Below are 72,089 nucleotides of genomic sequence, written 5' to 3'. Positions count from 1 at the left end.
AGTAGGGTATTACGCATCACTTGCGGCCCGAACTTGGACAATCCCCCTGCATTGATCTTCTAATCCCGCTCTTTCCACAGCCCCGCGCCTGCCAACCGTAGCAAAAGGGATTCTTCGTGACCCCGTATGTGTCATTTCCCTCGACATCTTTGGCACGCTAGGTAGGGGACGCAAGCTGTGAAAATCCGGTTTTGAAGCTGACGCCTCGACTTCATCATCACGATGGTGCTCAAGAAGAAGGGGATGACAATGATCGGATCGCCTGGAGAAGGCCCGTCCGCACCAGCGTGGGCGGGCGATGGGGTGGCCATGGATGGCGCCGGGGGCGCCCCCCGTGAGCATCCACGACACTCTGGCACTCGGAGCCGGGCGAGCGACGCCGTACGGGCCCAAGACGACGGGCCACACGCCGCTGGGTCCGGGGGTGGGGCCGTGCTACCCACGGGCGATGCGGCAACCTCTATGGTGCCCCAGCTGGTGCCCGCGCCGCAGCCTTCCCAGGCCGTGCGCGATGAGCGACACCACGATGTCGGAGCCCCCGGGCACCGCCGCGGAAAGAGCCCTATGTGCCACTCGCAGGACACACCAGGACAGCGCGCGCGCTCGGACGCCGGCGGGAGCGGCGTGCGACCGCGAGACAGTGACAGAGCCCCTTCTAACCTGGTTAGAAGTCGGAGCGTGTCGCGGTCTACGCAGCTCTCGCCGCCGCCCACGCCAGCAGAAGCACTGGCGCGCGTGCAACTGCTCCTCGACTTCCCCCCGCTGTAGAGAAGCTCGATGAGTGGGGCCACCATCCGAAGCCTTGTCAGCTTTGCCAACAAAGACGAGCCGCTCCCAACGGGACCCTCACGCCGGCGTTCTATCGAGTCGATCCATGCCGGCGGTGGGGGGACCGGGGATGCTGGAACCACGGTGCACTCTCCTCCCCCGTGATCGCGACGGCAGCCATCGGCCCGTCGTGCCGATGCCTATGACAATGTTTCCATAGCGTCGTCTGACCCGAGAACCCACTACGATCAACGTCGAGTTCTTCGAGAGCGAGCTCAGGAAGACGCTCGAATTACCATCGAGCGATGGCGGGAGGCGCGCCATCAGTTAGATCAGCGTGCAGGGCCTGCTATGGACCACCCAACGCCGGGGGACCCTGGTGGCCTACCTTACGAGGTGGGCTGTCCGGCCTTTACCCGAGAGCTACGGCAGTTCCAGTGGCCCTCCCACCACACGTTCAAGCCTGATGTTGGGGAAAAGTACAAAATCAGGACTCACCCGTCGGAGTTCCTCAGCATCTACACCATCGCGATGCAAGCCGCCGGGGCTCGCGACGATAAGGTGCTCGCCAACTACTTTCCATTGGCACTTAAGCCCAACGTCATGTCATGGTTGATGCACCTGCCGGTAGATTCCATCTCTTCCTGGTCGGACATGTGCCACGAGTTTGTTGGCGCCAGGCAAGTGACTTGCATGTCATCCCCCAGAAGGATGGTGAGTCCCTGCCTAAGTACATACAGAGATTCAGCCGTGTGCAGTACACCATCCCAAATGTTCATCCCGCCGCTGTCATCAGTGAGTTCCACCACAACGTACGCAACCGCAAGGATGGTGATGAACAAGGTCAAGACTCCTTCCGGCGAGACCTCTTGCACCCACTCCGGCAAGCATGCCTCTTCGGACTGCTGCGCTCCCGTTGAGGACGTGCCAGAGAGCTCCACCGGCAAGAGCAAGAAGTCTAAGGCCGCAGCATCGGAAACCAAGAAGTTGTCCGTCAAGGAGGACGGTACGGGCGGGGCTTTCACCATAAGCTCCACCCTCGACAGCAAATAGGAAAGCGCACTCGTCGCCTTCATGTGGGCGAATGTCGATGTGTTTGCATGGCAAGCATCCGACATCCCCAGCGTTCCTAGGGAGGTGATTGAGCACCATCTTGCTGTCTGTCCTCATGCGCGGCCCGTCAAGCAGAAGGTCAGGAAGCAAGCTTTGGAGCGACAAGAGTTCATCATAGAAGAGATCAGGAAGTTGGAGGCGGCAGGCCTGGTTAGAGGAGTACTCCACCCCACGTGGTTGGCCAATCCGGTGGTGGTGCGTAAGGCAAATGGGAAGTGGAGACTGTGTATTGACTACACAGATATCAATAAAGCTTGTCCAAAGGATCCTTTCCCCCTGCCATGCATCGACCAGATTGTAGACTCCACTGCCGGGTGTGACCTGCTGTCATTCCTCGATGCCTATTCAGGATACCACCAGATCTTCATGATGAAGGAAGACGAAGAGAAGACCGCGTTCATCACCCCATGTGGTACGTACTGTTTTGTACGGATGCCTTTCGGGTTGAAGAGCACTGGTTCGACATTTGCCCGAGCGGTCCAAATAGGTTTCGAGCCCCAGCTGCATAGAAATATGGAAGCCTATATGGATGATATAGTGGTCAAAACCAAGGAAAGGGCCACGCTCGTGCAAGATCTAGAAGAAACATTTGCAAACCCGCGCAAGATCAACCTCAAGCTCAACCCAGAGAAGTGTGTGTTCGGTGTCCCGTCCGGCAAACTTCTTGGGTTCTTTGTGTCTCAGCGCGGAATTGAAGAAAATCCTGACAAGATCAAGGCGATCGAGCAGATTGAAGCACCGAAGCGGGTCAAAGACGTCCGTATGCTCGCCGGCTGCGTTGCCGCCCTGAGTAGGTTCATCTCCAAATCTGCTGAGTGCGCCCTCCCCTTTTTCAAAGTTTTGAAAAAGGCGGGTCCAGTAAAGTGGACTCCGGAGGCAGAGGTTGCACTGCAAGATTTGAAGAGGTACCTCTCCTCCACGCCAATACTGGTCGCGCCCAAACCACAAGAGCCGTTGCTGCTATACTTGGCAACAACGAATCAAGTGGTCAGTGCTGCGCTGGTGGCGCAGAGGGAACTTGAGGAAGAAGCAGCAGTAGCGGCAGAGCCATCAGGTGGCGGGCCGGGGCCCTTCCCGACAGAGTCTGACGCCGGCAAGACGGAACCCCCGGCAAGACCTGATCCCGGCAAGGCGGAGTCTGAGCAGATGAGCAAGGTGGGACAAAAGAAGAAGATGGCACAAAACCCAGTTTATTTTGTCAGTTTCCTCTTGCAGGGGGCTAGGTCAAGATATTCTGGTATGCAGAAGCTACTTTTTGGCCTCCTCATGGCCTCGAGAAAGCTGCGCCACTATTTCCAAGCACATGAGATCACTGTCGTCATTCGCCTCCCGTTGCAACAAATCTTGCACAACCCTGATGCAACTGGGAGGATTGTGGAGTGGGCATTGGAGTTGTCGAGCTTTGGCCTCAAGTTTGAAAGTACTTCAACAATCAAGATCCGAGCCCTAGCAGAGTTCATAGCAGAATGGACCGCAACGCCCGACGAGGAGATTCAAGAGACCACCCTTCCCGGCAAGGAGACGAGCAGTGAGTGGATTATGTACTTTGATGGAGCTTTCTCACTCCAAGGTGCTGGTGCTGGCATATTACTCGTCGCGCCCACCGGAGAGCGCCTCAAGTACGTAATCCAGATGCACTTTCCCCGGGAAAAATCAACGAACAATACGGCGGAGTACGAGGGGTTGTTGGCCGGTCTCAGGATCGCAGCAGACCTCGGAATCAGGAAGCTCATCGTCAGAGGTGATTCGCAACTCGTTGTCAAGCAAGTGAACAAGGATTACCAGAGCCCATTGATGGAGGCCTATGTGGATGAAGTGAGGAAGTTGGAAGAGCGCTTTGACGGATTGCAAGCAGAGCATGTTCCCCGAGCGGAGAACGGCATTGCTGACGATCTGTCAAAACGCGCTGCCCTCAAGCTGCCCGTGGAACCAGGTACCTTTGTGCTTCTATTAACTCAGCCATCCATTGAACCATTAGCAGGACATAACAAACGAAGGAAGGCGGGCTCCGGCAAGTACTTTGCCGCCGAGCTCCCAGGAGCCGCCAGCAAGGACGTTTCCGGGAGTCCCAAGCTTACCGGAGAGCGGCGGCCCTCGCCGGGGCCTCAAGCCCTGGCCGTAGAGGCAGCTGCCCTTACGACCGAAAATGCGCCTTTGGCCCTTGCCGTCGAGCCCCAGGCTCCGGCATGGGCACAACCCACCATCCGTTTCCTCCAAACAGGAGAGCTCCCCGAGGAGCAGGAAGAAGCAGAGAATGTAGCCCGTCGGTCCAGCATGTACCAGTTCGTGGATGATGCCCTCTATATAAGAAGACCGAACGGTGTGAAATTGAAGTGCATTCCTCGGGAGGACGGACCGAGGCTGTTGGTAGAGATACACGGAGGCATGTGTGGCTCCCACATAGGGTCGGGGGCTCTTGCCGGCAAAGCGTTCCGACAAGGTTTCTTCTGGCCCACCGCCCTACAGGGTGCAACTGCACTAGTAACCAAGTGTGAAGCTTGCCAGCTCCATTCAAAGAAGCTTCATCAACCAACCCACGCTCTTCAGACAATTCCTCTTTCCTGGCCATTTTCGGTCTGGGGGCTCGACATATTGGGCCCCTTTCCCCATGCTGTCGGGGGCTTTGAGTACTAGTCAGTGAGAAAGGTGACATGACAGTCAGCCGTCAAGTTCTTCAAGGGACTAGTCTGTCGTTTTGGTGTGCCGAACAGAGTCATCACCGACAATGGCACGCAGTTCACGAGCCGCGCCTTCATGTAGTACATTCAAGACCTCGGCAGCAAGGTCTGTTTTGCTTCTGTTGCACATCCCAGAAGTAATGGCTAGGCTGAGAGAGCGAATGCGGAAGTGCCGCGGGGCCTCAAGACCAGAACTTTTGACAAGCTGCACAAGTGCGGAAGGCGCTGGATTGATGAGTTGCCAACAGTTCTTTGGTCAATCAGAACGTCACCAAATTGAGCCACTGGCCAGACACCCTTTGCCCTGGTATACGGGGCAGAAGCAGTTCTCCCCACTGAACTCATATACGGGTCACCTCGAGTGCTCGCTTATGATGAGCTTGAGCAAGAGCAGTTGCACCAAGATGATGCGACGCTCCTTGAAGAAGATCGTCATCGGGCTGCTGTGCGGGCCGCTCGCTACCAGCAAGCCTTGCGCCGCTATCATAGCCGCAAGGTTCACGCCCGAAGCCTTGAGGAAGGCGACCTTGTTCTTCGGCGGATCTAATCCGCCAAGAATTCAAACAAGTTGACGCCAAAGTGGGAAGGCCCTTATCGGGTAATACGAGTAACCAGGCCCGGTGCAGTCCGCCTGGACCGAAGATGGCATTCCGGTGAGCAACTTCTGGAATATCGAACATCTTCTCAAGTTTACCCCTAAGGCGTGGTTGCCGGGAGCCCCGGCAACCCCCGTTTTGTACTAGCCTTGCCGGCAAGGCATGTAACCCTATGTACGGAGCCAGGCGCAGAACCTGAGCACAGTCAGGGAAAAGGAATCCCTTAGTATGTATAGTTTCCTGTCGATTTCCATGTTTATGTGTATATGTATATGCATGCTTGTCCAGGGTACTGTACTGCTTTTTGATTCCAGTAAATGTTAGTGAACCGCCGAGGTTCCGTGCTTTTGCCCTCTCTTCTTTCTAGCCACGGCAAGGACGCGCGATCCCGCCAAGAACCCGGCTCCGGCAAGATGTTAAGAAGACCACCCGGCACAACGATCCCCGACAAACCAAATAGATAAAGTTTACCTCTTGCCCAATCGTATTCGTAACCTGTGACTTGTGCATTAGAAAACCTCGCCACTCTTCTTTAAGGACTCGGGGGCTCCCATTTCCGACCCGAACGCTGCTTCGGTCAGAGTGGTCGTGGTGGCCCTTGTCAAAAGGAGGTGGACGGGGGGCTGGGCCCTTTGTCTGTAACCCGGCAGATGTGATTCTCCGGCAGGCGCAAGGGGCACCGGCAAGGTGGCTTGCCGGGAGGACTCGTGTATTTACAGTAAGGAGGCATCTCGCCTCCGCACGAATGTACAAGTGCACGAGTTCCCGACAGGGCTAGACTTTTTCGTTAATATGCTGATGCGAGTACAAAGGTTACAGGACACAAGCATGGGCTCGAGAGATTACATTATCCAGAGATTAAGATTTGGCAAGTGCCTACAATTTAAAAAGAAAGATAGGTGCCCCATTGTCGGTGTCAAAACCGGCGGATCTCGGGTAGGGGGTCCCGAACTGTGCATCTAGGATCGATGGTAATAGGAGACGGGGGACACGATGTTTACCCAGGTTCAGGCCCTCTCTATGGAGGTAATACCCTACTTCCTGCTTGATTGATCTTGATGAATATGAGTGTCACAAGAGTTGATCTACCACGAGATCGTAATGGCTAAACCCTAGAAGTCTAGCCTATGTGAATATGGTAATGAGTATCGCCCCATCCGGACTATGCTCTCCGGTTTATATAGGCACCGGAGAGATCTAGGGTTACATGGGGTCGGTTACATAAGAGGGAATCTTCATAGTCGGTCGCCTAGCTTGCCTTCCATGCCAAGGAGAGTCCAATATGGACACGGGTACAATCTTCGTTCGGCCTTCATGTCTTCACAGCCCATCAGTCCGGCCCAACGAATAACAGGTCGGACGCCCGGGGACCCCTTAGTCCAGGACTCCCTCAGTAGCCCCTGAACCTGGCTTCAATGACGAGGAGTCCGGCACGCTGATTTGTCTTCGGCATTGCAAGGCGGGTTCTCTCCTTCTGAAGTCTGGAATAGTCTTCGGATGTAGTAAGTATATCCGGACCCGTGTATGTAATTGCAGAGAACACAATATTTCACAAGTCCGACCTACTGACAACTGTTTATGACATTGCATTACGCCTGCCCGGTTATTATTTCCAACCGTTGGCTAGCCCGACGCCCCACGTCTCGGGACGCGGTTTTATCGGCACGTCTTGTCAAAGCAGGGATCGTGTCCCTTATTCACGGGATTTTCAATAATGTAGGCATGGGTAACCCAACCGTCCCCCGGGTACAACTCCTTGAGGATAGGTAAGTGTTGAGACCCAGGAGGGGACGCTCAATATTCTGGGCCTTTATATAGGGACCCAGACTTGTCCTTTCTCTTCTGTGCTTGCTTCTTCCCCAACCCCAGCTACCTCGAGTTCTAGCCTTCGGGTTCCAATCACCACCGGCCCCAATCATGTCCGGGTCCAGCCGTTCAGGCCGGTGGGTGGCCTCTTCTGTCACGGAGGAGGATATTGCGAAGCTCTGCGTGGCGAGGTATCTGACTCCAGAAATCCTTCATCGGCTTCCCACTGAGGGGCAGGTTATTCCCACCCCCAAATCTGGCGAGAGGGTAGTGTTTGTGTCCCACTTCCTCTATGGGTTAGGGTTTGCGCTTAACCCCTTCGTCCGGGGGCTCATGTTCTACTATGGGCTAGATTCTCACGATCTGGCCCCGGACTCCGTTCTTCTCATCTCGACATTCATCATCACGTGTGAGGCCTTCCTCTGGACTCCTCCTCACTTTGGTTTGTGGCTCAAGACTTTTGACGTGAGGCCGCGGGTGGCAGAGGAGGAGCAGGCAGAGTGCGGCAGCGTCGTAATAGGCAAGCTTGTCGACGTGGCTTGGTTTGAAGGATCCTTCGCCGAGTCTTCCGGCATGTGGCAGCAGGGGTGGTTTTATATCAACGAGCCGCGGGGCTCCAAGTGGGCGGCTACGCCTGCGTTCCGACCTGGCCCTCCGATTCAGCTTGCTTCATGGATCAATAAGGGATTGGACTGGGGATCCGTTAATGAAGTGCAGACTCTGCAAAGTCGCATCCGGAGCCTTTCCGAAAAGGGCATCGATCTTGTGAACGTCGTTCAAGTAATGCTAGTCCACCGGACCCTTCCATGTCAGCGGCGGCCTCTCCGTATGTGAGAGTTTAATCCAGAAGGGCGGCGGACTCTTCAGCACTTCTTCGGCGCTACGCACGAAGGAATGTGGAAATTATATTTCGGGGAGCGAGAGCAATGGCTGGACACCACCGAAGATGTTGGCCTTGACTGCAATCATCCAGACACTTCGGTAAGTATTCAATCTCCGAACACCTCCCATTCAAGCATCTCTTGTCAAGATACTGAACAATCCGTCCCTATATAGGACTGGATAAAGAAAGCAGTGTTAATATGGTGTCCGGCGCCCCTTCTCGAAGACTCTGCGACCGCCCTGCTGACGAGGATGCTGACTCCGACACCGTACCAGGTGTCTGCAGAGGGGGGCGAGAGCGGGGAGCCCAGAGGTGATGCCCGCCCTGAGGGCGAATTAGGCGCTGTGTTCGGGGAAACCGAAACCCTTTTGCCAGGGGCAAAGGTGCAGAGGGGGCCCCCCATGGCAAGAAGAGGGCCGCTTCCGGAGATCAGGAGGGGAAACTGTAACACCCCGGATGTAACTTTCCATATTTGTAACTCCAACTCTTGCCATTTTCGGCTATGGGTTATGATATTCCCTCCGTGGTCGGGTTTTTGTCTTTCGTTTTGCATTTTGTTCATGTCATGCATCTCATATCATGTCATCATGTGCATTGCATTTGCATACGTGTTCGTCTCATGCATCCGAGCATTTTCCCCGTTGTCCGTTTTGCAATCCGGCACTCCCACCTCCTCCGGCGAGCCCGCAACCGGCCCCCGAGCCCGCAGCCGCCCCGCGCCCCGCCCGGTCGCGCCCCGCCGCCCATCGCCCGCTGCCCCGCCGCCTCGCGCCCTCGCCGCCTCGCCGCCGTCACCCGCCGACGCCACGCCGCCGCCGCCGCGCCACCGCGTCGGCTCCACCCCGCGCCGCCGCCTCCTCCTCTGCCGTCCGCCGGCGCCCGTCCCCGAGCTCCGGCGACCCGCGCCGTCGCCTCCTCCACTCCCTCCGATCTGCGCCGCCGTCTCCTTCTCCTCTCCTGTCGCCGGCGACGAGCCCGAGCCCGAGATCCCGATCCTGTCAACGGGAGGTGGACTTCTCTCCCCCTCAAAATTTCTCTTAAGTCTTATTATTTTTTACAGCACATGCTCATGTTCATCGCATCATAACTCTCTGCATATAGCTTCGTTTTGTGCGGGTAATATATCAAAATCTCAAGATGCTCTTCATTTTGTTCCATTGCACCATGTTCATTTGAGTCCATCTTGATGCCCAAATCTCTGGTGCAAGAGTGCTAGTTGCTGTTATCTGCTGTTATTTATCAGAACTTGGTGATTTGTTATTTTTGTTGCATTTAATCTGTGCATCTTATGGGCATGAGCTCTACATGTGTTTTGTTGTATGCCATGCCATCTTTCCAGTGGTGTATGCCATGTATTTTTGTGAATCTCTGTGGTGACTAGCACAAGCATGCAAACTAGGCTCCGTAATGTTTCTGATTTCAGAGACTTCGTAGTTTTTCCAAGTCTGTGACTGCTGTTTTTTTGTTGCTATGTATCCATGTGGCTACAGAGAGATCCATGCTTATTTTGGAGATGTTCAGTAAGGATGTTTTGTAGATATTGTTGTTATTGATCCATTCCTGCCCTTGTTTGCAATTATGGACTTCCATAGCATGACTCAATCTTGCTCTACTTTTGCTATAAAATATTTCTGGCAGATTCTTAACATGATATTCAATTTTGCCAAGCTTGTTGTAGTTGTTTCATACATGATATGTACTTGCTCTTGCCATGGATAGCTTCATAAACTTGCCATCTTGCTGTAGGTATGCTTGTTTTGTCATGAATTGCTTTGTGGTGAATGAATCAAGCTCACCAAGATGCCCTCATAATGTCTGTTTCTGCCATGCTCTGTTTTCTGCCAAATCTGGAACTTGTTAACGAAACATGCTATGTTTACATGGTGGCCATCATATCTTCTGGTCCTTTTTTGCTTATGGTCAGTAAGGGACTTTTGTCATATGCATTCAGTAGAATACTGCTATGCCTTGTTTTTCCATGTTAAGTTCCTGTAGCATGTTCATTTCGTGCTCTGAACTTTGCTACCTGACGCTGTTTCAGGCATGTCCAGTAATTTCACCAAGTCTGTGAACTTGTTATCTTTTGCACTTTTGCCATGCTTGTTTGAGCTTGTTATGTTGTGATCTAGCTGTAGCTCAGTGTTCATCTTTTGTCAAGCATCTCCTTTAAATTACTGCCGTATGCTTTGTTGCTATGTTGGAGTGCTGTAGCATAGTTTCTTGTTGCATCCTAAGTGCTATCATGCTGTTAATCGCAGATTCGTGTCATTCTTGTTTTGCTTGCCATTTGCAAACCGTGCATCCGTTTCCGGTGATCTTTATATCGATTTCAACCGAAATCATCTCATCTTTCCAGTGGCATGCTTGGTTTGCCAAGTTACTGCCTTGTTCATCTTTTTCCTTCCGGAGCACGCATATGCATCGCATACCACATCTCGCATATCATACATGTTTTGCATCATGTTGCTTGTGCATTTCTCGTGATTGATTGTGGTTCCATTACTTGTGTTCTTGTGTTGGGTAGAGCCGGGAGAAACGTTCGTGAACGAGGAACCTGTTGAGTACGCTTACGAGGATCAAGCTTTCGACAACTCTGAGAACCTTGCAGGCAAGATGACCACCCCTCGAAATCACTTCTATCTTTGCTTTGCTAGTTGTTCGTTCTATTGCCATGCTGCGCTACCTACCACTTGCTATATCATGCCTCCCATAGTGCCATGTCAGCCTCTAATCATCCTTTCCTAGCAAACCGTTGTTTGGGTAAGTTACCGCTTTTGCTCAGCCCTTCTTATAGCGTTGCTAGTTGCAGGTGAAGTTGAAGTTGGTTCCATGTTGGAACATGGATATTTTGGAATATCACAACATCTCTTATTATATTAATGCATCTATATATATTTGGAAAAGGGTAGAAGGCTCGGCCTTATGCCTGGTGTTTTGTTCCACTCTTGCCGCCCTAGTTTCCGTCATACCGGTATTATGTTCCTTGAGTTTGCGTTCCTTACGCGGTTGGGTGATTTATGGGACCCCCTTGACAGTTTGCCTTGAATAAAACTCCTCTAGCAAGGCCCAACCTTGGTTTTGGCATTTGTCGCCTAAGCCTTTTCCCCCGGGTTTTCGCGAGCCCGAGGGTCATCTTTATTTAAACCCCCGGGCCAGTGTTCCTCTGAGTGCTGGTCCAAACTAGAGCCACTTGCAGCGCCACCTCGGGGAAACTCGAGGATTGGTTTTAGTTGTACGTAGTGCTCATCCGGTGTGCCCTGAGAACGAGATATGTGCAGCTCCTATCGGGATTTGTCGGCACATTCGGGCGGCTTTGCTGGTCTTGTTTTACCATTGTCGAAATGTCTTGTAAACCGGGATTCCGAGATTGATCGGGTCTTTCCGGGAGAAGGTTTATCCTTCGTTGACCGTGAGAGCTTATGATGAGCTAAGTTGGGACACCCCTGCAGGGTAATATCTTTCGAAAGCCGTGCCCGCGGTTATGAGGCAGATGGGAATTTGTTAATGTCCGGTTGTAGAGAACTTGTCACTTGACTTAATTAAAATACATCAACCGCGTGTGTAGCCGTGATGGTCTCTTCTCGGCGGAGTCCGGGAAGTGAACACGGTTTGAGTTATGAATGACGTAAGTAGGAGTTCAGGATCACTTCTTGGTCATTACTAGTTGACGACCGTTCCGTTTGCTTCTCTTCTCGCTCTCTTTTGCGTATGTTAGCCACCATATATGCTTAGTGCCTGCTGCAGTTCCACCTCATTACACCATCCTTTTCTATAAGCTTAAATAGTCTTGATCTCGCGGGTGTGAGATTGCTGAGTCCTCGTGACTCACAGATTCTACCAAAACAGTTGCAGGTGCCGACGATGCCAGTGCAGATGATGAGATCGACCTCAATTGGGAGTTCGACGAGGAACGTGGTCGTTACTATGTGTCTTTTCCTGATGAGGCAACAGTAACCAGCCACCTCGACAAATCCCTCGTCATCAGAGGTGAGGCAACAGTAACCAGCCGCCGACAAAGCCCCCATGCGGTGGGGCCGGCGTGCCGGCCAAGAAGCCGGCAGCCGGCGGGACCCACCAGTCGGCGGGCCCCAATGACCGGCGGAGAAGCCGGCAAGCATAGACACTGATGGCTGGGACCCGCGCCCAGCCGGATTACCATTGTACCCCTGGGGGGTAGGCCTATATAAACCCCCCGGGACACCCATGCAAAGGGTTGGTCTCATATAATTACACACACCACATAGAGAGAAAAGGAGAGCTAGCCTTGCCCTTCTTCTCCCTCTAACCCGATAGCTCAAGGAGCACTTGTAGCTACTTGTTTTGATCTAGTGATCATGCGGAGACCCCGCAGAGCAGGACTAGGGGTGTTATCTCCACAGAGAGCCCCGAACCTGGGTAAGATTCGCCGGCGTGCATGTCTTCGCCTCATCCCGTTTCCAGGCACCGGCGATGTCTTAGTGGCTCCCACAATGATAAGCCACCCGTTGGCATATGTCGCACCTACCACCCGACATTTGGCGCCCATCATGGGGCCAGGTGCACCGTCGTCCGGAGACCTGTTCTGGATGGGAACCCTTTTCCTCCCCCGCGAACGCAGGCAGCCCGCTGCACCCGATGGCGCTTGCCCCGACACGCTACAAGGCGTTGACGACGTCTGCGCAGCGAGCTGCCTCGCCGATCTTCTTGGCGAGACTCGCATCTCCGACGAGCCCGCGTCCAACGCAGGCACGGACTACCCCGAGAGCCGCCTCGTCAACCTCCTCGACCAACTTCACGTCTCCAGCGAGCCTGCTATAGACTTGGAGTCGGTCGGCTCCACCGACCCGATGCTTGTCGACTCCGACACGCCATCGCTCGACGCCTACACCTCCGACGTGGTAGTCTTCGACGACCCTCTCCCCCGAGCTGACAGCGGCAGCAGCGCTGTCACTGAGGTGCTGGTCATCAGCCACGTCGCCGACTCGGGCGAGAACGCTCGCGACGCCCTGCAAGCGGCGATGCATGACTTATCCATCCCCATCCCGGCCGACGCCGACGCCGAGACCCTGGAGGCACGCCGCCTCGCCCTCATCGCGGAAGGCCAGAAGATAGCTTCCATGAGACGCCTCACCGAGGCTCACCAGCGCGAAGTCGACCGCGCCGCCTTTGGCACGCCGCCTCATGGCGGGCCGAGCCGAGCCAGCCTCGTCAAGAAGCGCGGCGCGGCCATCACCAGCATGCTGGGGGCAGACCGCCCCGTCTACGCCACCCCGCTCGAGAATCTGCGAGCCGCTCAGGCGGCCGCTGAAGAGCTAAATGGGCTCGGAGCTGACGAGCTTCCTTACATGACAAGGTGAATCCAGCAGCTGATCAACGCGGCCGCAGAACGGCACGAAGCCGGCGCCCGCGCAGAGAGTCCTCCCCCGCGCCGAGAGCACGCCGCGACATCCCGGTCGCCGACTGCGAGCGGCGCCCGCGCAAGGAAAGACATGGAGGCGGCTGCTAGCCGCAGCCGGACTCGGATCACCATCGAGCACGACGCGGAAGGCCGCCCTCGAGCAGTGGAGCGCCAAGGAAATCCACCTCCTCCCCCGCCTCGAGGGGAGAGATATCCCACCCCGCCGCCTGTCACGCATCCGACTCTTGGTGGCCGACTAGGCCACCGCGAAGGAGTCGACGAGAACGACGCCCGCCACCGGAGCGACCACCTAGCTCGATCCCTGGCGCTAGAAGAAGAAGACGATGTCAGCCCGCCATGCTTTGGCCCCCGCATCCGCGACGAGCCCTTCCCCAAAGGGTTCTCGCTCCCCAGAGACACGCCCAAGTACAACGGCTCTGTGAAGCCGGAAGATTGGCTCATCGACTACTCCACTGCTGTCAGCATAGCAAACGGCAACAGGCGCATAGCCGTGAAGTACGCCCCCCTCATGCTGCAAGGCACGGCACGCACCTGGCTCAACAGCCTCAAGCCCTACAGCGTCAACAGCTGGCTGGACTTCATGGAAGTCTTCGTCCGCAACTTCACCAGCACGTACAAGCGGCCTCCCAAGCCCCGCCAGCTCTCCCTGTGCGTCCAAGGGCCCAACGAGTCGACCCGCAACTACCTCAAGCGGTGGGCCGAGCTCTGCAACTCCTGCAAGGGGGTGCACGAGGTTCAGGCCATCGAATACTTCACTGCCGGGTGCCGAGAGGGCACCCTCCTCAAGCACCGACTCCTCTGCGACGAGCCGGCTACCCTCGACGAGCTACTGATCATCGCGGACAAGTACGCCATGGCCGACTCCTCGATGAAGACCGAGCTCCGAGTGGACGCCTCTGGGAAGGTGCTCGCTCCGGCTCCCAAGACGCCGGCTGGCGACCCCAATCGGCGCCCCTACCAGAACGACCACAAGCGCAAGGCCCCTATGCTGCCTTCCACCAGTCGGCAGGTGGACACAGTCGAAGATGAGCCGCTCGAAGAACGGCCCACTCCCAAGAAAAAGGGCGGCAGGCCGGCTTGGCAGCCGGCCTTCTCCTACGAGCAGACTCTCGATGCCCCCTGCAAGTTCCACAGCGGCGCGAAGCCGTCCAACCACATGACCCGAAAGTGCCACTGGCTCACACGGATCTCCAAGGGCGAGGGGCTGGTGCCGCCTCCGCCTCCCGGCCCGCCGCCTCCAGCCCCCCAGCAGCCGGCTGCTCGACCAGCAGTCGGAGCCTTTCAAGATGAGTTCCCTGAAGAGCACGCCGCCTACGTCGTCTTCACGAGCCAGGTTGAAGACAAGCGCAGCCGGCGCCGACAGCACCAAGAGGTCAACGCAGTCGCCTCCAGCAACCCCGAGGTCATGCATTGGTCCGAGAAGCCTATCAACTGGAGCCGGGCCGACCACCCAGAGGTGATGCTGTCCCCTGGCTCCTACGCATTAGTACTGGATGTCACCCTCGCAACGGAGAGGCGAGCTGCCCGCTTCTCCCGTGTTCTGATTGATGGCGGAAGCAGTATCAACATACTGTACCGCGATACCATGGAGAAGCTGAACCTCAAAGCAAAGCAGCTCATCCCAAGCCGGACCGTGTTCCATGGCATCGTACCCGGCCTGTCATGTTCCCCGATCGGCAAGATCAAGATGGATGTTCTCTTCGGAGACAAGGATCACTTTCGCCGAGAAGCAATCTGGTTCGAGGTAGTAGATCTGGAGAGCCCTTACCATGCCTTGCTTGGCCGACCTGCTCTGGCCAAGTTCATGGCTGTGCCCCACTACGCCTACCTGAAGATGAAGATGCTGAGCTCGAAGGGGATCATCACTGTAGCCGGCGACTACAAGAAGTCCATCGAGTGCGCCGCAGCCAGCAGTCGGCTAGCCGAGTCCCTCGTAGTGGCAAAAGAGAAGAAGATGCTGGAGCGAGTTGTGGCCATGGCCGGCAAGCAGCCGGCCTTGTCCCCCAACCCCAAGGATTATGATGCGCAGGGCTCCTTCCAGCCGGCCAAGGAGACGAAGAAGATACCTCTGGACCCGGAGAACCCGGAAAGGTTTGCAGTCATTGGTGCAAACCTGGACAGTAAATAGGAAGGCGAGCTCGTCGACTTCCTCCGTGAGAATCGAGACATCTTTGCATGGTCCCCAAAGGACATGCCGGGTGTTCCGAAGGATTTCGCCGAGCACAAATTGCACGTCTGAGCCGACGCGAAGCCGGTCAAGCAGCCCCTCCACAGACTGTCAGAAGAGAAGCGAAGAATCGTAGGAGAAGAGATAGCCCGGCTCCTCGCCGCCGGCTTTATTATGGAAGTATTTTTCCCAAAGTGGCTTGCCAACCCAGTCTTGGTGTTGAAGAAGAACAACAAATGGCGTATGTGTATAGACTACACCAGCCTCAACAAGGCCTGCCCCAAAGATCCGTTTGCTTTGCCACGGATTGATCGAGTGATAGACTCCACGGCCGGATGCGAGCTGTTGAGTTTTTTGGATGCCTACTCAGGATACCACCAGATCAAGTTGGACCCAGCAGACCGCCTGAAGACTGCCTTCATCACACCATTCGGTGCCACTTTTCAGCGTTGCATGCAGAAATGCCTCCTCAAGCAACTCGGCAGAAATGCCCACGTCTACGTAGACGATATTGTGGTGAAGACAGAGAAGCGCGGCACCCTGCTGGAGGACCTCAAAGAAACATTTGCCAACTTGCGCCGATTCCAGATCAAGCTCAACCCCGAGAAATGCGTGTTCGGAGTACCAGCCGGCCAACTTCTAGGTTTTCTGGTCTCCGAACGCGGCATTGAGTGCAACCCTGTGAAGATCAAGGCCATTGAGAGAATGGAGATTCCCACCAAGTTGCGGGACGTGCAGAAGTTCACTGGGTGCCTGGCCTCCTTAAACCGCTTTATCAGCCGGCTAGGAGAGAAGGCTCTCCCCCTGTACCGACTCATGAAGAAATCCACTCATTTCGAGTGGAATGACCAAGCAGACCAAGCCTTCCATGAGTTGAAGAAGATGCTGACTACTCCACCTGTCCTGGCGGCGCCGACTAAGAAGGAGCCCATGCTCCTTTACATTGCCGCGACTAGCCGAGTGGTCAGTACAGTTGTCGTGGTCCAGCGCCCGGAAGAAGGCCGATCCCAGCTAGTCCAGAGGCCGGTGTATTACCTAAGCGAAGTACTATCCAGCTCAAAGCAAAACTACCCGCACTACCAGAAGATGTGCTATGGAGTGTACTTCGCCGCCAAGAAGCTGAAGCCCTACTTTCAAGAGCATCCCATCACGGTCGTGTGCACGCCCCGCTTGCCGAGATCATAGGTACCCGGGATGCATCTGGCCGGGTGGCTAAATGGGCCATTGCGCTGGCACCTTACACAATCTTCTACCAGCCCCGCACCGCCATCAAGTCCCAAGCATTGGCCGACTTCCTCGTCGACTGGGCCGAGACCCAGTACCTACCGCCGGCTCCCGACTCTACCCATTGGCGGATGCACTTCGACAGGTCCAAGATGCGCACCGGCTTGGGAGCCGGCATCGTCCTCACCTCTCCCAAAGGTGACAAACTCAGATACACGCTGCAAATCCACTTCGCCGCCTCCAACAACGTGGCCGAGTACGAGGCACTCATACACGGGCTCCGGCTAGCCAAAGAGCTTGGCATACACCGGATCCTGTGTTATGGCGACTCAGACTTGGTGGTCCAGCAGTCATCTGGCGACTGGGACGCCAAGGATGCAAACATGGCGAGCTATCGATTCCTCGTCCAGCAGATCAGTGGGTACTTCGAAGGGTGCGAGTTCCTTCACGTGCCACGGGCCGACAACAACCAAGCAGATGCCCTGGCGCAGATCGGCTCTACCCGACAGGCTATACCGACCGGTGTCTCTCTCTAGCGCCTCCTCAAACCGTCCATCAAGCCGTCTCCAGAGTCGGACTCTATCTTCGTACTGCCTGCCACTGATGCAGCCGAATCCGACTGGAGGAACCTAGCAGGCGGCTCGGGGACTTCGACAACCGGCCCGGGGACTGCCGTAGTCGCACCCGGCTCGGGAACTTCAGAACCCGGCCCGGGGACTGCAGCGACACAAGAAGCGGTGGCCGACTCCAACTCCCCACCACCCAACCCGCCCACCCGAGTCACAGTGGCCGCACTGACAGTAGAAGAAGTCACAACTCCATCATGGGCCCAGTCCATCCTCAACTTCCTAGCCAATAGAGAGCTGCCGGCTGATGAGATCTCGGCAAGACTAGTGCAACATCGAGCCGGAGCATACGCAATAATAAAAGAGAACTTGTCAAGTGCAGCGTCACTGGAGTCTTCCAGCGCTGCGTCGAGCCAGAGAAAGGTGTGACAATCCTCAAGGATATCCATCAAGGCGAATGCGGCCACCACGCAGCCTCAAGATCACTTGTGGCCAAAGCTTTCCGCCACGGTTTCTTTTGGCCGACTGCTTTGGAAGATGCCAAAGAGATAGTCAAAATCTACAAAGGATGCCAAGTCTTCAGTTCCAAGCAACACCTGCCGGCTTCTGCACTCAAGACCATCCCCCTCACCTGGCCTTTTGCCGTCTGGGGGCTGGACATGGTGGGCCCATTCAAGACAGCCCGTAGCGGCCTGACACATCTACTTGTCGCCGTGGACAAATTTACCAAGTGGATCGAAGCAAAGCCGATCAAGAAGCTGAACGGGCCGACTGCCGTGACGTTCATTGACGACATCACTACTCGGTATGGCGTGCCACACAGCATCATCACCGACAACGACACAAACTTCGCCAAAGCAGCACTGGCACGTTTCTGCGCGATGCAGGTATCCGACTGGACTTAGCGTCCGTTTCCCACCCGCAGTCAAACGGCCAGGCCGAGCGAGCAAATGGACTCATCCTCTCCGGCATCAAGCCCCGACTGGTCGTACCACTAGAGCGATCGGCCGGCTGCTGGCTCGATGAGCTGCCGGTTGTCCTCTGGAGTCTGCGTACTACCCCTAACAAGTCAACCGGCTTCAGTCCGTTCTTCCTTGTATATGGTGCCGAGGCTGTCATCCCAACCGACATCGAGTTCGAGTCGCCTCGGGTCACCATGTACACGGAGGTGGAGGCCAAGGAAGCGCGAGAAGACGGCGTCGACCTGCTGGAAGAAGGCCGGCTGTTAGCACTCAGCCGGTCCGCCATCTACCAGCAGGGTTTGCGCCGTTACCACAACCGCAAGGTCAAGCCAAGATCTTTCCAAGAGGGCGACCTTGTGCTTCGGCTGATCCAGTGAACAGCCGGCCAGCACAAGCTCTCGGCCCCTTGGGAAGGCCCTTTCGTCATCAGCAAGGCACTAGGCAACGACTCCTACTACCTGATCGACGCACAAAAACCAAGAGCACGAAAGAGGGATGATTCCGGCAAGGAGTCGGAGCGACCATGGAACGCGAACCTCCTGAGAAGATTTTAAGCAGTATGTATCATGCTACCTTTTTGTATTAAGTACGAAACAACGGGCCCCCCGAGGAGCACTCGGGGACTGCCCTCCTTTATCTATGAATGACGAGTGTCATATTCATGAATGTATTATTACATTTGATTTTCTGTCTGGCACCGGGTTCGACTAGTCGGCCCGGGGACTGGCCGCCTTAAGTTATATTAAAAAGTTCTACCTGAAGTCAGACAAGTAGTGTGCCGGCACCCGAGCCCTCTCTTGTTGAAAGTCGCAGCTCGAAGAACCGACTGTCTGACTAACAAGAGCCAAAGGCAGAAAGGATGCCCACACGAAAAATGGCAAAGGACTAACGAACTTGTATAACGAAAAGACGGCCTCCAACCACGCTTGCCGGCTGTCAAAACAGCCGGCTGGCTGGCCTCCCAATCACTTCGCTATAATCCAACAAAGCTAGAGTACTTGCCCTCCCAACTAGCCAAGCACTCCTCCAGCCACAGATTGCAGAGCAACTATCTGACTGGGGAGGCGGCAACCAAGGGAGGGCGGCAAAGGAAACAGCAGAAGGATGAAAAGCAAAGAACAAGGGAAAGCCAAACGCATGCATAATTATATTTACACATAAGGCCCCCAACAGGCCGGTAATCAATATAGTTCGAATACACCCCCAGTGGGTGGAATTGTGCAAACCTAATAAAACACTGTTCCAAGAGTGGTAAAACAGGAAAATAGAGGCAGCAGACTAGACTAAGGGCGTAGTGTGGGAGTCGGGTTGGTCGGTGGAGACAGAGCCACCGGCTGGAGGAGTGGCCGGCTGGCGGGTCTTGGCTTGATCATCGCCGGCTGCAGGTGGTGCACCCGCGCGTGCCTTGTTGCTGGAGGCACGGTCAAGCTGAGGCTGACTGGCCGCTCCACCATCTTGCCCGACGTCTTCACCCTCCTCCTCCTCCTCCTCGCCCTCGTCGCTGGAGTCGATCTCCTCCGCCGAGTCCTCGCCGTCTGCCGGGTTCAGCCCGAACCACTCCTCCGGCTGGGCAACACCGTTGTCGTCCACCTCAGGAGCGAAGGCACTGGTGTCGGTGTAGTCGGCAATCGCCGAAGCCCGCTGGATGATAGCCGGCCGCGCCGGCTCCAGCTCCGTGTCGGCCTCCTGCCGCCAGGTGGCCAGCTGGTCCAGACTCAGCTCGGGATACCAGGCCTTGGCGAACTCCAGCGCCCGCCTCGCGCCGGACCGAGCCGCCGAAGCCTTCCAGGCCTCGAAGCGGCCGACCGCCACCTCCAGCCAGTCGGCAGTCCGACTGGGGGTGCGGGGAATCACTTCACCAGGCCAGAGAGCGGCCAACACCTGCGCCCCAACACGCTGAAGCCGGCGGAGCAGGCGATGAGCCGGCTGGAGGCGGGCCTGGATCGCCAAGAGCTGCTCCTCCAGCGACCGGCGAGCGTTTGGTGCGATTTCGGCGCCAGCCTGCCTTTGTGCCTCGCGGTGGGCCTCGACGACCTGGTTGGCGGCGGTAGAGTAGCCAGGGAAGTACTCTGCACAAGGAAGAAAGAGAAAGAAGAGAAAAACACCAAGTCAGAAAACGAGCTAAAACGGCAAGCGGCAAGCAAGGACGAAGAGGAAGGCGGCCTACCGTCAACCAAGTCTTTGATCTGGCCATAGCCGTTGATTAGCGTCTGCTTCGCTTCGGCCCAGCTGGCCGCCTCTGTATCATACTCGGCTTGGAGGGCGGCCTCGCTGTCCCGCACCACCTTCAGGGCCGCCTTGTGGCTCTCCTCCTGGTCGGCCAGCCTCTTGGCCATGCGGTCACGCTCCTGTGCCAAGGCGGCAAACTCGGCCTCCTTAGCGCGGAGGGCGGCCTGAGCCCCGCCCAGCTGCTCCCTTAGACTGGCGTTGGCCGCTGCAGGGATGGCAGAAAAGAAAGAAGCAATAAGGAAGAAGTTGTCAAGGAAGATCCGACCCGACTGCTCAGCAGTCGGCCTGAATCTCGGGGACTACACCCAGTGGGTGCGCTGACGCGCCCCCACGTGAGATAAAAGACGAAGCACTTACCCCGGCTCTCAGATAGGTCAGCAGTCTTCTGGGTCAGCTCCCGAGCCTGGGAGTTGAAGGCAGCCGCACGGAGGTTGTGGTAGTCCTGCAAGTCGGGCAGAGGTGCGAATGAGAACAAGAATAGCAAAACAAGGCCTGCTAGGAAGTTCCAAGCCGCGTGCACAGCAGCCGACTCGCAACTCGGGGACTACACCTAGTGGGTGCGCTGATGCGCCCCCACGGAAGAAACCAAGATCAAAAAAGCAAAGACAAGAAGACTAACCCGAATGGCCGCCCGCGTCGCAAGGAACTCGTCATTATATTTCCTCAGCGCCGCAGCCTGGGCTTGAAGCCGATTCCGGACGTCCTATGCGGCCACGTTCACCACAGCCGTCTCTTCACCCGGCGTCCACCCCGAGCTGGCGCTGGCCGCCTCCATGTCCTGGGCCGACGAGCTGGAGCCCGCGGCCTTCTGCGGCTCCGATGCAGCCTTCCCCGCACGCTGGCGCGACGGCGTCTGAACCACCAGATCAGTCCTTGCGGCAGGCTCGCCCCCAGCCGATTGCGCAGGCGGCAAGTTAGGCCGGCCGCCTTGGGTCGCCCCAGTCGGCGGGGCCGGTGCTGCCTCCCTCTCCGGGACGACGACGTCGTCCTCCCTCTCCAGTCCCGGCTGGTCACCGCCGGCTTCTTCTGGCGGGGGCTCTGGGGCCTCAGGCGCCGCGACGCGCAGAGGGGTGACTAGCAAGGCCCCCTCCGCCATCGCCGCGGCCGCAGCCTCCGCTTGGGCCTTGGCCGCTGCATCGGCGCGCGCCTTTGCCGCCTCCTCCTCCTGCGCCGCCTTGGCGGCGGCCGCCCTTAACTCCTCCGCCTCCCGCTCCTCCCGCGCCTCCCGCGCATTTCACTCCGTCGCTGCCTGAAGCTCGGCACGGGAGTCTACGCGGCGAGTGGTGCTCCCGGATCCCCCCGGCAATCCAATGACGGAGGCGGCAGCAACCCGCTCGAGCGACAGTGGAGCCCTGATTTTTGAGAAAGGACAAGGATTCAGGAACTACCAGACAAAAGAAGAAAGAATACACGAAGGAGTATACACTTACGCCGACACCGTCTGCGGCTGCTTCACCGCCTTGCCGAAGCGGGCCGCCTTCGCGGCCGCCTCTTCCCGCCTGGTCGCCGCTGCCCCACCCTTGGGCTTCTTCGGCCGACTGCCGAACAAGCCCGACGCGGCACGACGCTTCTGCTCGCCGGCCCGAGCAAGCGGCGCGGCGGAGGAACCCGCGCCGTGGCCAGACGCCGGCTGGCGGCGTGGGACGACTTCCGCCTCATCGTCATCCGGCCAGTCGTCGAAGCTGACTCCAAGCCCGGAGCCGCCTGCCTCGCCGCCGGCTTGGCCGCCACCCGCCTCGGTGTTGTCATCCATGGCGGCCGCCCCCAAGTTGGGGTCCTCCAAGTCGTGCTCCGTCCGGTCGGGGAGGAATCGGCGCTGCGCCCCCGACCCGCCTGCAGGCCGAAGGAGAGGGCTCTGCCGAGACGTGCCGACTGGTCAGAGTCGGCCAAAAGGAACTCGGCGACAAAATTAAGAGAAGAAAGGGAAAAAGAGCCGTGGGCGGCGGATGTGCCCGGGAATATGGCTCCTTGCCGAACTGCCACTCTGCGGAGAGCTTGTAGTTCGCAAGGTAATTCACCATATGGGCCACCTCGTCGTGCGGCATGTTCTTGGTGCACATCCGACTCGGATCGAGCTGGCCACTCATCTGACAGATCAGGTGAGGGTGGCTCTGAAGCGAAAGCACCCGGCGCGCGACGAAGGCGGCCAGCAAGTCGGGCCCAGTCAGTTCCTCCGACTGGATCATCACCCGCAGTCGGGCGATGGCCGCGGCTCCAGCCGGTGTCAGCATCACGGCCCGATAGGACCACTGGGGCCGCCTACCCGCCGGCGGGCCGGCTACATAAGCCGGCAAATTGACGTAGTCGCCTTGTGGGGCGACGTTCTTCACGTAGAAGTATGACTTCTGCCAGAGCTTCACCGACTGGATTAGCGTGATGACGGGGAAGGGGTTGTCGGCTGCCACCCTCCGCATCGCGATGAAGGCGCCACTCTGAGCCGGCACGCCCTGCATACGCGTGCCCAGCTTGGACTGGAAGAACTCCCCCCAGAGCTCGAGGGTGGGGAGAACGCCAACATAGCCTTCGCACAAGGTGACGAAGGCGGACAGCAGCACCACGGTGTTCGGGGTGAGGTGATGCGGCTAGAGTTGATAGAATTCAAGGAAGGAGCGGAAGAAAGCACTCACTGGCAAGCCGATGCCGCGCAAGAAATGCGAGCGGAAGACCACCCGCTCGCCTTCCTCCGGCTCCGGCGTGATCTCCTTCTCAGGCACTTGACGGACCCGCACCTTATCCGCGCCGGGCAGCCGCCGCGTCTTGCGGAGGAACTCGACGTGGTCCACATGGACGTTGGAGCCGTCCCAGTCCCCGCCGTACTGCATGGCGGCGTGAGGCCGGTAAGAATGAATGCGGCGGTGGGGAAAAGAATGGTGGGACGGCGCGGCGGCGAGGCGATGCTGTGAGGGAAAGCAGGAGGAAGAAGATGGCAGAGAGGAGAGGAGCGTGCGAGCGTCTGCCGCTTCCCCTCCTCCCCCTACTTATAGCCTCGTGCGGTGAAGCCGAGGAGGCGAGGCGTGGGGTGGGACGTGGGATGAACTGCACCCACTCCCCCACATCCCGCGATTACTGCGCCCTAAAGACGTGCCGAAACCGCCGCAGGAAGACGTGTGGACGGCTTTGGGCCGCAGAGAATCCGCGACTGGGCCTGGGCGTAGGAGTGGTGGGCCCCCGACCTGCGGCGACGTCTTGTCGCGCGCGTGGGCTGGCAGGCCCTTTTCAGCCAAGGGATGCCACGTGGTTCGCAGGTGGCGAGCGGCCGGCCCGCAGCCCGGCGCGCGCGCCAACAGACTCCCACCCTCCGACTTTAAATTTTTTTCGCCAAGACGGCGCGCCCAACCGAAGCCGGCTCCCAGCTGCCGGCTCGTCAAGATAAGAAGCTGCCCGAGCTTCTCGACCTCCACTCAACCTCGAAGCCCAATTAGCTTCGGGGACTACTGTCGGAGTAAATGGCCACGGGTAGCCTAACCGACTCCCCCTGGCTCTTTGAAAAATTATCAGGCCATTCAAGCCTTCAAGCACACAAAGCATAGGGCCGCCTTCCTCCGGCCGGCTATCCCCAGGGCCGACTCCCAGAAGGTGACCCAGTCCCAGAAAACCTCCCCCAAGAAAGATACGAGATAGCCGACTCAAGGAAGCCGGCCATGAAGAAGGCCGCCTCCCAGAAGCCGGCCATGAAGAAGGCCGACTCCCCAAAGCCGGCCAAGACTGCACCCACTAAGACTGTGCCCACATAACAGTGATAGGATGGGGCGTGGCCGTAGTACAACCCACTACCCCCAAATCCCGGAACAGGCATGGCCACAGGGCGCCGTACGGGCCAGCCATCCCCCGTCCGGCGCGGCACCGTAGCCATGTTGGCCCCGACGTCACCCACGACAGATGCCAGAACGGCCCGCGGGCGGCGGGCCCCTTTGCCAGGGAGACATCTGGAGACGGCCCTGCCTCCTCTAGTTGGCCAGGGATGTGGCCGGCTCCCAACAGCCGGCTACCTCCCTCCCTCGAAGCAAGCGCCCTATTAAGGAGACAACACGAGGTAAGGCTACAGTGAGAGCTCGCAAGGCGGCGACACTGTAGCCATGCTTACCTCGACAAAGCCCTCGTCATCAGAGGTGAGGCAACAGTAACCAGCCGCCGACAAAGCCCCCATGCGGTGGGGCCGGCGTGCCGGCCAAGAAGCCGGCAGCCAGCGGGACCCACCAGTCGGCGGGCCCCAATGACCGGCGGAGAAGCCGGCAAGCATAGACACTGATGGCTGGGACGCGCGCCCAGCCGGATTACCATTGTACCCCTGGGGGGTAGGCCTATATAAACCCCCCGGGACACCCATGCAAAGGGTTGGTCACATAGAATTACATACACCACATAGAGAGAAAAGGAGAGCTACCCTTGCCCTTCTTCTCCCTCTAACCCGACAGCTCAAGGAGCACTTGTAGCTACTTGTTTTGATCTAGTGATCATGCGGAGACCCCGCAGAGCAGGACTAGGGGTGTTGTCTCCACGGAGAGCCCCGAACCTGGGTAAGATTCGCCGGCGTGCATGTCTTTGCCTCATCCCGTTTCCAGGCACCGGCGACGTCTTACTGGCTCCCACAATGATAAGCCACCCGTTGGCATATGTCGCACCTACCACCCGACAACGCGGCTCCTGGAAGCCCCCAGCCCCCTTGTCCTGATGGTGATCTTCGTTCCTTCTTGGTGGTGGCGGCAGCGGGGGAAGACCAGTGTTGCCCTGAAGGCGATCCTCACGAGGCTGGTCCCTCCAGGCGCCCACGCGAGGATGGTCCTGCCAGCAATCCTCACGAGGCCTGTCGCGCCACTCCTGGCGCGGGCCACGGTCGTCCCAGCGTCCGCCTCCACGTCCTCCTCCACGGCCGTAGCCCCGGTCGCTGCGCTCGGGGCATCGACCGAAACGTCCTTCGCGAATGGCTCAGAGCTATTGACAGTTGCTGGTGTTGTGGGTGTTCAGGCTGTGGAAGGCGCAGAACGGTCAGCTGTTCTTGGATGACTCGGGCTGATCTCTGCCCCGCTTGCTGTCCGGCTCCACCGCGAGCACAGTTGCCTCCTTGCGCTTCACGTCCTTGGCCTTCTTCTCCTCTGCACCCGCAGCTGGCAGCTCGAGGAGGGAAAGGCGCCCCTCCTCAGCTCTTGCGCACTTGGTTGCGAGGTTGAACAGCTCCTGAGATGTGCACAGCTCCTCGTGGATAGCGAGCTCCTCCTTCATCTTGATGTCGCGGACGCCGTCAGAGAATGCGGAGATGATGGCCTCGTCCGTGACCTTGGGGATCTTGAGGCGAGTGTTGTTGAAGCGCTGGATGTACTTCTGGAGGGTCTCCCCTAGTTGTTGCTTGATGCGGCGCAGGTCACCCGCGGCTGGCGGGCGATCGCGGGTGCCCTGGAAGTTGGCGACGAAGCGGTCGCGCATCTCATCCCATGAGGAGATCGAGCCGTGCTGCAGGTTCAGGAGCCAGGAGCGGGCACCATCCTTGAGAGCCATACGAAACCAGTTCGCCATGACCTTCTCGTCGCCATTGGCCACTTTGATGCTCAGCCCATAGAGCTGCAGGAACTCCACGGGGTCGGAGGTGCCGTCGTAGCGGGGAGGCAGATCCGGCTTGAACTTGCCTGGCCAGGCGACGCTATGCAGCTCGGGGGTGAAGGCGCGACAGCCGGCCGTGGTTGCCGGGGCCCGCCTCGGAGGTGGAGCTTGGTCTTGGTGAGGCCCGCATGCCGCTGTCGCAGGTAGCGCGCGGTCTTGGCGAGGTGCCGCGGGGAGCGCAGGCACAACTTCCCGCGGCCGAGGAATTTCTTGGCAGCTTCTCTCTTCGCGCGCGGGCACCGGGCGTGGTGGATCACGCTGTGGGGCCGCGCGCCTTGGTGCCAAGGCACCGTCTTGGGGCAGAGGTGGTGGAGGCGCTCCACGAGCCACGTCGCCCGTGGCTGGCGGAGGGCGAGGCAGAGAGTGGGATGGCGTCGGGGAGCCCCCTGCGGCACGGACGAGTTCGGCGACGCGGTCGAGCCAGTCTTCATAGAGGTCGTCGACCGGGCGGTAGCGCAGGAGCTCGTTCGCCATGAGGAGCGCGGCCTGCGCGTCCATGGGAGCGCGACGTGCATGGGACGAGGAATCGGCCGGGCTCAGCGATGGAGTGGTGGTGCGGCCGTCCTGCCGCACCGATGGGTGCAGCGAGGACGCTTGCTGCTCGTTCCCCGCCGGGCCGGTAGCGGCGTTGACGGCAGGAGACGGAGAACGACGAGGTGGCCCACCGACGGGAGCCGTCTGAGCAACGCGGGCGGTGAGGGCAGCCCGGCGCTCAGCTCGAGCGCGGCGAGCGTCCGCCATGGAGACGACGGAGTGACGGGGTGACGAATCGACGGAAGGGAAGCTACGGCGCACCCCTACCTGGCGCGCCAAATGTCGGATGTGGGGTTCCGGCAAAACCCTCAAGGTTCGAACTCTGGGATGGGCGCGAAGTTCTTTCCCTCCTACCGATCTACTCCCTAGCTCACTAAGATCTCGCGAACGAACTCGACGAACTCGCAACACAGAAAGACATGGGATTTATACTGGTTCAGGCTACCATTGTGGTGTAATACCCTACTCCAGTGTGTGGTGGTGGATTGCCTCTTGGGCTGGTGAAGAACAATACAAAGGGAAGAACAGCCTCCTGAGGTTGAGGTGTTCTTGTGTTCTGTGGACTTGTGGGCGAGAACTTCATCCCCTACTGTGGTGGCTAGCTCTACTTATATAGGCCCTGGTCCTCTCCCCAAATATTGAGCGGGAAGGGAGCCAACAACGGCGGGCAAATTTGAAAGGGGACAGCTAGTACAAGCTATCCCGACAAAAGCGGTCTTCGCCTGCAAAAGGCTCTGGTGATGACGCCGTCTTGGGCTCCACGATGACCTCCGTCTTGCCGTCCTTCTGGTCTTGGTCTCGTTGCACCGATATGGAAACCTTTGCCTGATGCCTCGGTACTCCTCGCCTGCGCTTGCCTCCTTAGCACCAAAGAGGAACACAAGGACGCTACGCGTGCTGGCACCCACCTGGCGCCCGCCTGGTCTCGATCGTCATGGCTCACATCACTTGAGCCTCGCGAGGTTTGCCCCGCCTTGATATCTCCGCTCCTCGTGAGCCCGCCTAGAGGGGCTGCTCCTGAGGAGGTCTTGCGTCATCCCCCTCGCGGGGCTTCGCCCCTCGCGAGGGTCTTGGATGCCTTGTTGATGAAGATGGGTTGTACGGCCCGCTAGCTTAGCCACGCCGTGGGCCGCAGGCAGGCAAGTCTGGGGACCCCCGTTCCTAGAACGCTGACAGAACCGAACATAGTTCGGTGACGAGTCATCTGCCAGGGATAGGTTTTTTAATGAGTTTAGCAGGTCGCCCATGGGCGAGGGTTGGAAGACATCTGAGGCGCTGAACTTGAAGATTGATAACCGATCGAGTTCGGTATCCGCGGGCTCGCAGGGTTCGGAACTCGACACTGGAGAGGAGTCCGGGCTTGCGTCGATGCAGATACCATACGAAGTGGAATCTGCGAGCGGCTCCAACGCCGCACAATCGGTAGCTCCCGCGATGGGGTTGAGCTTCCCATCTTTGGACGACTTGATTTGCTCCGGATCTAAGGCCAGAGTTGCTACAGGAGCTCTCTCCTGGATGCGGCCCGATGACAGGTTTAAGCCATGTTCATCGGGACGACGGGGAGCGATTGCCGCGGTCTCGAATCCATCGAAGATTAAGTCTCCACGGACGTCCACGACGTAGTTCAAGCTTCCGAATCTGACCTGATGGCCAGGGGCATAGCTGTCAATCTGCTCCAGATGACCAAGCGAGTTGGCCTGCAGTACGAAGCCGCGGAATATGAAGATCTGTCCGGGGAGAAAGGTTTCTCCCTGGACAACGTCATCACTGACGATCGAAGGAGCCATCGAGTCCTTTGCCGACGGCACAGTGGAACTCTCAATGAAAGCACCAATGTCGGTGTCAAAACCGGCGGATCTCGGGTAGGGGGTCCCGAACTGTGCGTCTAGGATCGATGGTAACAGGAGACCGGGGACACGATGTTTACCCAGGTTCGGGCCCTCTCTAAGGAGGTAATACCCTACTTCCTGCTTGATTGATCTTGATGAATATGAGTGTTACAAGAGTTGATCTATCACGAGATCGTAGTGGCTAAACCCTAGAAGTCTAGCCTATGTGAATATGGTAATGAGTATCGCCCCATCCGGACTATGCTCTCCGGTTTATATAGGCACCGGAGAGATCTAGGGTTACATGGGGTGGGTTACATAAGAGGGAATCTTCATAGTCGGTCGCCTAGCTTGCCTTCCACGCCAAGGAGAGTCCAATCCGGACACGGGTACAATCTTCGGCCTTCATGTCTTCACAGCCCATCAGTCCGGCCCAATGAATAACAGGCCGGACGCCCGGGGACCCCTTAGTCCGGGACTCCCTCACCCATGATCTCCGTTCTTGCCCCTTTTCTCCCAGGTGCAGCAGGTGAAGGCAAAAAGGAAACGGCGGGGAACGCACCGATGGAGAGCTTGACGAGGAATACCCCAGCAGGGCGCGGGGCCGAGGGAGGAGGGCGGCGTGGTCAGTCGGAGTCGGCGTCCTCCTGCTTGACACCCTCGTCGTCGCTATTGCTGTCCTCCTCATCACCCCCGCTTGAGGAGGAGGTTTCATCGTCGGAGGAGCTCTCCACGCAACACCTTAGGCGAGTTCCCAAGAGCCCAAAGACCTTGACGGAGAGCAGGCTGTTCTCCATCAATTTGAATTGGAGGACGAGCCCCTCCGACAGGCTATGGGCACGAGCGAAGGTCTTCCATCCATGGCGGAGATACATAACGTGAGGGGAGGGGAAGTCGACGTTGACCCGCATGCTGCCATTCCTGCAGCCCCTCATATGCAGCCTCAAGGCCTGTGGCGGGTCAAGCTCCATCTCCCGAGCGAACGGAGTGGGGAGACGAAGACGAGCGCACACTGGCCCGCGCAGCCTGACGTAGAATTCGCGGGGCTGGTCTCCGACATGGCCCTCCATTTTGGGAGGGGCCGCTGGCGGAGGCGAGGCCGGTGCGCCGCCCCGTCCTCCTCTTCCTCGAGCGCCACAGCGGCCTCGGCCTCGCCCCCTCCCTCTTCTCTCACGGCCGGCTCCGCTGCCACGAGCTCTTGGGAAGGAAGGGCACGTTGTCGAGCAGAGACCCTCATTGCCGCCATCGGAGCACCGGCGCGCCCTCTCGCCATGGCAAAGGGAAGAAAGGAGTCAAGGTGGAGGGAGATGAACATTGGAGGATTGAAGGACGCCGTCCCCCTCCCCTTCTTCTTATAAAGGGGCGGGGCCGAGGCTCGGCCGCCCCACTCAACCAATCCGGCCGCCAAGGGGCGCAGGGAATCGGGACCGACCCGCTGCTCCAATCAGCGACGACCTAGTTTCCGCCTCGACATTATGGCCCATGCCCTCCACGTCCACCACCTACCCTCCTTGGGGCATGGAGGACACGTGGCGGGCGAACCGGAATCAAGAAGACAACTAAAGCGACCATTTTCTACCCCGTGACCGTGGGGCGCGGGCGCCTTGAGGGCCGCGACCCGAGTCCACTTAGTAAATGAGCCTCGCCCTGCGTTTTCCTCCTTTTTTGGGGAAGGCGCGGGCCGCCACTTTACCATTTACCATGATGTGATGCATGTGTGCAGGAACCGCCCCACGCATGATCCTCACGTCACGCCTGACCCCCACGTCACGCATTCAACGTGGGTCGTGGGGAAGCGCAACGAGCAAGGGGAGTTACTGTGGTAAAACTCCGCCACGCGCGCGCCCGCGCACCGGTCTGGGCCTGACCCAACAAACGCTCTGTTCTTATGTGTGGCCCAGGCCCGGGGGCTCCTGTCGGTGTACAAAAGTAGGGGTCCTATTTGTACCCCTTTACTTGTGCGAGGGCAGTTGCAGCCACGAGTCGATGGCCACGCTTAGCGGGGCACAGGAAGCAAAGACACAAGACGAACAGAGCAACGCCAAGACCAGAAACACAAAGAGCAGAGGGGCGAGATGAACTCCCCTGGCAAGGCCCTTGCCGGGGCGGCCTCCACAGCCCCGGCAAGAACCTTGCCGGGGCAACTTGCCCAACACCAGCAGAGCTGCCACCCTTGAGCCTAAGAGTTCCGACGCCATCACCCACATTGGAACCAAGGCTCGGGAGGCGCCTCCATGGTGGCATGCAGATCTTTGTGAAGACCAAGAACATGCAATACTAGATGAGAACCAGAAGACGGAGGCCCCGGCAAAACCCTTGCCGGGGACGCCTACGAGACCCCGGCAAGACCCTTGCCGGGGACATCTGCAGGGCCGCGGTCCGACCCGCTCCTGCCAAGGCTCCACCGCCGCTCCCACACAGCTGCCAGCCCACCAACTAGGCAGGCACCTGCGTGGCGACGTGCGGCTTCCAGGCCAACTCAGCAAGCACCTGCGTGGTGGCATGAAGATCATCGTGAAGACTCTGCCACCGCACCAACTCAGCAGTCAGCCAGCAAGCGTGGCACTACACGCCTCGTCAGCTAGGACACGCGTTGAAGCCAGGCGAGGCGGCGACAGCTGGGACGAGCTTCCTTGTCGTCCCCGATAAAGCAAGAAGGGCACGTCGGCAGCACATTAAATGCGTTTGTCCTACGGTGCCAGGAGATAGACTCGACTACTGTACAAACTTTCCACCTCCTGTGTGCCACTGTGGCAGCCCCTTTATCCATAAAAGGAGGCTCGCGGCGTACTGGGGGAGGATTCGGACTTTTTGGACCCTGCACGCTTTGTAGCTAGTCCAAGAACACCAGATAAACATAAACCAGCAGGAGTAGGGTATTACGCATCACTTGTGGCCCAAACCTAGATAATCCCCCTGCGTTGATCTTCTAATCCCGCTCTTTCCACAGCCCCGCGCCCGCCAACCGTAGCAAAAGGGATTCTTCGTGATCCCGTAGGTGTCGTCTCCCCCGACACGTATCGAGGAGAAGACCACGATGAAAATGTTGAGTGGCTCTCATATGCATTATGGTTGATCTAACAGAGAGCCCATATTACCTTGTTTTCTTCTTTTTGAATAAAATATTTGCAGATTCCAGCTTAGTCCACGGCACTCTTGCACTATTATTATTTTCATATCATTCGGTCGTGCAAGTGAAAGGCAATAATGAAGATATTTGATGAACTGGCTATGGCAGAGAGAAACGGGTATGAACTCAACTTGTTCTGTTTTTGTAAATATGTTTAACCTAGTATCCATGATTCAGCTTATTATGATCAAACACATTTGCAATGACAATTAGAGATTATAGTTTCTCATGCCATGCTTAAGTAGCTAGGAGTGCATAATGATTTATCTTGGATGTCAACATTGAGTTAAAATGATTGTGATGTAGTATGATGATATGGTATCCTCCTCTGAATGTTCGAGTGGCTTGACTTGGCACAAGTTCATGCATGTAGTTGATTCAAAACCAACATAGCCTCTATGATATTTATGTTCATGGTGTTCATATCCTACTCATACTAGTATCCAATGTTACTTATGCGTAATGCATGTTCATGACCATTTTCGCTCTCTAGCTGGCCGCTTCTCAACCTAATTGCTAGCCTTTGCCTGTACTAAGTGGGAATTCTGCTTGTGCATCAAAATCCTGCAACCCAAGTTATTCCAGATGAGTCCACCATACCTACCTATATGCGGTATTACCCTGCCATCCTAAGTAAATTTGCATGTGCCACCTCTAAAAACTTAAAATAAATATCATTTTTGTGTGCCTGGATTGTTCGTAGAGTGACATGAGGTAGTTAGTATCTTCCATGCTAAATGGGTTATTCTCATGACGAGTGTTTATTCACTTGTCCTTGCACGAGAGGGGTGGTAATAGGGATTCCCAGTCCCAACTACAAAAAGAAAAGAGCTTACAAATAATCAAACAAAAACTCCTACAAAGTAATAACCTTTACTTTATCGCTTGGGAACCGCTACTAATGTGTTTAGCATGGAAGATATTGATAACTGATGGTCGCGAAGTAAATATGAAGGGTGCATCTCTCAAAATTACATTTATCTCTGTTTTAAAACCTTGAGCTCTGGCACCTCTGCAAATCCCTGCTTCCCTCTACGAAGGGACTATCTATTTACTTTTAGGTTGAGTCATCACCTTCTCTAATAAGCGCCAGATCTGAGAGCACTGTTGTCATGCTCATGCATTGTGTGTAGTGAATGTTGGGTGTTAGCATGACTGGATATTTTCGACCATGAATTACAATGTTTAGTCGTTGCTTGAACTTTAGAGGTGCTCTGCATTTATGATTTGCGGTCTCAGAAAGGGCTAGCGAGATACCACTGTTGTCATATTATATCATGGTTGTTTTGACAAAGTGTTGATATTTGAGATATCTTATTATTGCTCTCTAGTTGTTTGTGTTACTGATATGAGTTAATATAATTTCTAAGAGTTATTGTTGACATGGTTAGTCATGATCTTTGCTAAAAAAACCTGGGTGCTACTTAAGCTTATTTATGTAAACAAGAGCAAAAGAGTTCGCAAAAGCTTTTCTTTTCCACTTTTAGTTTATCAACTGAATTGCTTGAGGACAAGCAAAGGTTTAAGCTTAGGGGAGTTGATACATCTCCAACATATCTACTTTTCCTAATGCTTTTCCTCTTGTTTTGGACTCTAATTTGCATCATTTGAATGAAACTAACCCGGATTGACGCTGTTTTCAGCAGAACTACCATGGTGTTGTTTTTGTGCACAAATAAAAGTTCTCGGATTGGAACGAAACTTTGCGAGGATTTTTTTCAATAAATAAGAATTTCTGGAGCCAAGAACCACCGGAGGGGGCACCTGGGTGGGCACAACCCACCAGGGGGAGCCCCCCCTCCAGGCGCGCCCAGGTGGGTTGTCCCCACCTGGTGGCCCCGCAGACCTCAACTCCGACGCTATAAAATCCTATATTTGGAGGAAAAAAATCAGGGAGGAAGAATAATCTCGTTTTGTTATACGGAGCCGCCGTCACCTCCCGTTCTTCATCGGGAGGCCAGATCTGGAGTCCGTTTGGGGCTCCGGAGAGGGGAATCTCCGGTCTTCGTCATCACCAACCCTCCTCCATCACCAACTCCATGATGCTCTCCACCGGGAGTGAGTAATTCCTTCGTAGGCTCGCTGGTCGATGAGGAGTTGGATGAGATTCATCATGTAATCGAGTTAGTTTTGTTAGGGCTTGATCCCTAGTATCCACTATGTTTTGAGATTGATGTTGTTATGAATTTGCTATGCTTACTGCTTGACACTTTGGGCCCGGGTGCCATGACTTCAGATCTGAACCATTTATGTTATCACCATTATATGTTCTAGATCCCGATCTTGCAAGTCATAGTCACCTATTACGTGTTATGATCCCGTAAACCCTGTAGTGACAATATGCGGGATACTTTCTGGTGATGACCGTAATTTGAATAGTTCATGTATTCACTATGTGCTAATTCTTTGTTTCGGTACTCTATTAAAAGGAGGCCTTAATATCCCTTAGTTTCCTTATGGACCCCGCTGCCACGGGAGGGTAGGACAAAAGATGTCATACAAGTTCTTTTCATATGCACATATGACTATTTATGGAATGCATGCCTACATTATATTTATGAACTGGTGCTAGTGCCGTATCGCCCTAGGTTGTAAGTGTCACATGATGAATATCATCCAACAAATCGCCGATCCAATGCCTACGATTTTCCTACATATTGATCTTGCTAAGTTACTACTGCTGCTGTTACTATTGTCACTGCTACAAAACTATTACTATCACTGTTACCATCACTGTTGCTGCTACCACTACTATCAAAGCTCTTATATTACTGTGCTACTGATCACTTCGCTGCAGATAATTAATCTCCAGGTGTGATTGAATTGACAACTCAGTTGCTAATACTTGCAAATATTCTTTGGCTCCCCTTGTGTCGAATCTATAAATTTGGGTTGAATACTCTACCCTCGAAAACAGTTGCAATCCCATATACTTGTGGGTTATCAAGGCTGTCTTGATGGCCAAACAGCTCGCGCGACCCATCAGACTGGTTGTCTGATCCCCCGTGCCATATTTTGCCTCATGGTAGGGCCATACTCTGATGGCTCTAACTTTTGCATACGATCTCGGATTGAGACGATTTGTATATCAAAATCGACCCTGTCGACGAGATGAAGACAATTCGTGTAGATCAGTTTCGCATATGAGGCTGTCTCAGGGGCACAATAAGCCGAACAGTGTTCTAGATACAAAGTCTCAGTACTTCGAACACAACTTCGGCGAGATGAGATGGGATGGCTATGGCCCAAACTTCAAAGATGTGCATGTCGGAAAGACGGAACTTTTCATGTGGATCACTTCTCCGTTTGAGGCCATATTAATTAAGTTCTTGACCATGCCAAAATCGGGTGTGAACAACTTGGTGATCTAGATCCAAAGTCTTTTGTCCGAAGCTAAACAGAAGGACATTGATTCTTTGATCATGTTGGCTTGCTGGAGTTTGTGGAAGCAGCGTAATGCTAGATTTTTAGCCAATGTAAGTCTAGAGGAATGTGGAAAAGACTGCTACATAGATCATTGAGGAGCTCCATCTTTGGAGAAAACCTAGAGGTACCAGATTAGCAGCCTTATGTGAGTAGTTCCTTTGGTGCTAGGACTGGAGTGTGGTATGGTGTGTGTGTGTGTGTGTGTGTGCGCTGTTAGGTCCTTGACAGCAATCATGTAAATGTTTTTGCCTCTTCTTCTATAAAGATAAGGTTTGCGTTCTTGAGAAAGACGGTGATGTACCGTAATGGCAAATGTTACATCCATGATTGTTACGACGTGAACTTAGCACCGTATACACAAAATAATTTAGTAATTACATAAAAAGTCATAAAATTCGGAAACCTTTTTGAAATCAAATATGATCAAGTATTGCACTCGTAAAGTTTGGCCAAGAAATGATTCCCATTGGCTTCGGAGCAGATAAATACACAAGTTCATGACAACAAAGTAGCGTGAACAATACTTGTATATAGCATTTCAATTTTTTCTCGCCCAGAATACCATAAAAGTTTTATACGAGTACAATACATGAACATATTTAATTCGAGAAAAGATTCAGATTTTGACCTTTTTCACAATTACTGGATTTTTTTTGCATATAGGGTGCACTGGCACCAAGGTTCACCATGGTATTTCTCCACATTCCTCGCCGTATTTTAAACCGTTCGGGTGGTAGATCGTCACTTCATGAAAACCAGTAATGGCGAATGGATGTGTGCAAGTCTGCTTATGCACAATTTCATAAGAATCACTTTGCACATTTTAGAAAAATATGAAAAATTTAACAGATTTGCAATGTGCTACAACAAAAACTTTCGTCATTGTTTGCTACAAAACACCGCAAGGCTTCACATCCAGAGTTCGAGAAATTGGGAATGTGACATCATGGCTTCCCCTGGAGTTTAAATAGGACCCGAGTCCTACTGTTTAGGCATTTCTAGCCGACCCCCTAAACATAGTGGAGTATCAAGTGGAATAAACCCTTAGTGGAGTATATTTACTCCATTAAGTTTTGGCCGGACCTAGCCGATCCCCTATTATATAATGGAGTAAATTTTTGTTTTTTTCTAAACTTTACAATTCTAGTATAATTTGCAACTACATATTAGCACACATATAGAAACTAAACATAAATTTGAATGTTCAAGCAAATCACGAATATAGTTTACAAACCGAATTATTCAAATTTAACCACGCCGAATGGTTCAAATGTAACAAATAGCATGTGATAGAACAATTAGGACTCGCTAAGACGTTTCCAGTGATGCTCAATAAGATCGGTTCTCGATGTTGCGATGCTCCTCAAGGAATGTCACGGTCATGTTTGTATCATACTCTGGCTCAATTGGAGTCCCATTGGTGATGTACCGAAAGTTCTCAGGCATATCCCTCTCGTCTTCAACGATCATGTTATGCAATATGATGCAACAAGTCATGATCCGCCATAGAATCTTGGAGCTCCAGTACTCGGCAGGGCCACGAACAATTGCAAAGTGCTTCTGAAGCACACCGAATGCTCTCTCAACATCTTTCCTAGCAGCTTCTTGACATTGGGCAAAATGAATATTTTTGTTACCTTTTGGACGCGGAATTGTTTTGACCAAGGTGGCCCATGGTGGATAGATGTCATCCGCAAGGTAGTAACCTATCGAGTAGTTGTGCCCGTTGACCGATTAGTTACAAGGAGGAGCATTGCCTGTAATAAGCCTAGAAAATAGTGGTGATCTGGACAACACATTCAAATTATTGTGAGAGCCAGGCAAATCAAAGAATGAATGCAATATGCAAAGATCCTTCTATGTAACTGCCTCAAGAATGATCGTTGGATCATTGCAGTGGCCTTTGTACTGACCCTTCCATCCTACAGGACAATTCTTTCATGTCCAGTGCATACAATCAAGTGATCCAAGCATCCCTGGTCATCCTCTTACTTCACTCCTAGTCATCAGCCTCTCGGTATCTTCCTCGGTTGGTGCTCTCAAGTACTCCAGGCCAAAGACAGCGATCACTGCTTTAATGAACCTTCGAACAACCTCCAAGATTGTGTCTTCATCAATGCAGACGTAGTCATCAATTGCATCAGCCGAACACCCATACGCCAAGACTCGAACAACGGCAATGCACTTCATTAGAGGGCTCGCACTTATCTCTCCACATGCATTTCACTGGAGCTTGAACCAGTCATCATATCTCTCAACGGTTTTTGCAATGGTCGAAAAGAGAGTTGTGTGCATCCGAAAGCGTTGGCAAAAGTATTTCTCCGGATAGGTTGGTTTTGGATCAAAGTAGTCTCTCATGATCTTCGCATGACCCTCCGCTCTATCACGGTTGATGTGTATGTGACCAAACTATGATCCTCTCCTAGGCCGCCAAACATCATCATTGAAAATCATGCCTAAAATGGTGTCAAAGTCATCGTCTTCTTCCTCTTCGGATGATGACAAGTCCTCCAAGATCATCTCCCTCAACCTCTTCGTCAACAATTCAAACGGCTCGTTAAAAAAGAAACGAACAAAAAAACTCACCTACGCAATTCGTCGAACACTTGCGGCGCGGTGGTGGTGCACCGGCCGGCCGGTGTCGTTTAGACCAAATCGGCAGGCGGCAACGCTCGCAAATGACCTGCAACGGTGCGCAAGTAGGGCGAGATGTGGCGGCCGACAGAAAAGGAAGAATATCCAAAGCAATTGGATGAGTCAGCTATGGCGACGGCGGCGGCGTTTCACCTTGATTCCGACGACGGCGACAGGGGCCGAACAGGCTCGACGTCGAGCAGAAGAGCGGCGGGGGCCAAGGGAGGCAACGAGGTAGCGGTGTTAGAGGAGTAAAACCGACTTTCTACTTCTCTAACACCGGATAGGGGATCGGTTAGAAACGCCATAAGATGCCCCCTATTGGAATGACAAGGCGTCCCAATGAAACTCGTGCTATTTTACCCGACATCATCATGGAGATAAAGCTGGAGCTGGATGTGGTTAATGCCATTCGTGTTGAGTGGAAACTATGGAGCTGGCCTGGTCATCAAAGCATAGGCAGAAGTCGGTAGCGGGTATTAGCGAGTAGTCTGTGTTATCTTATGTTTCTGGTGGAGTCTCGCTTTGGCATGGTTTTGTCATCATGGGTCGGGTTAATAACTGAACCCTATATTCTTGTTTTTGCCTATCCTAATGAAGCGACACGCAAAGCTCACCCGTGTTCGAGAAAAAACAAACATAATTTGGTCTATAAACAAAGACTGTGGTGTTTAGAGCATCTTAACTTCTGCACCAGTCCGCGGACATGGATGTGGAAGACCGCCATCCGACGCTGCTCGCATACATTTCAAACTATTTTTCAACAAACCACATTAAATTCATGCAAATACAACCAGATTTCATATAAACATGACGTATTTCATATAAAAACGATTTCATACAAACCAAATGAAACGTTTAATTTGGACATATTTTTAGTTAAAAACGATAGCGGACTAGGATAAAACTAGTCTATGGCCGGCGCCGGCAGATATAGATTCCGACGACATGGATACCCTTGACTAGTCTACTGCCGACCATGGCGGATCTCCATTGTTGTCCTCATGTTCAGCAGCCTTGAGCCCCAGAGGTATATGCTTCAGTGCAAAGGGTGGCTCGCTTCCCCATCGCTCGTCGGAGTGGAACCGCCTGCTGATGCTTCAGCCAGAGGAGGAGGGTCCCTACACTTCATGGATGAAAGTTGGTTTTTGGGTAAGGGGACGACCGTGGCCCGCGACCGGGCAACACACAGGCTGTACGCCGGCGTCGCCTCAGCGGTGGCCTTTATGGGACCCAAGCTACGATGGCCTCCTGTGTTCTACTTCTCCTTGATAATGCCGGCGGGCGTGGACGTGTTGGCCGCCACCTTGTCGATGTTCGTGTAGCCGGCTTCTTTCTCTATCGGCAGGGCGCGGTTATGCGCGCATTGACGTCGAATGGCGCGGTCGCAGGCACGGGAGGGGCTGTATGACATGGCGTTGTCCACGACAGCCATGATGCCCGTGCCGCCGTGCTCCCCCTGCAGCCTGGAGCAACTCACCACTCCTCCGTGAGTTGGCTTGGAGCGGCGAGTTGCTGAACCACGCGCTGGCTTGGTGCGGCAATTTGCTCTGTTGAGCTAGGCGATGGAGGTGGAGTAGCGAGATGCCTCGCTTGTATCCAGCGGGCCACCCAACCGGCTTTTATGCTAGAGAACTGCTCTTCCCGCTCGTCGGATGCCATCAAAAGGGTGGAGAAAATGGTGGAAGGAGGAGATGGAGAGCGGAAGAGTGGTGCAATTCTTGCCTGGCGTCTAGCCTCCTTTAAATAGCTGGCGGACGAGAGGAGCTTGCTCGGAGTTGTGTTTAATGCCGCCCCGCTCATGAACGGACGTGTGGCCGGAGTAGGTTTCTCGGCTTTCACACGAGTTTAAGAGAGACGAGGAGGTGTGTTCAGCCGGGCATGCAGCGGGCGGCGCCTTCGGCCGGTGCGCCGCTTTAATGGCGGAGGTAGTGAGAGGTCATGCCCGCCCTGAGCCGTCTTCAATGTGGGGCGGCACGCTCTTATAGCGGCATGAATGCGGGCAGCTGGCGCCTGATATGTCTCCAACGTATCTACTTTTTCTCACGCTTTTCCTCTTGTTTTGGACTCTAATTTGCATGATTTGAATGAAACTAACCCCGGACTGACGCTGTTTTCAGCAGAACTACTATGGTGTTGTTTTTGTGCAGAAATAAAAGTTCTCGGAATGAAACGAAACTTTGCGAGGATTTTTTATGGAATAAAAGAGAATTTCTGGAGCCAAGACCCACCGGAGAGGGGCCCCTGGGTGGGCACAACCCACCAGGGCGAGCCCCCTCTCCTAGCGCGCCCGGGTGGGTTGTACCCACCTGGTGGCCCCGCAGACGATCCCCCTAATACTATAAAATCACATATTTCCAGAAAAAATCAGGGAGAAAGAATTATCGCGTTCCACGAGACAGAGCCGCCCCCAAGCCCGATTCTTCCTTCGGAGGGCAGATCTGGAGTCCGTTTGGGGCTCCGGAGAGGGGGATCTTCGTTCTTCGTCATCACCAACCCATCTCCATCGCCAATTCCATGATGCTCCCCACTGGGAGTGAGTAATTCCTTCATAGGCTTGCTGGTTGGTGAGGAGTTGGATGAGATTCATCATGAAATCGAGTTAGTTTTGTTAGGGCTTGATCCCTAGTATCCACTATGTTCTTAGATTGATGTTGCTATGACTTTGCTATGCTTAATGCTTGTCACTTTGGGCCCGGGTGCCATGAACTCAGATCTGAACCGTTTATGAATCCATCATTATATCCATGGTTTAGATCCAATCTTGCAAGTTATAGTCACCTACTACGTGTTATAATCCGGTAACCTCGGAGTGACAATAACCGGGACTTCTTCCGGTGATTACCATAGTTTGAGAAGTTCATGTATTCACTATGTGTTAATGCTTTGTTCCGGTTCTCTATTAAAAGGAGGCCTTAATATCCCTTAGTTTCCAAGATGGACCCCGCTGCCACGGGAGGGTAGGACAAAAGATGTCATGCTAGTGCCGTATCGCCCTAGGTTATAACTATCTCATGATGAATATCATCCAACAAGTCACCGATCCAATGCCTACGAATTTATCTTATATTGTTTCTGCTAAGTTACTATTGCTATCATCACTGTTACACTTGCTACAGAATTACTGCTATCACTATTACTATTACCGTTGCTGCTGTCACTATTATCAAAACTATCAAACTACTTTGCTACTGATTACTTGCTGCAGATAATTAATCTCCAGGTGTGGTTGAATTGACAACTCAGCTGCTAATACCTTCAAATATTCTTTGGCTCCCCATGTGTCGAATCTATAGATTTGGGTTGAATACTCTACCCTCGAAAACTGTTACGATCCCCTATACTTGTGGGTTATCAAGACCTTTTTCTGGCACCGTTCCCGGGGAGCATAGCTATATTTTTTGAGTCATTTGGGATTATTATCATATTATCACTATGAAGAATCTGAAGGATCCAAAGACTAAGATATTTCCCTCAAAGACGAGGGGAGGTAAGGAATTGCTATCCAGTTCTGCTTTATATTCACTTTCTGTAATGAGTAAACTTGCAACACCACCACATGCTATTAATTCTGATATGTCGCATGTTATTGATGATGCTACTTCTGCTATGGATAATGCTTATGATGATGCTAGTATCTTGCTTGATAATGATGATGTGCCACTTGGTGAATTTCTTGATGAACAAATTGCTAGAGTTATACAACATGATGTTGTTGAATCTGATGATGAGCTTGAAACTGAAACTCCTGAAACATCTGCTAGAACTAGCCTTCCTAGATATGAATTGCCTAAGGTACCGGAAGGTTATGTTATGAATGAGGAGACAACTAGAGATATTCTTGCTTGTAAGGATAGAGATGATCTAGAGAAATTACTATGCAAGTATAAAGAAAAATCTCTGAATGCTAGAATGAAATATGATCCTAAGTTTGCTACTTCACCTATTTTTATTGATGACAAGGATTATGAATTCTGTGTCGACCCAGAGTTAATTACTTTGGTTGAATCTGATCCTTTTCATGGTTATGAAACTGAAACTGTTGTGGCGCATCTTACTAAGTTGACTGACATAGCCACCCTTTTTACTCATGATGAGAAAACTCGCTATTACTTTATTCTCAAATTATTTCCTTTCTCATTAAAGGGTGATGCTAAAGCTTGGTACCATACTCTTACTCCTGGTTGTGTGCGTAGTCCCCATGATATGTTTTACTACTTCTCTGAAAAATATTTTCCTGCTCATAAGAAACAAGCTGCCTTAAAGGAAATATTTAACTTTGTTCAAACTAAAGAAGAGAGTCTCCCACAAGCTTGGGGGAGGCTTTCCCAGTTACTTAATGCTTTTCCTGATCATCCTCTTAAGAAAAAAGAAACACTTGATATCTTCTATAATGGACTAACCGATGCTTCTAGGGACTTCCTAGATAGTTGTGCTGGTTGTGTTTTCAGGGAACGAACTATTGCTCAAGCTGAAGAATTACTGAATAACATATTGAAAAATTATGATGATTGGACTCTTCTTGAACCACCGGCTGAACCCACTCCGAAGAAGAGGGGTATATTATATCTCAGTCCTGAAGATATGCAAGATGCAAAGAAATCTATGAAAGAAAAAGGTATTAAAGATGAGGATGTTAAAATTTTACCTCCTATTGAAGAAATACATGGGCTTGATACACCACCACTGCCTATGGTGGTAGAGGTAAATTCTCTTATGAAGTTCAATGAATATGATAATCCTCACAATATGCATCCTAGTCAATGCCTTTATGAGTTTGAAAACTATATTAGAAAACAAGATCACTTCAATGAAAATGTTATGAAACAATTGAAATATAATTCTGATATGATTGCTCGCTTGAGTGACTTGTTATTTAGAATATCAAATGATGTTAGAGGTGTTGGAAAACATGCTTCTATGGTTCAAACTCAGTTAGAACAAGTTGCTAAATCACAAAGAGAATTACTTGATGAAATGAATAATAATATGCATGACTTTGCTGTTAGAGTTGCAACTAGAGGAGGTAAAATGACTCAGGAACCACTTTATCCTGAGGGACACCCAAAAAGAATTGAACAAGATTCACAAAGAACTAACATAAGTGCACCTAGTCCTTCTAAAAAGAAAAAGAAGAAGAAAAATGATAGGACTTTGCATGCTTCTAGTGAACCTGAAATAGAGAAACCTCTTGATAATGAAAATGAAACTTCTATTTCAGATGCTGAAACTCAATCTGGTAATGAACATCCACCTAGTGATAATGAAAAAAATAATGTTGAGGTTCATGAAGACACTCAACCAAATAATGAAAAAGAACCAGATAATGATGTTGAGATAGAACCACCTATTGATCTTGATAACCCACAACCTAAGAATAAAAGATATGATAAAAGGGACTTCATGGCTAGGAAACACGGTAAAGAAAGAGAACCGTGGGTTCAAAAACTATGCCTTTTCCACCCAAGACAACTAAAAAGAATGATGATGAAGAATTTGAACGCTTTGCTGAAATGCTAAGGCCAGTCTTTTTGCGTACTTGCTTGACTCATATCCTGAAAATGCCTCCTTATGCAAAGTATACGAAAGACATCATCACTAATAAGAGAAAAATGCCGAAAGCTGAAATCTCCACTATGCTTGCTAATTATACTTTCAAAGATGGAGTACCTAAAAAACTTGGAGATCCGGGAATACCAACTATACCTTGCTCCATCAAAAAGAATTATGTGAAAACTGCTTTGTGTGATTTAGGAGCTGGTGTTAGTGTTATGCCTTTCTCTTTATATAAAAGACTTGACTTGAATAAACTCACACCTACTAAAATATCTTTGCAAATGGCTGACAAATCAACTGCCATACCTATCGGTATCTGTGAGGATGTGCCCGTTGTTGTTGCTAATGTTACTATTTTGACTGACTTTGTTATACTTGAGATGCCCGAGGACGACCACATGTCGATTATCCTTGGTAGACCCTTCTTGAATACTGCAGGGGCTGTTATTGATTGCAATAAAAGCAAGGTCACTTTTCATATTAATGGTAATGAGCATACGGTGCACTTTCCGAAGAAACAATTCCAAGTGAATAGTATTAATGTTATTGAAAAATCTCCGACAATCACTATTGGAAGTTTTCAAATACCTCTACCTACTCTCAAAAAGAAATATGAAATGCTTATTGTTGGGGAAATTCATATCCCCATTGAGGTAACTTAGTGATTTATGAAAGTTCTTCGGTTTCATGCTAATCGAAAGTGGTTGTTAATAAGACCTGATCAACCTTATTAATGAATCATTTTTGAGTGGTATGAAGTTGATGAATTTAGTAAGCACTACCTTATGTCCCTACTTTTTTTTCTGTTTTTATTAGTTAAATAAAATAAAATGCCATATTTAGTCTGTTTTCTGAATTTTCCGTGCAATAAAAAAATGACCCAAAAATAAGAGTTCTCAGAATGCCCTGAAGATTTTATACGATTTTTTCTGAATATTTCTGAACTTTTGGTGCAAATAATACCAGAGGGAGGTGCACCAGGTGGGCACAACCCACCTGGGCGCGCCAGGACCCCCAGGCGTGCCCTGGTGGGTTGTGGTCCCCACGTGGGCCCCCTCACTTATCTCTTTAGACCACATCATCACTTACCTCCAGAAAAAAAATCTCCATTGCTCTCTCTCCCGTGTTCGTGAGCTCAAACCCGCGGATTTCGATCTCTTTGCTCGAAGCTCCGTTTCCGAAACTATTTTGGGGGATTGTTGCTTGGTATGTGACTCCACCGTTTGTCCAATTAGTTTTTGTTTTAGTGGTTTATACTTTGAATAATTACCTACTATTGGTGCTGCTGTAGATGTGCTTGCATGTTCAATTCTTAGTGTTCTAAGTAGTTTGAATGCTTGCTATGGCCTCTATGTATCCCTATGAGTAGTTGCTATCAATTTGGTGAAGTTTTGTTGAGAAAATTTTGTGGACTAAAAATTCAGATTTTGTTCATAGTAAAATTGGACGCGGGCATGAATATCTTTAGGAAGTTTGGCTCTAAGAAGAACGCCAAGGGTGTTATTGGGGAGTCATCTGATAGTGATCTCCATCCTCGGAGGTTGGCGGAGGTACGGCCGTGTGAATGGCCGCACACCCCTTTCCTGGAAGAGGCTGGAATTCTTCAGGAGTTCACGCAATATATTGCTAATGCCGGCCTCACCGACTTCATCGCAGATGAGTGTGACCAGCACCAAATTCTCACAATCATCTTTGTTCAGAGCTTTACTTTCTTGCCTAGAAATAATCCTCCTGAAGTGAGCTTCAATTTATATGCTGAAAACCATTAGATACCACTTACCGAGTTTTGTGACATATGCATGATCCCTTCTGATGGGAGCTTGGCTGAGCCTAGGCCGGCTGGGTTTGAGGATTTTTATCGCACTTTGACTATGGGTGATGAGAGAGGGGTGTCAGCCACCACCGCTGCTAGCTTGCATTTTCCTGCTGTTCGTTACTTTGCCCTTTTCATTTCCAAATGCTTGCTTGCTAGAGAAAAGGTGGGTGCGCTCAGTTCACCAGACCTTGCTGTTTTACGTCATGCATTAGAGGGCGACAACACTTATAGCTTGGGAGCTATTGTGGCTCGTCGCCTCCATCTTAATAAATCCCAGGGTAAAATACATGGTGGGATTTTTGCTACTTGTTTGGTGGTCCATTTCAATGTTGGGATACGCCCTCATGATTACCCTCTGACTAAGGTTTACCTAGACCATGCAGCCATGGAACACCATCACTTTCTTGCACATGATCATCCTAACATCGCCATTCCTTATAACCTAGTCTTTAGCGTTAAAACTCGTGATGTTATTCCATTGCCTGCACCTGCTTTGTTTGATCCTCTTGCCAGGGGCGAATATAGGATTATGCCTGCGGACATCTGTAACGCCCCGGATCCGATGTGCCAGGTGTCACCCAGTTATTCGCCGTCCTTGCCATATCATTTGCTTGCATGTTTCATTTTGCCATGTCATCATCTGCATTTCATATCATGTCATCATGTGCATCGCATTTGCATACGTGTTCGTCTCTTGCATCCGAGCACTTTCCCTGTTGTCCGTTTTGCAATCCGGCACTCCTATGTCACCCGGCGCCCCCTTTTGCCTCTTTTCATGTGCGGGTGTTGAACGTTCTCGGAATGGACCGAGTCTTGCCTAGTGGCCTTGGTATACCGCCGGTAGACCACCGGTCAAGTTTCGTTCCATTTGGAGGTCGTTTGGTACTCCAACGGTTAACCGGGTAACCGCAAAATCTGTTTGTGTGTTGCAGCAAAACCCTCCTTCAAACAGCCCCAAAACCCCTCTAAGTCTCCGCCATGCTCTCGGTCGTTCGATCACGATCGCGTGGGCGAAAACCGCACCTCGTTTGGACTCTCCTAGCTCCCTCTGCCTATATATTTGCCCTCTCCCCCGAAAATTCGCGGATGAAACCGTAGTGTCTCCCTCCTCATGCCGCCGGACACGTCCAGCCGCCGCCCCTCCGCGCATCGCACGCCGCCACCTGTCCCTGGCCGCGGCCCGCCGCCGCGGCCCGTGCGAGCCCGTCGCGGGCCCGCCGAGCCCATCCAGCGCCGCCCCGAGCCCGCGCGTCCTCCGCCGCCCGCGTCCATCTCCGGCCACCGGAGCTCCGCCGGACTCCGCCGCCCGCCATCCCTCCGCCGCCGGGCTCCGCCCACGCCGCCGTGCGCCCTCCGGCCGCCGCCTCCTCGCGCCGCCCAGCTCCCTCCGCCGCCGCGCGCCGCCATCCCCGCACGCCCCGCCGGCCGGCCGCGCCTCGCCACCGCCACCGCGCCCCGCGCCGCCTCTCCACTTCGGCCCCGCCTCCCGTGCTCCGCCGCGGCTCCTCCTCCTCGCCGTCCCGCCGTCCGGCCGGCCTCCCTCTCCTCTCCTCCGGCGTCCTCCCCGCAGCTCCGGCGAGCTCCTCCGACCTCGGCTCGATCGGATCTGGAAAGCTACCGAGGTTGACTTTTTCCCGAGACCCCCCCCCCCCAAAATCTGTCTAGAAACTTTGCATTATCATGCCATGCTCTCTGTATCATAACTCCATGTATGTTGTTCCGTTTCGCGCATGTAATATGTCAAATTGTTCGTCTCGTGATGCTCTACATTTTGTTCCATTGCACCATGTTCATTAGAGGTCATATTGATGCCCTAATCATCGTTGCAAGAGTGCTAGTTGCTGTTATCTGCTGGTTCTTATCAGAACTTGGAGATTTGTCATTTTTTTATCATTTAATCTGTGCATCTTATGAGTATGAGCTCTACATGTGTTTGTTGTATGCCATGCCATCTTTCCATTGGAGTATGCCATGTATTTTTTTGATCTCTGTGGTGACTAGCACAAGCATGCAAACTATGCCCCGTAATGTTTCTGATTTCAGGGACTTAGTGATTTCTCTCAAGTCTTTGTCTGCTGTTATTTTGTTGCCATGTAAACTTGATGCTACAGAGAGATCCATGCATATTTTGGAGATGTTCAGTAAGGATGTTTTGTTGATATTGTTGTAATTGATCCAGTCCTGCCCTTGTTTGCAATTATGGAGTGCCATAGCATGAATCAATCTTGCTCTACTTTTACTATAAAATATTTCTGGCAGATTCTTAACATGATATTCATTTTTGCCAAGCTTGTTGTAGTTGATCCATACATGCTATGTTTTTGCTCTTGCCATGGATGGCTTTATAAACATGTCACCTTGCTGTAGGTATGCTTGTCTTGATGCATTGCTTTGTGGTGAGTGCATCAAGCTCACAAACATGCCTTCATATTATAATTTCTGCCATGCTATGTTTTCTGCTAAGTCTGAAACCTGATAACGAAACTTGCTATGTTTACATGCTTGCTATCATATCTTCTGGTCCTTTTTGGCTTATGTTCAGTAAGAGACTTTTGTCATATGCATTAAGTAGAACACTTCCATGCCTTGTTTTGCTATGTTAAGTTCTTGTAGCATGTTGATTTTGTGCTCTGAACATTGCTACCTGATGTTATTTCTGTCATGCCCAGTAATTCTGCCAAGTCTGTGAACCTGTTATTATTTGCAATCTTGCCATGCCCTTTTGAGCTTGTTCTAATGATTTCTGGAGATAGCTCAGCGTTCATGTTTTGTTGTGCTTTACATTTACATCATGTCCATGCCTTTTGTTTTCATGTTGAGTTGCTGTAGCATATCGTTTTGATGCCTGCATTATGCCTAGTTGCTGTTTTCGTCAGATTGTTGTTATATCTTGGTTGGAGTGTATGTGTTGCACCGTTGCTCCGTTTTGAGCATGCTCTATATGAAACTTGCTTAGTTTTGCATGTAGTCTCATATTATCATGTTGCATCCTTGTGTTGAGGTGTTTTCTTGATGTTTGTATGCATTTTGCATCAATGCCATGTTTAACTTGTTTTGCTCATATCTTCTAGGCCGTAGCTCCGAATCTAATGAACTTTACATGTAACTTGACTAGAATTTCGTGTAGATCATCATGGTGCTCTTTAACTTGCTGTTTAACAACTTTAACTTAATGCTTGTTCAGTTCTGGACCAATTTCGAAATTTCATATGAGGACTTACCGGATTTGTTATATGTTGTTTCCGGCCTCATTTAAACTTGCTTTGATGTGTTGGTCTTGTATGCATCATCTTTTGTCATGAGTAGCTTCATATAGCATTGTCATGCATCATACTTGGTTGAGCATCATGCCTTGTTCATGTGTGGTGTGTTTACCTTGTTGTGTGCTTCTTCTCGATAGTTCCCGTGTCGTTGCGATCGTGAGGATTCGTTCGTCTTCGTGGCTTCATCTTCTTCATGGACTCGTTCTTCTTCCTAGCGGAATTTCAGGCAAGATGACCGTCACCATGGATCTCATTACTATCATTGCTATGCTAGTTGCTTCGTTCTATCGCTATGCTGCGCTACCTATTCACTTGCTCTTCAAGCCTCCCAAATTGCCATGAACCTCTAACCTTTGCCACCCTTCCTAGCAAACCATTGTTTGGCTATGTTACCGCTTTGCTCAGCCCCTCTTATAGCGTTGCTAGTTGCAGGTGAAGATGAAGATTGCTCCATGTTGGTTTATGTTTATGTTGGGATATCACAATATATCTTATATTATTAATGCATCTATATACTTGGTAAAGGGTGGAAGGCTTGGCCTTATGCCTGGTGTTTTGTTCCACTCTTGCCGCCCTAGTTTCCGTCATACGGGTGTTATGTTCCCGGATTTTGCGTTCCTTACACGGTTGGGTGATTTATGGGACCCCCTTGACAGTTCGCCTTGAATAAAACTCTTCCAGCAAGGCCCAACCTTGGTTTTACCATTTGCCTAGCCTATTTCTTTTCCCTAGGGAGTCGCTCTCTCGAGGGTCATCTTATTTCAACCCCCCGGGCCAGTGCTTCTCTAAGTGTTGGTCCGAACCGAGCAGCCTGCGGGGCCACCTCGGGGAAACTCGAGGTCTGGTTTTACTCGTAGCTTGACTTATCCGGTGTTGCCCTGAGAACGAGATATGTGCAGCTCCTATCGGGATTGTCGGCACATCGGGCGGCTTTGCTGGTTTTGTTTTACCATTGTTGAAATGTCTTGTAACCGGGATTCCGAGACTGATCGGGTCTTCCCGGGAGAAGGAATATCCTTCGTTGACCGTGAGAGCTTATAATGGGCTAAGTTGGGACACCCCTGCAGGGTATTATCTTTCGAAAGCCGTGCCCGCGGTTATGTGGCAGATGGGAATTTGTTAATATCCAGTTGTAGAGAATTTGACACTTGACCTTAATTAAAACGCATCAACCGCGTGTGTAGCCGTGATGGTCTCTTCTCGGCGGAGTCCGGGAAGTGAACACGGTTTCTGGGTTATGTTTGACGTAAGTAGGAGTTCAGGATCACTTCTTGATCATTGCTAGTTTCACGACCGTTCCTTTGCTTCTCTTCTCGCTCTTATTTGCGTAAGTTAGCCACCATATTTGCTTAGCCGCCGCTGCAACCTCACCACTTTACCCCTTCCTTACCCTTTAAGCTTTGCTAGTCTTGATACCCATGTGAATGGGATTGCTGAGTCCTCGTGGCTCACAGATTACTACAACACCAGTTGCAGGTACAGGTTATGCAATGATCATGACGCGAGAGCGATGTCTTGTTTCGGAGTTCTTCTTCTGCTTCTTCTTCGATCAGGGGATAGGTTCCAGGTCGGCAGCCTGGGCTAGTAGGGTGGATGTCGTTGGAGTTTCTGTTTGTGTTTCATCCGTAGTCGGATGTTGATCTCATGTATGATGTATTGATGTATTCTTGCGGCATTTTATGCCTTGTATGTATCCCCAAATATTATGTAATGTTGATGTAATGATATCCACCTTGCAAAACCGTCTTCAAGATGCGCTTCTATCCTTGGTGGGACCTTCGTGTTCCTTTAGGATAGGGTCGCATCTTGGGCGTGACAACATCATCGCCTACCGGAACGCTCAGGCTGCTGCAGAGGCCGAGGAGGAGCCTCAGCAGTGGGATGAGTGGATGCCAGCTCCTCAGGATCCCTATTACCCTCCAGGCTACTGATTGATTACCAACTTAGGCCAAAAGCCTAAGCTTGGGGGAGTACGTGTTTCTCACCGACATTACATTTATGTCTACATATCATTCTATTTGTCGGTGTTCACACTTCTTCATTGTATCATCCATGCTTAGATTTATTTTCTTGCTTTCTTCTTGTGTGTTTGGAAACTTTAGAAAAACCAAAAAAATTAGTTGTAGTAATTTACTTTCTATGCATGTTTAGTAGTAGCACTAAAAGGAAAACCCAAAAAGATTTCCTTGTTCTTCTTTTGCTTGTTGGGAGCTTTCCCGTGTAAATAGTTTTTTCTCGTTTTTTGCTTTTCCCTTTTACTTGTCTGTTGAAGAAAACCAAAAACTCCAAAAATATTTCAGTGTGTTTCTCTGAATTTCTTTTGTTTTTATTCGAGTCTCACCGAGGAGAAGACCACGATGAAAATGTTGAGTGGCTCTCATATGAATAATTGTTGAACTAATAAAGAGCCCATTTTACCTTGTCTTCTCCTGTTGAATAAATTGTCTTGCAGATTCCAGCTTAGTCCATGACACTCTTGCACAATTATTATTTTCATATCATTCGGTCGTGCAAGTGAATGGCAATAATGACGATACTCGATGAACTGGCCGTGGCAAAGAGAAACTGGTATGAACTCGACTTGTTCTGTTTGTGTAAATATGTTTAACCTAGTATCCATGATTCATCCCATTATGATTAAACATGTTTGCAATGAAAATTAGAGATGATAGTTTCTCATGCCATGCATAAGTAGCTGGGAGTGGATAATGATTTATCTTGGATATCAACATAGCGTTAAAATGATTCTGATGTAGTATGATGATATGGTATCCTCCTCTGAATGTTCGAGTGGCTTGACTTGGCACATGTTTATGCATGTAGTTGAATCAAAACCAACATAGCCTCTATGATATTTATGTTCATGGTGTTCATATCCTACTCATGTTAGTGTCCAATGTTACTTATGCATAATGCATGGTTATGATTGTTGTTGCTCTCTAGCTGGCCGCTTCTCAATCTAATTGCTAGCCTTCGCCTGTAATAAGTGGGAATTCTGCTTGTACATCAAAAACCTTTAACCCAAAGTTATTCCAGATGAGTCCACCATACCTACCTATATACGGTATTACCCTGCCATCCTAAGTAAATTTGCATGTGCCACCTCTAAAAACTTTTAAAAATTATCCTTTTTGTGTGCCTGGATCGTTCATGGAACGACAGGAGGTGGTCGATATCTTCCATGCTAAGCGGGTTATTCTCAGGTCGAGTGTTATATTCACTCGCCATCGCATGAGAAAATGGGCGGTAATAGGGATGCCCAGTCCCAAACTGCAAAAATGAAAAAGAGTTCATCTCTTAAATAATCAAACAAAAACTCCCAATGGAGTCAAAACCTTTACTTTTATCGCTTGGGAACCGTCACTAGCGTGCTTAGCATGGAAGATGTTGATAACTGATGGTCGTGAAGTGAATAAGAAGGGTGCATATCTCAAAATTATCATTTATCTCTGTTTTAAAAACTAAGCTCTGGCACCTCTGCAAATCACTGCTTCCCTCTGCAAAGGGACTTTCTATTTACTTTTATGTTGTGTCATCACCTTCTAAAACAAGTGCTAGAAACTAAGAGAGCACAACTGTCATGATTTATGCATTGTGTGTAGCTAATGTTGGGTGCCTCATGACTGGATCTTTTCTACCATGAATTACAATGTTTAGTCACTGCTTGAACTTCGGAGGTGCTCTGCATTTATGTTTTGCGGTCTCAGAAAGGGCTAGCGAGATACCACTATTGTCATATTATATCATGGTTGTTTTGACAACGTGTTGCCGTTTGAGATATCTTATTATTGCTCGCTAGTTGATTATGTCATTGATATGAGTTAATATAATCTTTAAGTGTTATTGTCGACATGGTTAGTTATAATGATGGCTGAAAACCTGGGTGCTGTTTAAACCTACTTATGCAAACAAGAGCAAAAGAGTTCGTAAAAGTTTTTCTTTCTCACTTTTAGTTTATCAACTGAATTGCTTGAGGACAAGCAAAGGTTTAAGTTTCGGGGAGTTGATACGTCTCCAACGTATCTACTTTTCTCACGCTTTTCCTCTTGTTTTGAACTCTAATTTGCATAATTTGAATGAAACTAACCCCGGACTGACGCTGTTTTCAGCAGAACTATCATGGTGTTGTTTTTGTGCAGAAATAAAAGTTCTCGGAATGAAACGAAACTTTGCAAGGATTTTTATGGAATAAAAGAGAATTTCTGGAGCCAAGACCCACCGGAGAGGGGCCCCTGGGTGGGCACAACCCACCAGGGTGCGCCCCCCTCTCCTGGCGCGCCCAGGTGGGTTGTACCCACCTGATGGCCCCGCAGACGATCCCCATGATACTATAAAATCACATATTTCCAGAAAAAAATCAGGGAGAAAGAATTATCGCGTTCCACGAGACACGAGCCGTCACCAAGCCCTATTCTTCCTCGGGAGGGCAGATCTGGAGTCCGTTTGGGGATCCGGAGAGGGGGATCTTCATTCTTCATCATCACCAACCCATCTCCATCACCAATTCCATGATGCTCCCCACCGGGACTGAGTAATTCCTGAGTAGGCTCGCTGGTCGGTGAGGAGTTGGATGAGATTCATCATGTAATCGAGTTAGTTTTGTTAGGGCTTGATCCCTAGTATCCACTATGTTCTTAGATTGATGTTGCTATGACTTTGTTATGCTTAATGCTTGTCACTTTGGGCCCGGGTGCCATGAACTCAGATCTGAACCGTTTATGAATTAATCATTATATCCATGTTTTAGATCCGATTGCTACCTCTTGAGCACTGCGTTGGTTTTCCCTTGAAGAGGAAAGGGTGCTGCAGTAAAGTAGCGTAAGTATTTCCCTCGGTTTTTGAGAACCAAGGTATCAATCCAGTAGGAGACCACGCTCGAGTCCCACGCACCTACACAAACAAATAAGAACCTCGCAACAACACGATAAAGGGGTTGTCAATCCCTTCACGGTCACTTACGAGAGTGAGATCTGATAGATATGATAAGATAATATTTTTGGTATTTTTATAATAAAGAGAAATAAAGATGCAAAGTAAAATAAACGGCAATAGAAATAGCTAAGTATTGGAAGATTAATATGATGTAAAATAGACCCGGGGGCCATAGGTTTCACTAGTGGCTTCTCTCAAGAGCATAAGTATTACGGTGGGTGAACAAATTACTGTCGAGCAATTGATAGAATTGATTATAGTTATGAGAATATCTAGGTATGATCATGTATATAGGCATCACGCCCGCGACAAGTAGACCGAAACGATTCTGCATCTACTACTATTACTCCACACATCGACCGGTATCCAGCATGCATCTAGAGTATTAAGTTCATAAGAACAGTGTAATGCTTTAAGTAAGATGACATGATGTAGAGGGATAAACTCATGCAATATGATATAAACCCCATCTTGTTATCCTCGATGGCAACAATACAATACGTGTCGTTTCCCTTTCTGTCACTGGGATCGAGCACCGCAAGATTGAACCCAAAGCTAAGCACTTCTCCCATTGCAAGAAAGATCAATCTAGTAGGCCAAACCAAACTGATAATTCAAAGAGACTTGTAAAGATAACCAATCATACATAAAAGAATTCAGAGGAGATTCAAATATTGTTCATAGATAAACTTGATCATAAACCCACAATTCATCGGATCTCGACAAACACACCGCAAAAGAAGATTACATCGAATAGATCTTCAAGAAGATCGAGGAGAACTTTGTATTGAGATCCAAAGAGAGAGAAGAAGCCATCTAGCTAATAACTATCGGAGAGGCTACGGTGTTGATGTAGAAGCCCTCCGCGATCAATGCCCCCTCCGGCGGAGCGCCGGAAAGGCCCCAAGATGGGATCTCACGGGTACAGAAGGTTGCGGCGGTGGAATTAGGTTTTCGTGGATGCCTCTGATGGTTTGGGGGTACGTAGGTATATATAGGTGGAAGAAGTACGTCGGTGGAGCAACATGGGCCCCACGAGGGTGGAGGGCCCGCCTGGGGGGGAGGCGCGCCCCCTGCCTCGTGCTCTCCTCGTTGATTTCTTTACGTGGACTCCAAGTCCTCTGGATCACGTTTGTTCTGAAAATCACGTTCCCGGAGGTTTCATTCCGTTTGGACTCCGTTTGATATTCTTTTTCTGCGAAACACTGAAATAGGCAAAAAACAACAATTTGGGCTGGGCCTCCGGTTAATAGGTTAGTCCCAAAAATAATATAAAAGTGTATAATAAAGCCCATTAAACATCCAAAACAGAATATAATATAGCATGGAACAATCAAAAATTATAGATACGTTGGAGACGTATCAAGCATCCCCAAGCTTAATTCCCGCTCGTCCTCGAGTAGGTAAATGATAAAAACAGAATTTTTGATGTGGAATGCTACTTAGCATAATTTCAATGTAGTTCTTCTTATTGTGGCACGCATGTTCAGATTCGATATGATTCAAGATAAAAGTTTAATGTTGACATAAAAACAATAATACTTCAAGCATGCTAACCAAGCAATTATGTCTTATCAAAATAACATAGCCAAAGCAATTATCCCTACAAAATCATATGGTCTGGCTATGCTCCATCTTGACCACACAAAATATTCATATCATGTACAACCTCGGTTTTAGCCAAGCAATTGGTTCATACTTTTTAACGCGCTTCAGCCTTTTCAACTTTTACGCAATACATGAGCGCAAGCCATGGATATAGCACTATGGTGGAATAAGGTATAATGATAGGGGTTATGTGGGAAGACAAAAAAGGAGAAAGTCTCACATCGACGAGGCTAATCAACGGGCTATGGAGATGCCCATCAATTGATGTCAATGCAAGGAGTAGGGATTGCCATGCAACAGATGCACTAGAGCTATAAGTGTATGAAAGCTCAAACAAAAGAAACTAAGTGGGTGTGCATCCAACTTGCTTGCTCACGAAGACCTCGGGCATTTGAGGAAGCCCATCATTGGAATATACAAGACAAGTTCTATAATGAAATTTCCCACTAGTATATGAAAGTGACAAAATGAGAGACTCTCTATCATGAAGATCATGGGTGCTACTTTGAAGCACAAGTGTGGTAAAAGGATAGTAACATTGTCCCTTCTCTCTTTTCTCTCTTTTTTTGGGGCCTTTTTTTTCATGGCCTCTTTTTTTATTTAGTCCGGAGTCTTATCCCGACTTGTGGGGGGATCATTGTCTCCATCATCCTTTCCTCACTTGAGACAATGCTCTAATAATGATGATCATCACACTTTTATTTACTTACAACTCATGAATTACAACTCGATACTTAGAACAAGATATGACTCTATGTGAATGCCTCCGGCGGTGTACCGGGATATGCAATGAATCAAGAGTGACATGTATGAAAGAATTATGAACGGTGGCTTTGCCACAAATACGATGTCAACTACATGATCATGCAAAGCAATATGACAATGATGGAGTGTGTCATGATAAACGAAACGGTGGAAAGTTGCATGGCAATATATCTCGGAATGGCTATGGAAATGCCATAATAGTTAGGTATGGTGGCTGTTTTGAGGAAGGTATAAGGAGGTTTATGTGTGATAGAGCGTATCATATCACGGGATTTGGATGCACCGGCGAAGTTTGCACCAACTCTCAAGGTGAGAAAGGGCAATGCACGGTACCGAAGAGGCTAGAAAATTGCGGAAAGGTAAGTGTGCGTATAATCCATGGACTCACATTAGTCATAAAGAACTCATATACTTATTGCAAAAATTTACTAGCCCTCGAAGCAAAGTACTACTACGCATGCTCCTAGGGGAAGGGTTGGTAGGAGTTAACCATCGCGCGATCCCGACCGCCACACAAAGGATGACAATCAATAAATACCTCATGCTCCGACTTCGTTACATAACGGTTCACCATACGTGCATGCTACGGGAATCACAAACTCCAACACAAGTATTTCTCAATTTCACAATTATTCAACTAGCACAACTATGATATTACCACCTTTATATCTCAAAACAATTATCAAGCATCAAATTTCTCATGATATTATAATTAATCAAATTGCCATGCTGTTTTAAGACTCTCAAAATAATATAAGTGAAGCATGAGAGATCAAAATTTTCTATAAAACAAATCCACCACCGTGCTCTAAAAGATATAAGTGAAGCACTAGAGCAAAAACTATATAGCTCAAAAAATATAAGTGAAGCACATAGAGTATTCTAATAAATTCCGATTCATGTGTGTCTCTCTTAAAAGGTGTGTACAGCAAGGATGATTGTGTTAAACTAAAAAGCAAAGACTCAAATCATACAAGACGCTCCAAGCAAAACACATATCATGTGGTGAATAAAAATATAGCTCCAAGTAAAGTTACCGATGGAAGTAGACAAAAGAGGGGATGCCTTCCAGGGTATCCCCAAGCTTTGGCTTTCTGGTGTCCTTAGATTATCTTGGGGTGCCATGGGCATCCCCAATCTTAGGCTCTTGCAACTCCTTGTTCCATAATCCATCAAATCTTTTACCCAAAACTTGAAAACTTCACAACACAAAACTTAGCAGAAAATCTCGTGAGCTCCGTTAGCGAAAGAAAACAAAATACCACTTCAAGGTACTCTATTGAACTCATTATTTATTTATATTGGTGTTAAACCTACTGTATTACAACTTCTCTATGGTTTATAAACTATTTTACTAGCCATAGATTCATCAAAAATAAGCAAACAACACACGAAAAACAGAATCTGTCAAAAACACAACAATCTGTAGTAATATGTAACTAACGCAAACTTCTGGAACTCAAACAAATCTACCTAAATAGGAAGACCTAGACAATTTGTTTATTGATCTAATGCAATTGGAATCAGTATTTTATCACGTTCTGGTGATTTTTAACAATTATTTTCGTGAACAGAAAGTTTCTGGAATTTTCAGCAAGATCAAATAACTATCATCCAAGAAGATCCTATAGGTTTAACTTGGCACAAACACTAATTAAAACATAAAAACAAATATAACCAGAGTCTAGATCAAATATTTATTCCTAAAAGAAGCAAAAAGAAAAAAACTAAAATAAAATTGGGTTGCCTCCCAACAAGCGCTATCGTTTAACGCCCCTAGCTAGGCATAATTTTTATTGATGCTCACAAGGAAGACAAGAATTGAAGGACAAAGAGAGCATCATAAAACATGTGACAAACACACTTAAATATAACATACTTCCTATGCATAGGAATCTTATAGGCAAACAAATTATCAAGGCAAGCAAAAACTAGCATATGCAAGGAAGCGGAAAGAAACAATAGCAATCTCAACATAACGAGAGGTAATTTAGTAACATGAAAATTTCTACAACCATATTTTCCTCTATCATAATAATTACATGTAGGATCATAAGAAAATTCAACAATAGCTATCAAAAAACATATTCTTAACACGATTCACATGTATGCAAAGTTGACACTCTTCCAAAATAGTGGGATTAACATTAACTAAAGTCATGACCGCTCCAAACCCACTTTTATCAAAAACTTCATAAGATTGAACATACTCCAAATATGTGGGATCTAAAGTTGACACTCTTCCAAACCCACTTTCAATATTATTGAAAACACTATTATTGATCTCATATTCATCATGGGGCTTAAATAAATTTTCAAGATCATAAGAAGAATCACCCCAATCATGATCATTGCAACAAGTAGTAGCCTTAGCAAAACTAGCATCCCCAAGCTTAGGGTTTTGCATATTATAAGCACAATTGAAATTAATATAATTTATACTATCATCATTGCAATCATGCTTTTTATTCAAAGATCCATCGTGAATCACTCCATAAAGTACTTCATCACAATTTTCAGATTCACGAATTTCAAGCAAAACTTCATAAAGATAATCTAGTGCACAAAACTCACTAGCAATTGGTTCATCATAATTGGATCTCTTAAAAAGATTAGCAAGCCGATGAGGATCCATAAACTTTTAGCAAGCAAAGATGCAAGAAAAAAGAAGGCACATGATAACACAATCGAACAGAATAAGGGCGAAGAAAAGGCAAAGGTGAAGTGGGGGGAGAGGAAAACGAGAGGCAAATGGCAAATAATGTAATGCGAGGGATAAGAGTTTGTGATGGGTACTTGGTATGTCTTGACATGTGCGTAGACTCCCCGGCAACGGCGCCAGAAATCCTTCTTGCTACCTCTTGAGCACTGCGTTGGTTTTCCCTTGAAGAGGAAAGGGTGATGCAGTAAAGTAGTGTAAGTATTTCCCTCAGTTTTTGAGAACCAAGGTATCAATCCAGTAGGAGACCACGCTCGAGTCCCACGCACCTACACAAACAAATAAGAACCTCGGAACCAATGCGATAAAGGGGTTGTGAATCCCTTCACGGTCACTTACGAGAGTGAGATCTGATAGATATGATAAGATAATATTTTTGGTATTTTTATAATAAAGAGAAATAAAGATGCAAAGTAAAATAAACGGCAATAGAAATAGCTAAGTATTGGAAGATTAATATGATGGAAAATAGACCCGGGGGCCATAGGTTTCACTGGTGGCTTCTCTCAAGAGCATAAGTATTACGGTGGGTGAACAAATTACTATCGAGCAATTGATAGAACTGAGCATAGTTATGAGAATATCTAGGTATGATCATGTATATAGGAATCACGTCCGCGACAAGTAGACCGAAACGATTCTGAATCTACTACTATTACTCCACACATCGACCGCTATCCAGCATGCATCTAGAGTATTAAGTTCATAAGAATAGAGTAATGCTTTAAGTAAGATGACATGATGTAGAGGGATAAACTCATGCAATATGATATAAACCCCATATTGTTATCCTCGATGGCAACAATACAATACGTGTCGTTTCCCTTTCTGTCACTGGGATCGAGCACCGCAAGATTGAACCCAAAGCTAAGCACTTCTCCCATTGCAAGAAAGATCAATCTAGTAGGCCAAACCAAACTGATAATTCGAAGAGACTTGCAAAGATAACCAATCATACATAAAAGAATTCAGAGGAGATTCAAATATTGTTCATAGATAAACTTGATCATAAACCCACAATTCATCGGATCTCGACAAACACACCGCAAAGAAAGATTACATCGAATAGATCTCCAAGAAGATCGAGGAGAACTTTGTATTCAGATCCAAAGAGAGAGAAGAAGTCATCTAGCTAATAACTATGGACCCGAAGGTCTGAGGTAAACTACTCACACATCATCGGAGAGGCTACGGTGTTGATGTAGAAGCCCTCCGTGATCAATGCCCCCTCCGGCGGAGCGCCGGAAAAGGCCCCAAGATGGGATCTCACGGGTACAGAAGGTTGCGTCGGTGGAGTTAGGTTTTCATGGATGCCTCCGATGGTTTGGGGGTACGTAGGTATATATAGGAGGAAGAAGTACGTCGGTGGAGCAACGTGGGCCCACGAGGGTGGAGGGCGCGCCTGGGGGGGGGGGGGGGGGGGGGTAGGCGCGCCCCCTGCCTCGTGCTCTCCTCGTTGATTTCTTTACGTGGACTCCAAGTCCTCTGGATCACGTTTGTTCCGAAAATCACGTTCCCGAAGGTTTCATTCCGTTTGGACTCCGTTTGATATCCTTTTTCTGCGAAACACTGAAATAGGCAAAAAACTACAATTTGGGCTGGGCCTCCGGTTAATAGGTTAGTCCCAAAAATAATATTAAAGTGTATAATAAAACCCATTAAACATCCAAAACAGAAGATAATATAGCATGGAACGATAAAAAATTATAGATACGTTAGAGACGTATCACCGATCTTGCAAGTTATAGTCACCTACTACGTGTTATGATCCGGTAACCCCGGAGTGACAATAACCGTGACTTCTTCCGGTGATTACCGTAGTTTGAGGAGTTCATGTATTCACTATGTGTTAATGCTTTGTTCCGGTTCTCTATTAAAAGGAGGCCTTAATATCCCTTAGTTTCCAATATGGACCCCGCTGCCACGAGAGGGTAGGACAAAAGATGTCATGCAAGTTCCTTTAATAAAGCACGTATGACTATTTACGGAATACATGCCTACATTATATCGATGAACTGGAGCTAGTGCCGTATCGCCCTAGGTTATTAGTGTCTCATGATGAATATCATCCAAAAAGTCACCGATCCAATGCCTACGAATTTATCTTATATTGTTTCTGCTATGTTACTATTGCTATCATCACTGTTACACTTGCTACAGAATTACTGCTATCACTGTTACCGTTACCATTGCTACTGTCACTATTATCAAAACTATCAAACTACTTTGCTACTGATTACTTGCTGCAGATAATTAATCTTCAGGTGTGGTTGAATTGACAACTCGGCTGATAATACCTTCAAATATTCTTTGGCTCCCCTTGTGCCGAATCTATAAATTGGGTTGAATACTTTACCCTCAAAAACTGTTGCGATCCCCTATACTTGTGGGTTATCAGCGCCGGACGGGAACGCTCGCGGGCGAGGGAGGTGGGGGTTTGGGTGGCTAGTGTGGTAAGAAGCGGGCACGGATGTTGTCTGGACGCCCACAAAGCAACCCCCACGTTTGTCTCCAGTTTGTGGGAGAAAGTACGTCCAAACCGCGTCCCAGACCAATACAGGGCCCGCGCTGATGACTTCCGCGATCTGGACAGCGCAGTCTGGACGGATGCTGGTAGTTTAAGGACCGGTGTTGGAAAATGCCCTTAAGAATATTCAACTATGACAAAGCTCATGTGAACTTAAGATTACCAAACAACTGACCCTCCCCCCGCCCCACACACACAAAGGTAAATATCGCGAGTTATTTACCAAAAACCATCATAGGGGCTAGAGTAACAATTTGGTACCACATTTGAGCCATTCCAAGAACTTAAGATTACCAAACAACTGACCCTCCCCCCCCCCCCCCCCACACACACAAAGGTAAAGATCGGGAGTTATTTACCCAAAACCATCATAGGGGCTAGAGTAACAATTTGGTACCACATTTGAACCAGGGCGCAAGAAACCAACAACCTATGCCTAACCAATAACGCAGAGCACTAATGGTCTCATAAGCTCGCGAAAACAGTCGTTCTGACCTCTTGGGCCCACCTGTCGGGCTGATGTGGCAAAAAATCCATGTGGACAGGTTGACCAGTCTTTTTTTTCTCCTCTCTTCTTTCCCATGTTGTGGCCAAAATTCTCCCCAACACAAGCTCGTCCCGCTCCCGTTGGCCATGGCTGACCTCGATTGCACCCACGCACGCCTACAACCGCCCCCTAGCCACGGCATGCACGCACACTTGCAGCCACCCCTGGCCGCCACCGCAGGCTTGACCGGCCACGTGCATGGCGCCGCGCTGCTCGCCTCTCTCCGGACCAGGGAGAAGGGGGGACGTCGAAGGCGAGGTGGTCATAGCTGGATCCTGCACTTGCGACGACAAGGGCGATAATGCTCGCCCGAGAGAGCTGTTGGTCGGGCATCGTCGGGGGTGTTCGTCGGTCGTGGTCCGATGGCGCCGTCGAAGGTCAGGATGGGGATGGTCTGCGTGCTACTGCTGCTCCATGCTACTGTTGTTGGACTCTACGTGCTGCTCTCTATCTGTGCTCGCGACCGGCGCTTACAAGTTGTTTGATGAATTTCTCCATAGGAAGAGAGATGGGTCGAAGATTCACATTGAGTCATTGACATGTGAGACCCACGTCTTTTCTGCCACCTAAGTTGGTCCGAGTTTTATTTTTTGTTTGGTGTTTGCCACGTCAGCCTGACATGTGGGACCCACGTCTTTTCTGCCACCTAAGCTGGCTCGAGTTTTATTTTTTGTTTGGTGTTTGCCATGTCAGCTTGACATGTGGGACCCACGTCTTTTCTGCCACCTAAGCTGGTCCGAGTTTTATTTTTGTTTGGTCTTTGCCTTGTCAGCCTTACATGTGGGCCCAACCTGTCAGTTTTGCTCTTATCATGATCTTATCCATCGATGAGTGCTCTGCCTTATTGGTTAGGCGCAGAGTTGGTGGGTTTTTGTGCTCTGGCTCAAATGTGGTACTAAGTTGTTACCTTAGCCCCAATCTTCGTTCTTGTATGTTACACCAGGAGTAGAGATATTACAGTTTGAGAAACATGCACAACCGTGCAACACTAGGAACACATAGGCAGCTTTGCTCCATGTTCTCAGTGCCTCCTCTGTTGCCGCCACCACGGCGAGTGGTGGTCGTTGGCTCCGGAGCCCGGGTAGTCCTCGAGCTCCATCTCCATCCTCCCGTTGACACCGCTGCGGTCGGGCTCTCCCACTACAGCTGCCTGGGGTGATCGTAGCAAAAATTCAGGCCAATTAGAGCCTGTGGTAGTTTTGGGTAAATAACTCAAAATCAAACATCATCATGGCAAATCAAATGTTTTTGATGGCAACTTATATTGGCAAGAGACTGGCAAATTTAGTTTGCAACCATGGCAATTTCCTGACAAAAGATGAACTGAGACGAGTTTGCTATGCTCATTAAGTAAACTTGTCATCCTCGGCAAACATAATTTTCCATAAAAAATGTTCGATTTGCCATGTCTAAAAATCTGACATTCGCTAGATATTCGGGTAAAAAAGAATGGTATCACGAGATGTCAAGAAACTCCTCCACAGTTCGTAAACAAAAAATATAGTACGAAATCTCATCAATAGCGGGTCTTTAAAGAATGAGTAACACTAATGATTCCTTTTACATGTCAGTTACCATAAACTAAATTCGCAAAAAAGAAAGTCAGCATGAACTAAGTGTAGAAACTATTCATTCAATGGGAGTCACAGATAATTAATCGAGCAACCGTTTATATGATCTCTCGACATACCTTCAATGGTTTTTATGTTGCAGAGCTTATTCATTGCCACCTCAGGCTCGGGATTAAGACGAAAATAACTATGCACAGCAAGCCAACTGCAAAAACAGTATTATTCCTGTGCCTTCTTGAGTCTTGACTATTGGACAACCTATCGGTTCATCCTCCAATTAGACCCTGGGAAAAAGGATGGATGTGTACATTGAGTACAAAGTAACCACATCGATGGAGATGTACATTAACGTAATTTTGGGTTCAATGGCACATTCATTAGACAAACAAAACATCCACGTCACCTTTTATTAGTGAGTGTCAACCCCAAATTCTTATCAACTTATCATCACCTTGCCTTGATCTTCCTCGTTTCATATAGATAATATGCCAGTATGAAATAGGTCTTCTAAATGTTGTGGACACCAATGTTTTAAATAGCGGGCTATGGAAAATAGCGGTGGGCCTCCAAATCAGCTATAGCGGGCTATTTGTGAAGACGACCATTTAGCGGCACCCTGCTGAAAAGGCTATAGCGGAGCTATAGCCGACTATTTAAAACTATGGTGGATACCTTGTACTTGGAAGAAAATCACATGGAAATGGCTAGTCAGTGCAGATGTTTATGCATTCTCATCACTACTAGAAAAACTAGCATTAACGACAATTGCCCGAAAATGCTTGGTCGTTAAGTTGAGTCCCGCAGGTAAATCAGCCTACCCACCTGTAGCTTACTATGCGGTTCTGACCTTTGTTTGCACGTACATGCACCCAAGTTCGGTTTTGTAGCACACGCATATCCAACCTTTTCCACATATTTTAATGCTCGATTAAAAAGGAGTGGGACGGCTGAATATTGTTGGCACAAAGTATTGGCAATTTCAGTAGGATACCTCTGTAACAGAAAAAAAAGTAATCTATAATATCCCATCCACTACGCCGCTTTCTTCTGTCCTTTCTGTTCAATCGGCGACACCTCCAGATCGCATCTCCCTTCTCTTCTCCTCTGCCTATCAGTGCTGCATCCTACACCTCGCCGGTCGCTTCAACCCCGACGCGTCCGCGCTGCTGCGTGCATGTCACCGGTCGCCTCGACCCAGATGCCCTGCTACCTGCAAGTAGCCGGGCGCCTCGACCCGTCGCGTCCGCTCTACAGCCGAGCCGACACCTTGCCGGTCGCCTCGACCCCGACGTGTCCGCGCTGCTGCCTGCAAGTCGCCAGTCGCCTCCGCACTGTCACCTGCACATCGCCGGTTGCCTAGACCCCAGTGCGCCCGAGCTACCTCCTGCATATCGCCATTCGCCAACGCAATTCCGTTGTACAGTACGTTGGTTGGTTTCCTCCTTCCTCTGTTTTGTTGGTCCTTCATGTACACAGAACAGTGGGGTGGCTATACTTTACAAAGGGGATCATGATAATACAGTAGTACAATATTATGGCATATTGAGAGAGATAGACGAGCTGCAAAATTTGGTTCTGTACTTATGCAAATCTTAATCTCTAGTAAGAGAGCAATATGATGCCACTAGTTTATGTAAGCCTTAATCTGTAGTTATCCATATGCTTCCTATTTCAGCTTTTACCTCATGCATAAACAGATAAGAAGTTATGTACTTACCTCTTTTCAGCGTTCAGTACATCAACATTCACTTATCTAATTTAATTTTACTTTGTACAGCCTTTTTGCACACTTCAAACTAACCCTATACGTACAGGTTATCACAATGAGGCTCATATGCGAGAAGAGGAACTATGAAAAAAATATGAGTTAGCTACAAAAGGTACTACACAAAACTAAAAATATTATTCAAGCTATGTAGTTTAGGATGATATAACGTGGTCGCTTTCTTACATAGATACAAATGATGCGCAAACGAATACTCTTGTTCAGTGCATATTGGTATGCAGATGATTCTGAAAGTGAGTTTCTAACTAGTTTGTACTATATGGAGAATTTGTTTCTACATTTAATTGTTTTCAAGTTACTCATAATATGTTGTAGCAATGACAGATGAAGTTGATGCTATGAATTTTCTTATTTTTTTCCGAGCAAGTGAAACTGGTACTTGAAGAAAAGTCCAACGGCGTGGTGCAAGAAGTGTCAAAAATTAAGCGACTTATGTTTTGTAGATCTCTAAGTGATAGTTCTCATGAAAGCCAGCATGAACAAGTTGTTCTCGTACATATATTTTATATGCCATACTTTGTGCCAATTTATTTACATGCACTGACTTTCATAAATTACTCAACATTTTGTAGGACCGATGGTCCATCGTAAATATTTAGAAGCATCCAAAGGAATTGTAATCCCCGGTGAAGAATGACATCCATTCGAGCAGTGATGGTGTCCCTCAATTGAAGATTAATAAATATTATCTTTTCTAGTTGTCTCGTTTTCCAGTTAGACATGAGAAAGTACATTGGTCGTTAAGTTGTGCTTTTGACTTAGATTTTCTAATGGTATTTAAATTCCAGAATCATATGTCGGAATTTTGCTGTTAATAAAAGTGGTTATGATCCTTTCAATTCATATTCTTATGTTTCTATGTTAATGTGGTGTTACTATTCAAACGTTAATACTTCATAAAGTGATCGCTGAATGGAAATTTATTACTAAATATAATTTATTCTGAAGGATATCATAATGGTGAAGAGAGTGGCCGTTATTACTATAAAGTGGTCGGCAGAGATACTTTGGTAACCATGAGAACATTATTACCAACCAAAAAAGTGGCCGTTAATACTAAGTGTGGTTGTTATTGCCTCGAGATTGACGACGACACATCATCCTGTCGTTGCATTAGTAACGACCACAAGATGTGGTTGTTATACTTTTAACAACGGAGCCTATTACGACCAGCAGATTGTGATCATTAATGACCATTAACGACCACAATCCAACTTTTAGCGACCACATATACCGTCGTTAAAAATCGTTTTCCTAGTAGTGCATATTCTTAATTGGTAGAACCAGCTGTGAGACCTCTATACTTCCCTGTATTTCTACTCTGAAGACTATGAAAATGGCTAGTCAGTGCAGATGTTTATGCATTACCATACTCTTGGTTCTTTATGCATAAGCAGTAGATACGCAATAAATACCAATGCTGATTTCTACTCTGAAGACTATTCAATGCTGATTTTGTTATGTTTATACTAGCTCACATCCCGTAATGTTTTTGAACTTGAAATTTCGCATGGCAATAAGACATCACCCTCTTAACATCCCGTTGTTTTTTGAGATTTTTTTGAAACTTCAAAACATTTTTTCCACGTGATTTCCATAGGTTTCCACTGAATGTTGGGTTCCATGTAATATTCTCCCACCAATTAATCCAACTTCACACCTAGCAACCAGCAATTCCACAAGGAAATTAATGACTTCAGAAAAAAAAACTAATTTTGTTTCCCATGGTCCATCTACAACAACTGACACTATTTTTTTGATGGAGATATTGAGACCTAATAGCATGATAAAGCATACCATGAAATCATATATGTGTCTGCTGAGTGCTGAGTCATAGTGATTGAAACTCAATTACAAACATTGCTTGCAAAGATCCTTGTAGAATCTGAATTCTTCACTAACTTATCATTAGTTCGCTAGAGAAGAATACACGACATCAAATCAACAGGACGTCCGGACGAATTAATAGCGGAAGATGCAACACCAAAAACTTGAATGGACTCATGCCTACGACAACCAAATAGAGATGCGCCTTTATTTATTGTTAGTGGTTGGCACTGGTGAAGGCCCAATAAGCCATATTTATTCCTTCCTAATGTCTTGGCCTATTTACTGCATGGGGAGCTTGGGTGGTGAGGCCTGTGTGCCTGTGTCTTTATTATGCATCAGCGCAGCGCTCACTCCCTGCTTCTTCTTTATGAGAATTAGAGTTTGGGGTGGAGAAAGCCATGAATGCCCACCCGTAAGAAGCAGTTCATGATTACAACGAAGTTAATGGTGTAGGTATACAAGTATGATATGATGGTCAGATAGTACGAGAGGTTTTAAGACATGGTAGGAGAGGCCTCTGCAAGCTGTGCTTGCCTTGTGGGTTTCACTCTAGTGTCCATCGCCATGAACTCACAGCCATCTTACCCAAGCTCACACGCTAGCTAGCTATCCCACTCCTCATCACTCACTCCTGTGCTGTTAAATTCAGCAGAGCACTGTTGCAGCAATAGATGGCCGGCCGGTAGTAGTTCCAACCAACGCAAACCGGTTTCTCCATTGGACAGGGAGTTGCACAACCAACATCACGCCTCAGTTACAGCTGCTGCTGCGGCCTGAGCTAGCTTATCCATCCAGTGATCCTTGCACTTACTAACAAGGCAAGCAATGGCATCAGGGCAGGGGCCTTGTAGATTTTGTGGTGTTGCTCTCCTGGGCTGGGTGTGGCATTATGGCGTGTACAGTCCGGGCATGTAGAGCGAGGCCGCCTTCAATGGGGGAGGAGGTGGAGAGATTTGAGTCATTTAAGGTCACTCTACTTGTCACCCTTCAATGCCTGGCCTGGCCTGGCCTGCTCTCTCCTTCTTAATGGGGTTGGATGGAGGCCATTTACGATCCCTTCTTTAGTGTCCATGCCCTCCCCTGCATGACCCCATCAATCGTGCTGTAGAAGAGAGCCAGCTCACTCAATTCTCCTCACCTCCTCCTATAACTTCAGTCGAGTACTCAGTTCCACACACACATATATATATATATATATAGGGAGTGGTGGTGTCTGTCATCACACCAGCCAAGCCAAAGATCGATGAGCACTGAATTCTTTAGAGTGCCCAAGTTTCACCAGGAGTTGAGAGCCAAGAGGATGGAAATGCAGCCGGAGCTGTCGCTGGGGCCAACGTGGCCGGCGCTGGGCTTTGCCCCGGCCTCGGAGAAGAACACCAAGCAGATCAGCTCGTCTTCTTCCGAGTCGGACGGCAGCTCCCGGAAGAAGAGGAAGCATTACAACACCTGGGAGGAGCCCGTGTCGCACCCGCACCTGGAGCTCCATCTCAATGACCCCCTGCCCCTGGACTGGGAGCAGTGCCTCGACCTCCAAGTGAGTCCCTCCCTCGCCGTCTTCATCAGTAGCTAATTATTCTGTGTACTACATTATATGCTTGTATTTTTGAAATAAATGTAATATATACCTGTATGTTCTACCTTGGGTACAACTCATTTCTCTCCATAGCTCTCTCAACTAAAACAAAATCGAGCATGCCTACGGCGCCGACACGTGTTACTAGCCGGTAAAGTTAATTGTGCAACAAAAGCTATTTATGGCGCGGTGCATATGTATGCCCCGCCACGTCTGTCGCTCATGGACATGGTTATTGGTGGCAAAAAATGCATGCGGCTTGAACGTGCATGCAGAAAGCTGCACTTTGTGATAGTTTCCCTACTATTTTGTGACGCCCCCGAGGCATCTTTGTACTCTTTGTAGTACCACGTTGCCTAGAAGTAGAAGATGCAAGTATAGATCGATAGGAGTATCCAACATGGATGCTGTCATGATGGCCTCATCATTTTGATTTAATGTGCTATATATGTGATGTTGTTTTGCAGTCTGGAAAGATGTATTACCTGAACAGGAAGACTTTGAAGAGGAGCTGGAACAGGCCCAAGGAGGAGGGCGTGAACCTGGAGCTCAACATGTCCACAACGGCGGCGAGGCAGGTCGTCGTTGCGGACGACGGCAACACCGGCGCCACTGCTCCTACCCTCTCACAAGCAGCAGCGACAAAGAGAAGCACCGCTGGTGGCAACATGATCGCCGTGCCATGCACCAACTGTCATCTCCTGGTGATGCTGTGCAAGTCCTACCCCACCTGCCCCAACTGCAAGTTCGTGCAGTCGTTGGCACCGGCACCGGCACCGGCGACGCCACAGGCGGCAGCTCATCGCATGCTCGACGCCGCTGTGAAGCCGCTGCAGACCCTGAGCCTTCTCCACTAGGCGGACATGATGGCTGTAGAAAGGAAACCCTAGTAACTAGTAGACCAGATCAAAACCAGGGTTAGTGTTTGGGGGGAGGGACCGACTATGCATGTATGTTAATCAAGGGCTGGAGCAAGTAAGTAAATCTTGTACTAGTAGCACTATAACTGTTATTAAATATAATTAATCAATAGTAATGGTGATAAATGTGGCAGCAAGAGATTGATGCATGAACGCTGTACTACGTGAGTAGTAGTACACACACTGTTGCCCCGGCCTTGAATGAAACTGAGGCAATAGGGCAGTGAAGGATCCGTCCTGGCCATTGTCTTGTCCATTAAAGAAGAGGGTGGACGGCCGGTGGTAGTGGTGCTGCTAGGTACTACAGCTCCTCGGCGCCGCCATAAAGGCCTTCACTGGAGTAGTGGATTTGGGCCGAGGCAGTGAAGAGGAGCATGAATGCCACACCTACTCGGACTCCACTACTCCCTCCTCCTTCGGTTGCACACTCCATTCCCTTCTGTGTCTCCTATCCCCAAAACACATGGGATTAAGCCGCACTGACTCCAACTCAGAGTGAACGAGCAATAACCCGAGATAGCTCTGAGCAAGAAGAGGAAGAGGGGTCCTAGGTTGTGCAAACTGTGAGTGCTGAGTGCAAAGCTGCACGACACCTATACATGCAATGCAGGATATATGCATCTCACTCACCCATGCCCATGCTGATGAGCGTGCACTTCCCCACGCACACAAGGCGTCGAATCTACGTGTGCATGTGGCCATTGCCTTCCAGGAATCAGGCGTGGCTCTGCTCTTTCCGGCAGGCACTTGGCCCTAGGTTGGAAAGCATGCTCTGTTCCTTGGTCACAGCACATTTTGAGCTCACTGCTCAGATGCCTCGGCCTAACTTGTCTCCTGGGGGTGTGGGCAGCAGAGAGGATCTATGGATCGTGCATTGCACAAATGATGAGAGTGGGCAGTGCTGAGTTAAACTATGCACAGTGACATGCAGTATTGCACTTGCACCCCCAAGGCCACTTGACATCTCTTGTTAAGTGCTCTGTCCGTGTTGCCACCACCATCATGTACGAGATGTGTGCAAATACACTGCAGAGGTGGCATTCAATTACGTATTTGGCGTCTATACCATACCAGGCTGCTCGTTGCCGAGAATGCTTGGTGGTTTTAGTTGGGCACCAATGAATTCAGATAGGCCTTCAAGGATACAGTCTAGATCCAAACAGAGAGGGAGAAGTGGAGAACAACTTATTACTACTACTTTACAACTTTGCATTCATGTATAACTGTAATGAATCTGCTCCATACCTCAGCCATCTTTTGTTCCTATAAAGATTTCAATTGGTAGTGACCTGTTCAGCTCGGATACTATCAACCATTATGTCTGCATCACACGACTGTCTTCGGCTCTCTATTACTTTCCTTATCTTTATCTTTTGACTCCTATTGAGACGTTAATCTTTCGGCTTTTCACTATTTCGAGCCAATGACCAAATAACCCAACTGAGCTTGCAATTATTTTAAACATTTTAACATGTTCCAAGTACTCTTTCAGCTAACTTTATTGTGGTTCCATAGAAACAGTCCTAGCCAGTAATAAGTAACTGCATATTAAAGATGAATAGGCTATTCACATTGCACAAATGGCCGAAGAAAATGGTGTTCAGTCGTATAGAATAATGTTGTCAATATCAAACAGTTAACGGTCAGTAGAACATGGAAGTCTACACTATACAGAAGTCATTTTGACAAGGTACCCAACATCAGTCTTCCACCTTCAAGTTATGACTTAAGATTTGGATGCAGCATCAAGATTATTTGCAGGAAGAGTATATTTATTCCTAATTTGTCATGACTTATTCCCAGATCTCACTTATTCAAGAAACTGAATGCTTCCACTACCTCAATACTAGCATAGCATTTCATTTATTCATTTATACACCAACCAATTCTGGAGTATGTTCGGCGATTAAATTTCACTAAATTCATGATTTCCATCCTTGATAACCAATACAGCAACAGAACATCAATGATACCATTTACCTTGATAACGTTGAGAAAGCCTTTCCAAGGCGCGTTTTGGATACTGGAATGGAAGGAATATGTTTCACCGTGTAAAAGCTCTACAGCTGGCCATCTGCACATGTTTGAATAACAATTATAATTTAGTTTCTTAGGGAATCTACATGACTAAAACAGGGCTAAGAAGTAGTCGTAAGAACTTATAGTTTGGTACTCAGAAATGGTCAGGGGGTCAATTGAGTTACATAGAAGTATTACAGTTTCTCCACATGAAAAAATCTGATCAAACCTAGACCAATGTATAACAATCAGAATGGCGCTTCTTTTTCTGTTATTTAAGACAGCAGGAAATCATCTCGTTATTGGGCCGTTAAATAAACCAAATGTATAACAGCAGATCGTTCAAGAAACTATGCACAGCACGAAGATGAGCTTTAAATAAATGATGAAATGTTGTCTGCTGCTAAGTTTTCGTTTTCTATCTACAGTCATGGCTATTATGAGGTGCATGAACAAGGAACAAAACACTGCCACACTCCAAGCCAAGTTAGAAGAACATAACCTTCCCATTTTAAATGGAAATAAATGTTCTTCAATGCTGAATATATATCTTCTGAATGAACATGTGACACATCTGCCGCAAAAAAAGCGTGAAACTTTTCATCCATCTCAATAATACCATAGCCAGGGTTCTTCTTTACCCCACTATCTCTCATCGACATCCTGAGCATCTTCACCTGATCACATTCATTTTTACTTGCATATATTTGGCATACCCTTTGTAACTTCGAATGCCTCTTCAATAAGTCCAATTTTACCCAAAAGATCAATCATGCATGCATAATGTTCTTGGTAGAACCAGGGATCCTACCGGACCTGCTCCGCATGTTGTAGGGGAAGGATGGAGTGGGGCGAGGCGATGAGCGGGCGCACCGGCGGCTGGGCGCCGTCGCGTAGGAGGAGGATGGCGGCGGCGGCTAGGGTTCCGGCTCCTCTGGGAGCCGGGCAATAGGGATAATAATATTCTTATTGCTTAATTCCAAAAAGAGTCTTACAGCCTATATTTATAACCTAGATAACTTGTATAAGAATTAACCTAAGATAACTTGCATAAGAATTAACCTAAGATAACTTGTGGGCTAAGATTGCCCGGTGGGCCTAGCTAAACCAGCCATAACA

The 72,089-nt window shown here is 49.6% G+C and overlaps 1 protein-coding gene across 1 annotated transcript; it reads left to right on the top strand.

Annotated features, from left to right (window-relative positions):
• Window positions 1–67,554: 67,554 nt before the first annotated feature.
• LOC109743327 (uncharacterized) lies at window positions 67,555–69,077 on the top strand. Its single transcript, XM_020302406.4, has 2 exons — window positions 67,555–67,992; window positions 68,499–69,077. Exons 1-2 carry the CDS (start codon window positions 67,702–67,704, stop codon window positions 68,886–68,888), a joined length of 681 nt encoding a protein of 226 aa, XP_020157995.1. The 5' UTR covers window positions 67,555–67,701; the 3' UTR covers window positions 68,889–69,077.
• Window positions 69,078–72,089: the final 3,012 nt, after the last annotated feature.

The sequence above is a fragment of the Aegilops tauschii genome, chromosome 4 (genome assembly GCF_002575655.3).
Source record: "Aegilops tauschii subsp. strangulata cultivar AL8/78 chromosome 4, Aet v6.0, whole genome shotgun sequence".
In the NCBI taxonomy this organism is placed as follows: domain Eukaryota; kingdom Viridiplantae; phylum Streptophyta; class Magnoliopsida; order Poales; family Poaceae; genus Aegilops; species Aegilops tauschii.
Note: the sequence above shows the minus strand (reverse complement) of the source record. Positions and strands in the feature narration are given on the sequence as shown.

What these genes read in the sequence shown, in the direction of transcription:
- LOC109743327 (XM_020302406.4), top strand. Translation starts at nt 67,702, where the DNA reads ATGAGCACTGAATTCTTTAGAGTGCCCAAGTTTCACCAGGAGTTGAGA. An exon ending in AGCAGTGCCTCGACCTCCAA is followed by an intron (nt 67,993 to 68,498) that starts GTGAGTCCCTCC and finishes GTTGTTTTGCAG; the next exon opens with TCTGGAAAGATGTATTACCT.